Below are 71,710 nucleotides of genomic sequence, written 5' to 3'. Positions count from 1 at the left end.
AATATCAAACATTGCCCTGACACTGATAGCCCAAGCTAGCCCAATCTCATCAGCTCTTGGAAGATACAGGGTCAATCCTGGCTAGTATATGGATGGCAGACCTCCAAGGAATACCAGAGTTGTGATGCTGAACCACGCAATGAAAAATCAACCTTTGAATATCTCTTGCCTTGAAAACCCTATAGGATCGCCATAAATCAACTGTGACTTGACAGCAGAAATAAAATCACACCAAATACAGAGTCTCTCCTGCAACCTCAGACATCATATGGCCTGAAAAGTCACAGAAGGGGCTCAAAAATATGCCTCCTGACCCCTCTTTTCCTCCCTGTACCAGACAGCACACTACCTTCTCTATCAATTACCTCAGCTCTCTCTGTAAATAGTACACTGTACTCATGAGCTAAAAACAATGCTGTATTATTACTTAAATGTATGCCCATAAGAACTATCAAAATGAAGAATCAGGAGACTTTCCTTCCTACAAAAGTGATTCCCCGCCCCCCCCCTTTTCATCTGTGCAAAGATTGCTGTGTTTCTGTAGACACATATTTACTATTGAGCTGACATAAGGGTTTTTTAAGAAGGATTTTCAAATTGGTGGCTGAATTCTGTATTCTGAATTGTGGGTTCCTTGTTTCTACTTGGCTCTGCTGCTGGTTTTACATGGGAAGTGCCTTTGAGACTGAGAGCAGGAGTTGTGCTTTTAAAGTAAGTGACAATAAAATAAAGCAAAGTCAGTTATATAAGAACACTAACATGAAGCCAGTGAAATCTTTTCCCAGCATCGCTTTTCAGGACAAGTGCAGCATTCCACTGTTTTCACAAAAGCCGTAAGGGAGCACTGACAAACACTGGAACTGCTACCCCCAGAGGCATTTCAAAATATAAATAGGGCCTCTGAGGTCCTAACAAAGGCCCCACTGTGCCGGTGCTATTGCATAGCAGAGTCAACAACTTAGATGACTGAACAAAGTTTGAGTCCAATGGCACCTTTTATGACTAATGTAGTTTTATTCAAGGTATAAGCTTTCGTGTGCAGGCAGGCTTCTTCCAATACAATGAAATGGAGATTACCAGTCCATCAGGGGTCATTTTGTAGAAAAAGAGGTGCTGGAGCTTATTCACATAACTCATTTGCATATGCCACACACTCATGACATCACTGGAAGTGTGTTATTGTTAATGTTTTAATTATTGTTAAACAAAATACTGCAAGATGTTTGTTAACAGTCTTTGATGACTGACATCTAAAACAACTGGTAAAAAATGTTCAAATGTTAAACTGTAAAGTTGTTTAAGATCTCTTATTCAAATCTACGAACAGAGTGTTTAAACAATACTTCACAAACCATTTGTAAAGAGTATGATCTGCTATATTTCTAAATTTGATTTTAAGTCAGTCAAAAGTGGCTGCGCTGTACTTCACTGACTGTAGTCATGCCTGGGTGTTTAAAAGAGCTCCAGTACGTAGGTTTGCTGCTTTGAGTACGATGAGTAAACATAATTTGCGGACAGAGTTAACTTCATGATGTTGCATTCAACTCTCAGAGTTCACCAGAAAACAATTTTGAGTATGCTGTTCAAGTGCATATAAACAGAAACAACATAAGCAAAAGCAATACTTTATTCAGAGAGTTATTTTTTGGTTTGCTCACAATGAGTGAACTTCCCAAATTACTGACAGGCAACATCCCAGGGAAAGCACCCATAAAATTTCAGCCAAGAATAGTAAGGGAGCCATATAAATTAAGCTTGACAACAATATAATGGCCATAAAATGATTCACCCCAACCTGCAGGCTGCAGCAGCCATTGTGTTTCTTTGAACATTTGTAAATACAGCAGCAGAGAGAAAACAGCCAATCAGAGCCAACCACAATTCCAGCAGTTGTAAACACAGCACACGAGGCAATGCAAAGGACAGACAGGAAGCAATGATCAGAGCCAATCAGAGCAAGAGGCAGCATGAAGGGCAACGATCAGAGCCAACTGCACGGAATCTCTTCCAGCATTTGTAAACAGGGCACACAAGGCAGCTGGCAGCCTACAGCTGCCCTAAATACAGAGCAAAGGATTAACAATAAATCATTAATGGGGGGTGTGTGGAATTTAGATCTTCCACAGTTGCTCTGGGCGGCTCCACCCCAAACTGAGCCTTGCAGTCCAGACATATAGGTAGAGGGTGAGAGCAGTTAATCAGCATACAGCATAATGATGTTTAACAGATTCACTGACAGCTTATTCCTTCAGATCAGTGGTACAGCCATGGGCACCCACATGGCACCACAGTGCGCTAACATCTTCACAGCTGACTTGGATGACAGTATTGTTCAGACTCATAGTAAAGAAGCCCTGGATATATTCCACCAGGCATTCAATGACTTTCACCCCACCATCAACCTGACAATGAACCAATGTGTGAAAGAAATACATTTTCTGGACACTATTGTAAATATACACAATGGACACGTAGACACCACCTTATACTGGAAACCTACTGACCAACAAACATACCTATGTGCCTCTAGCTGCCACCCTAGGCTTACCAAATGACCTACTGTATACAGCCAGGCTCTACACTACAGCTGCATCTGCTCTAATCCCACCAAAAGCGATTCTCACCTTGAATGATCTACCACAAACCTTTTTGGAACTAAAGAACTCACCTGATAAAGTCAAGAAACAGATTAACAAGGCCAGAATGGTACCCAAAGAAAACTAGTTGCAAGACACACCCAATAACAGAATGTCACTAGTGATCACACACAGCTCTCAGCTCAAAACAGTTCAACACATCATCGGCAACTTACAACCTCTAGTAGATAATGACAGTACTTTCACAAGGACTGGGGGACAAACATTTCTTGTCTACCAACAGCCCCTTCCTCCAATCTCAAGCAACTACTCGCTCACAATAATACAATATGTAATTTTAACATGGACACTGGCACCAGAGCTTGTAACAAACCCACATTCCAATTTTGCTGCCACATCCACCCAGACAATACAATCACTGGACCTAATAACATCAACTACTATTTCTTAGCCTTATCAACATACTCAACATCTAACATTGTATATGCTATTAAATACCAATAATGCACTTCAGTTCTCTACATATGGCAAACAGGTCAAATCCTACACAAAAGGATAAATGGACACAAATCAGATATCAAGAATCACAAGAATGAGAAACCTGTAGCAGAACCCTTCAACATTCCAGGACATTCAAAGGGTGACATCAAAGTAGCTGTTTTATTGCAAAGGAACTTCGGGAACAGACTAGATAGGGAAATTGCTGCGTTACTCGGAATTAAAGCCAAACAAATGGTGACCATATAAACTAAGCTTGTTACTCCTATTTGGTCCTCGAATCTATTAAACATCTTCATTATGCTATATACTAATTTACTGCTTTTACCCTCTACAGACTGGTAATTTCCATTTCATTGTATCCGACGAACTGTGCCTGCACATGAAAGCTTACACCTAGAATAAAAATGTGTTGTCTTAAAGGAGGCACTGGATTTAGGCTTTGTTGCTTCAGACCAACACAGCTACCTATCTGAATCTAACTTAGATGGCTGTTTGCTAAGCATAAAGAGTTTAGCATATTACAGACCAACCCAATACATGTATTAAAAAAGTATTTTTGAAAAAAGCCCTCTTAGTTGTGTGTGTCATTCTGGTAATAACAAACATTTTTAGACTATCCTAATGTAGTGATTGTAACATATTTTATGCCTTAAACAACTGCAGAACACCACCACCATTTACATCCTCCGTAAGTGCTAATCCTCAAATCAGTTGTCCACAATGACCATGCCACATTACATGCTTTTGAAACTGCCTAAAATGAAACTACAATATCGGACACGTCCTTCAGTTAGCATCATAAGCATCACTTTCAAGAACAATGGCACCCAGGAGGTAATTTAAAAACCAAACCAGGCAAAGCGAAGGTAATTGCTCAAAAAAAGTAAATAGTCCACTATCAAGAAACCCAAACCTGTGTCCCTCTGAACCACTACCTCATAAACCAGCAAGCATTGATCCAGTTCATGGGTCCCTGAGGTTAAATGCACACACGAAGCTCAAAACCTTTATAAAATACAAAGAGGTTTACTGAACAAACAAAATCAAGAAGACTACTAGGCAACAGCCGCTAGACTCAATTAGCAAAAAACACAAAGCTAACTTTTCTTTCTGACACTTTAGTACCTGGCAATAACTGGCACACCATTCAAAATAGCAGAGTTCAGGGTAGAAACTTATACATCTGTCCCATGGGATCAAAAGTCAGCATAGCATCTCCCTTATCTAAGGCCCAACTATAGTTTCCTGCTCTCTGACATCAGGTGGTCTCTGGAACCCAATCTCAATGCACTCACTTGCTGGAGCCCTCAAAGATAGGATGTAACTCACACTTGGCCCTCCCTCCCACTTAGTTACTGCACTGAGCACAGACCTTTTTGCTTAGTCAATTACTGCATTCTGATGTTACACCTTGAAAGAGATACAGATAGTATCTGTGAAAAGGCACCTACCTGCAAGCTGAAGCAGACTCACTATTCTTCATGTTAACCCTGGTGAAATTCAGGTGCTATATCTTACATGCACACAACATAAAACCCATTCTTCAATTTGCAGAACTCAAGAACACCATTCTGGGGAGGGGGGGTTTTGTCCATGTATGTAACAAACACAAGTTAGAACTTGAAATTTTGATTTTGTCACAGAATGCCACTTTCTTACAGATAAGATCACAGCCAAAACATTAAAGCAAGTTCATGCTGTGTATTACCTCTTTCATGTACTGATCATACAATGCCTCTGCAGATTCAAGATACGTCTGTGCTGTTTTAATGTCACCTCTTTCTGACCACAGGATACCCAGGTTGTTCTATAAAATAAATTAAAAAATTCATTTATTTCAGAACTTATGCAAGGCACAAAGAACCAAATTCACAGTCACCAATATCAATACAGTCCCACAAATTTCAGAGTAATATTAGGTTAACTGGAACCAGTAGTGGGAGAACTGTCAAAGGAGCTACTATAATTATTCTGTGCTTCACTGGTACCTCTCTAGACGGCAGGCCAGTGACTTGCTATGTGCTTATCACACCTCTCAATATGACATACTTTCCTGGAATGTTAAGGACAGAAAAAATGTCATAGTTCTAAAGTCCAATTTCATCTATCACTGTATAAGTATGAAATATGAACACACAGCCCACTCCTATGCTGTTGTGTAAAAAGAAGCCATATGTCTGGTGAATCTGACACTTCCCCTGCCAATTTTGCTGGCCCACAGAACTTAACCAGCTCCCACATCACAATGGTAACATATTAGTCAGCACTGAAACAATCAGCGACCAGATTACATAACTTGCTACTGCTTGAAATATAAGTACTGTGGGCTTGCTAGCTAACAAAGGGAATTCAGCGATGATCCACCAACTACACCTGTTCTCCTGCACTGTTACCTTTATTCTTTTCACCCCTTTTCAATGGTCTGAAAATGCAACTGCGACCACTGTTGCCCATTACGCTATAGCTACAGGATCTAAGGTTGATTGCTTCATACTTTAGGTAAGTAGGAAAGTCTGTTAACACAACCTGGAATAAAACTGCAGAATTTAGAAGCTTTGTCTAGACTTTATCATTTATCATAAAATCCTCTATATCTTCCTCTCCTGAACTCTAGTTTTTTAAAATTTGCCATGAGTTCCATTAGTAGTACTATGAATACAGACAGCTCTGATCATCAAAGTCAGAGAAAGATAAGAAAAGGATGAGGAAGAGCACCATCTGCTTCCACAAGAAATAAAGCTCCCTGTATTTACAGTGTATTATATACAATAATCATGATAGCTGTATCTTTACTGTATCTCATTACCTGGGGGGGAGGGGGGAGAATGGAAATGGCCCAAAAATCTCTTGTTCAGCTTGAGTTGTCCTTACTATTAAATGATCATACCTTCACTTAATCCCTGTAACTAGCCTCATAAGAATGGAAATCTCTCCCATGCTCTGGATGGATCAAGTGTGTGAGAAAATGGGGGAGCCTCATCTATACGATTTTGATTTGCTGAAGGGCCCCAAAATCCAGTCCTCTTCCGCAAAAGAACTATACAAAAAGCAACCCTTCTGACCAGTTGGTTTGGAAGTTTGATCACCACCAGCAAACCTGACTTCTTCATAAGAAGACACACACACATGAATACATTTTGTTACAGGCATCGGCTGATCTTCAGCTGCCTGCATATCCTGACCAAGCATTACCACCCACATCCACTGTCCCTCATAGGCTGCGATCACACACATTAAATAATGTACTTTCAATTCACTTTCCAACTGGATTTTGCTGCGTGGACTGTCAAAATCCAGCTGAAAAGTACACTGAAAGTGCACCATTCAGTGTGCGTGATCAGAGCCACACGGTGTAAGATTCCGCCCACCGCCATGCAACAGGGAAAGCCCTTGAAACGACGGGGGAGGCCAGATGTGCACAAGCAAGGGGCAGAGAGAGGGAGAAAACGACCCAGCCGCCCCCTCCTCTCTTGGCTGCGCCCACCTGGGCCTGGATGTAGAGGGAGACGCACTCTGGGGAGAGGCGGTGGCGCTCCAGCAGCTTGACGCACTTGACCAGGTGCTCCTCGCCGGCCGAGCACTCCTGAGTGTCGGTGTAGTTGACGCCGAGCTCGTACTCCACGACTGCCCTGCGCACCGCCTGCAGCCGCTCCGCCTCGCCGTCTCCCTCCTGGCCCTCGCCCGGCGCCCCCTCGGCCTCCTCCGAGGCCAGCAGCTGCTTGACGCCCTCGAGCAGCTCCCGCGCCGCGTACTTGGAGCGATACGGCTCGGTCTCCGGGTCGTTCTTGGACTCCACGCACGAGAGGGTGACGGCGCTGCGGAACTTCTCGCACAGCGAGGCCCAGCCGGCGGGGGTCGCCATCTTGCCTCCTTCCTCTCTCGGGTTTGTTTGGTCGCCGCTGCTCGCCCGCGCTTAAAGACCCACCGACATTCTACTCCGCATGCGCGGCTCTGAAACCGCAGCGGGCCAACCTCCGGCCGCCAAAACTTCGTTCCCTTAGTTAAAATGGCGGCACGGTGGCCCGTGGGTGGCGGCGGAAGAACACAGTCGTTGCGACGGCAACCGACGCTCACGCGACAAACGTAAAACAATGCGTGTACGTGTTATGCGCCGTTAACAAACGGTAACGGGGTAGATCCTAGCGGGCAGCCGGGTAGGTCTGAAGCAGTAGAACAAAGCAGGAGTCAAGCGGCACCTTTCAGACTAGCAGTTTTATTCAGAATGTCAGCTTTCGTGTGCTCTAAGCACACCTCATCAGACAGGATGGAATGGCAAGCAGTTCTAAATATACAGAAAGTGGGATTCCCGGATTGTGATTCTTTTAATCTGCTAAGGAACATTTCCATGATTTTGCATGCTGATTCACTGCCCACTTCCTCTATATTTAGGATAACTAAAAAAAAAAGTCACATTTATTTCAGTGTGAGCTTTGCTGAGCAGTGGGCTGTTCCAATTCACCAGACTTGGATTTCATTTTGCCTGGATGGACCAACACGGCTACTCCACGCTTGGACTGTCTCCCCGACACTTAAACCGTGTAGAAATTTTGGGTACCTTATGCTTGTTAGGTGAAGACCAGAAAGGAGTGCCCTGACCCTGGTCCCAGCAACTGCAGGCAAACTGTTTTCAGCCATAAGGAAAGGCTGTCACAGATAAAGTATAACTCTCTCATGGATTGCTGCCTTGACATGGCGAGAGGGCGTGCGCAGTTTAGTGAGGCTGTGGGCTGTGCTAGGCAGGGCCACCCAAGATGGACAGGTCGCAGCTGAGAACCCAGACAAAAATGCGATCCACTGGAGAAGGAAATGACAACTCCAGTATCCTTGCCAAGAAAACCCCATGGACAGTAACAAAAGACTAAAAGATATGGCAGTGGAAGATGAGCCCCTGGGGTCAGAAGGTGCCCAATATGTTACTGGGGAAGAGCAGAGGACAAGTACAACTAACCACAGAAAGAATGAAGCAGCTGGGCCAAAGCTGAAAGGACGCTCAGCTGCGGATGTGTCTGATGGTGAAAGGAAAGTCCAATGCTGCAAAGAACAATACTTCATTGAAACGTGGAATGTAAGATCTGTGAATCAAGGTAAGCTGGATGTAGTCAAACAACAACAAAATGCTTGTTAGGTGAAGACTAGATAGGGGTACCCTGACCCTATTGCAGTAACTGCAGACAAATTGTTTTCAGCCATAAAGAAAGGCTGTCACAGATTAAGTATAACTAGCAAACTGGATTACAAAGAACCTTTCTAGAGTCTACTGCTGCTGCTGCTCAACCCGGCACACAGCACTAAGGAGGATGACTTTTCAAACTCCAAGTCCACATGGACTTTTCCTGGTGGCCATAATGGCTGCACACACACACACAAATGAGTTAGAGGGGGACACCTGATTTCATTCTTACTTCCCCTAAAAATTATGGAAGTTTGATCTCGCTTAATGTCTTGGTTTTCAGGGCTGTATCTTCCTTTGCATATGTAACATTTAATTTTTAAAGCTACAGCAAGTTTGAAAGCCCAGGAGGTTAAAAAAAATGTTATAGCCTCCCCACAGTAGTACTTTAGCCATTTCAATTAATTACAAAAAGGGCAGTACTTGAAGAAATCATTATTGGGTACTAATGATAAGAGGAGACAGAGTGAGAATTTATATGACATGAGCACCTCCATTGTCTGCACCCCAATATGGAGACCTGCAATGGGGGAAGAGTACCAGATAATCTTTCAGAGATTCTGATATCATCCCAATTCAGAAATGCAGGATTCAGACTCCAACAGCTTCTGGTAAATGGATACTGGAGGCAAGGAGAACATTGTTTTACTTTACAAACAAGAAAAGCCATTTGACTATTTTGACACCTTGAAGGCAGCTGGACGACATCAGCAAAGTCCCTTGTGTCCCACACCTCTTGGTTTTTATATACAATAGCTTAAGATTTGAAAGACAGAATCAAAAGCCCTTACATTTTTCTTGCAACCACAATTCCAGTTATCCACCAAGAACAGCCCCGTGCTCATAGCGGTGTCATGAACACCTTGTCAAATCAGCCAGTCTTCTTGCACCATGGGTATTCAGATCCCCTTCACTCATAGGCCGGCTTGACTATCCCAGACTGCATCTCAAATTCAAACCAGTAGGGCCTCACTTGCAGCAGAGTAGTTCTAAATCCACCAGTGGGTACATCAAGTTTACACTCCTGATCCAATCAGATCGCAAAAGCTAGTTTTCCAGGTAGGCTTCACCATTGAAGCCCAGGTAAACTGAGATCTGTAACTGTGAGCAACATGCCGTGGCCTCTCCAAAAACCCCATAACTACCCACAGAGGACTGTGCACTATGGGAAGCCATTTGTAATGGACTGTTTCAACTCCTAGCAGTTTGCCAAATATGGCTAGAAATGGGGAGTTTATCCCAGAGACTAATGCAGAGCCATACATAAGGTTCTGAATGCACATTTCAAACATACAGTAATAGGCAGGAAGACTACTGTCCCAGTTATCCTCATCCCTGACCAGGATTCACTAAGACAAAGGAAAAGCCATTTTCAGAGGGAGGATGGAAAAGGACAACAGATCTTCCCAGTCACCATTACTGCAATACCATCACATCATGTCCACAGAGGCAGTCATGTCTATGCATATGATATACCGCTGGCACAGATGAAAGGAGGCTGTACCAATGGAGCCAAGGACTCATCAACAAGTCAATAACCAACACTGAGACTGCCAATGGCCACATTCATTGTTTTCCTTTCCTCCTTGTCTTGCTAAAGGTTTCCAAGAGGTGTCACAAGCAGTTAGCATCTGGACTCCAAATTGTCACATGCTAACAGAATCCTGGACTTTATTGGTCCTCAGTGGGAACCAATCAATAGGGCAAAGATCAGGTATCCCTTCCAATCAGGGTTATTGCCTAGTGGACATTGTTCCACCCCCCCCCCCCCTTCTGCTAAGCTAGGAAAATGGACTATTTAAGGTCATACACATAGGTGTTCTGGGCTCCTCCTGGTAGTACTCCTGGATTGCCAGCAGAGATAGCTCCAGACTCTGAGTCCAATATGGCAAGATCTGCTGCCCCCTTCCCTCCTGCCATGGCTGTTGAGATCTGCTCTTCCTTTGGACAGGTAATCGTATCTCCCCGTGATCCTTCAATCTCCCCTTCAATCCTGCTATTGCAAATGTCCCTATCCAGTTTTTCACCTCTATGTTCCTAGTTCTGACTATATGAATGCTAGTGTAACTGTATGATTATGTGATCTCATTATTAATAAAAACACACTAAATTTTAGTAACCAATCTCATTATTGGGTCTCTGGTGAATTCCAACTCCCAGGGACAAAGGTGGTTGATCCTGCTCTGGCCATTTGCCTATTTAGTTCCCCAATTTGATCTCAGAGGCAGTTTGGCTAACGTAACAGTGGTATACTGTTCACTCAAACATTTATCATTGGCCCTCTAAATCATCTTCAACGCTAACATGGACACATTGGGCTCCTCAGTAAAATTAATTATTAGCTCTCCCCTCCAGCCCTGTCTTTCTCTGCTTGCCAAGTTTATGTCAGCTCTGGGAGAAACTCTTCAGTTTATTAGGTATATTAAATCGCTACTGTCAACAAGATTGTACTGAATTTTATGCCTTCCTACTCTAATTTCCCTAGGTATTCTGCTTAAAAATAAATAATTTTACATATCTCGCATTCCATCACTCCCCCCCTCAATTTATTGCATCAAAACTGGGAACTGCTTTATACATAAAGCCAAAAGATTCCATTGCTTCGCCTAGTGCTGTATCTGTGCTTAGTCTGTACATCTGTGAAAGAAGGGAATTGTAGTGCTTCGTTTCATTTCAAACTTTGGTCAACTTTGATCAGCCTAGGCTCTTTTGTGCCATTCTGCTAATGTTCCTGAAGACTGTTCTATCTTGTGACTACTGAGCATCCTGTTTCCAAAAACTGAAACTTTGGTAACTAAACTATGCTTTCAATTGTATTAGTTAGCTGGAAAATAAGTCTTTTTTAATTTTAAAAATCCTTCACAGGTCTTGTGTTAACATATATTTGCACCTTAAATTCTATATATTTTTTCTGTGTGTGGACCTTGCCTTCATTGTCCCAAAGCTAAGTTCAATGGCTTAGACCTGCTCGACTATGGTAATTCTTGCTTTGGAAATTCAGTGCTGCAAGTCCTACCTCACAGGGTTGGCTCTCTGAATAGTTTCCTGGGAAGGCTTAGATGTTGGCTCTTTCCTCTAGAGCAGGGGTGGCCAACGGTAGCTCTCCAGATGTTTTTTGCCTACAACTCTCATCAGCCCCAGCCAGCATGGCCAATGGCTGGGGCTAATGGGAGTTGTAGGCAAAAAACATCTGGAGAGCTACCGTTGGCCACCCCTGCTCTAGAGACCTTGGGAATAGCTAAAAGAGCCTGGTGGCAGACTATGCTGTTTAGCCTGAGAGGGGGGGCTTAGCCTCTCTTCAGGAGTTGTTGAAAGTTTTGTCCTTGCTTTTGTTAATAACTGGACCCACCTCTATCCCTGCTTTCCTGTATTTGGGTCAAGGGAATAGAGGGGTAATCTAGGGCAGGGATGCCTTTGGGGGCTCAGTTACTGACTGGGTAATACCATCTGCTTCATAACTGCATCATATAAGCATTTGGTTTTATTTCAGACCAATTACACTAATGTATGGAAAGATATAAAGGTGAACCTCTATATTCTTAACTTATTTCAAAAGGATGCAAGTTTTTCATGCACCACAGACAAGTATTAGAAGGAATTAGGTGAAATGTACTGCTAGAAAGACCTTCCCTTGCACTGAAGTTCAGGGGATGGTGTTGCAAAGTCAAACACACTCTCAACTCAGGTTACCCTCACAGGATTGTTGTGAGGATAACAAAATCCCACTCAGCCACTTGGAAGAAAGGCAGAATTAAAGAGTAAAGATTACAGATTTAGGAGTTGCGCTTCTTCCCTCAAACAGAAGTATCCCTTGTGCTAGGTACTGGTGTGCAGCTAGCTGGCAGTTTCGACTGATAAAAGTTCTAAATGTTGTTTAGTACAAGACTATTAGGATAAATCTGTTCTGTTTCTGGTCTATCATGTGCACCCAGATGATAACCCATCAATGGAGAAGGCAACGAAAATGCCTGTAGAAAAACAGTTCCGTTGCCTCAAGTTCTAACCCACCTCTAACTCAACTCACAACATCAAGAGCAGGCTTGGAAGGCAATGGACCAGTAGCCTTAAACATTATGCTATCTCATGCAGTAATGCAACACCAAAACAATCAATAACATCAAGACAGTAAATCCACACCAGTAACAAAACCCACCAAAAGTAAGCATAAATGACTTTACTTCTGATAAAACAAAAGTCCCATGTATGTTAATGAGCAATCAAAAAGCCCGATCAAAGCTTCGTTTTTGGCCCCTGTTTCTGAATCGGTCGTGTCGGTTGAAGCCGCCACCTCGCCTCCCATTTCTGAATTCTGAGCCGCCACCGCGGCTGTTCTCACGCGGTGTTTCTTCAAGCTCTGGCAACGCTGTTGCCACGGAAAGTTGCCAACGTCTTGAGTCTTGCCACATTTGCTAATGAAAAAGGAAGCCTGGTATCATTTTGATTATCTTTTCAGTATTACTTTGGTAATCTTTTCCGACAGCACTGAATTTACAAGCCTTATAGTCATATTTCAACAACAACAAAAAAGACTTTTAAACTACAACTCAAACAGCTTTCAAGAATACAACTCCCTCCCAAATAATTAAGAAATGTCACTTTCTGCTCTGTTATTGTTCATTTTGTAGATAGGTATATGTTCCTTGCAAAGGTCATAAACACTGTATACTGCCTCTAAAGGCTGTAGATATAATCCTGAAAATACAGGGCTGGATCCTAAGCAGGATGAGCAAAGTAACAGTCCTGGAACATGAACTTGTGACCTTCCCCTCCCCACACAGTTCACTATACTTTTCAAAAAGCAGCCCCCAAAGATTGGGATTGAAGCACAGCATGAAGGTCTGTAGAGATGAGTGGAATTAGGCTCTGTGTTCCCTTTAAACTGAGTTAGTGAAGTAGCCTCTGGCTCATACATTTGTCTTAGCTCAGGAAAAATGGCCCAAAGCAAATTTATGCAGTAGCTCCCAACTTTAATGCCAATAGCTCAGGAAGTAGAATTTTTAATCACAAGACTCCACAGTTTAGAGTATTGATTAGGATGCAAACTATATGCAATGGAACAGGTCTAAAATGACATCAAGTTTCAGATGGGAAGTGACTGCAGGAGATTACAAACTTATCAATTTATACTCCACTTCCACTTTTCTTCAGTATCTCAGCTCACAGATGGAATCTTAGGGTTGGAAGGGACCTCCAGGGTCATCTAGTCCAACCCCCTGCACAATGCAGGAAACTCACAAATACCTCCCCCTAAAGATCAGGCGATAAATGTTTATTGCAAAGAAGCAAGGAAACAGAGGATTTCTAAAAAGTAGACGAGTGAGAAATCTGGCTTTGACTTAAAACACAGCCATATTTTAATGTTCATTTTTTTTGCCACTTCCATATGCATAAGGAGAATAGGGGGGAAAGATTCTAAAAGCTGTTTAGTAATCTCACCTGGATTTTACTTAGTTCCGCTGCAGGAATATCAAAGCATACACCCTAAATACAAATAAGAGAGAGAGATTAAACTCTTTGGAAAACTCAAGGCAATTTTATCCATTTAAGAGAACAGCAGCAGCACCTGTTCCAATACAACAGTACCTCCAGCATTTGACATCCATTCAAAAGCAGGGGACAAGGGAGCAACCCACGTCAGTATGAACCATCAGGATAACACTAGATGTTGGGTAGTCAATAACAACACAAAACAAATGGAAGAGAAAGCAGGGCATTTAACTGTACCTGGAAGTTTTTCTTAAGTTCGCAAATAATGGTTTTAGTGGATCCTTGCTACTTACCTACAGTATGAATAAAAATTAACCACCGAATTTTAGAACTTCTAATATACACAACATGCTTTATATAATACTCCTAGTCCACAGCCAACTTGAATGTCATTTCAAACTAAAAGAAACCAGGGCTGAGGAACTGAAAAGATTTTTATCATCACCAGGAGTCCTCCTTTCAACTTTTATCAATTGCCACTTTGGCTTTCAAGTCTAAAAACTTATACTGCTACATTATCAGATAAGACTGGAGCCAGTGTGGTGTAGTGGTTAAGAATGGTGGAGTCTAATCTGGAGCACTGGGGTTTGATTTCCTGCTCCTCCACATGCAGCCAGCTGGGTGACCTTGGGCCAGTCACAGTTCTCTCAGAGCTCTCTCACCTCCTAAAAACAAATCTAGCTCACCAATAGCATAACACTAACCTAGAACTTGCAGCTGCCAGACAACTGTAAGACCTCCATGTACCCCTGCAAAGGGCACACTGGGAAAAAGACATCTCTCCTCATCCTTCACCCCCAATCCTCTAAATGTACAAGTGCCAGCCATATTTGGGTTAGGAGTAAGCCAGAGTGTAGTCTGGAATTGTACATTATAAACCAAGATGGAGAAGGACCAAACAAAATGGTTCCTAGCAACAAAATACAAGTCTGGCTTGTTATTTTGGGAGGTGGATGTAGGGTGTCTCCAGGTTACAGGTTTCCTGCCCATCTAAAACAACAGAGATATTTCTATCTATTGTGGAGTCCACAGGAAAGGTAAAATTCCTTCTTATTACAAAAGCAGAACACCCTGAATCCTTCCTTCCTAATCCAATCACCTTAATTAATGGGCCATCCCTACCACTGCACAGCCTTTTCTCTCCAGCAATCTAGGAACATCAGCAGATATTAGCATTCTGACCTTCTTGGACAAATTACATCAAGAAACATGAACAGTTCCTGCTTACACCCAAAATCCATCTCCCTGCCCCATTCTCTGAGCAACCGTAGAACATCACACTTTTGTTATCTAGCACCTGGGAAACATTTAACTCACCCTCACTACACAATGGAAATTCCATCAAACTATTGTATAAACCACTTAACACACCCAGCCCTTTCTCCAGGTTATGTTTTTGCCTATTTAAGCAAACACTCTGGACATGCTCAGGGTTTCTTGTTTGTTTGGGCCACTTCCCATATTCATATCCTCTGCTGCAAGGACTCCTGGACCTCTGGATGGTAGCTATATTTCCCCAAATCCCTGCCATATCGCTCTCACCCCTATATTTTCTGTTACGCTTGTGTATTTGTTTCCAGTGTGAATCTATTTTCTGTATGTGTGGATTTTATTATTTTGTATTAATAAAACAACCTCCCTTGCTCAAACAACAGTCTGGTTAATTCTGAGAGTTCTCTAAAGAGCAATCCTGGTAGACAATTGGTGTAAACATCCTGTTACCGCCTCTCACAAGCCAGTCTCCTTAAGAGCTAATATTACCCCCAAAATATTGAGAGACATCCTCCCCCCAATTCTGGAAACACAATCTTCAGATCTCCTGGCTATTCTACACACAATGCCATACAATAATTAACCAGACAGGACAAGGAAAAGTCAGTGCTACAATCATACATTCAAGTAAATGAGCAACGCCCACAGAATGCACACAATAGTATTTCTTACCGTCTTCCCCTTGAGAAAACGCATTCTGTTCACTTTGCTGTCAATGTCTTCACCCAGCTGTTCTTTCAAACCCCGCCAAGCATAGCCAATAGTGTGCATCTCCACTGAGCATTGAAGTGTCATGGTGACATAACCCTTCAACAAAAAAGGCACGTGTATATGTTTACAAGAGAAAAACCCCCATAAAAGTATACGTTTTCTTTAAAATAGACAAGCTTAGCCTGTAGCTCATTTTAACTTTGTAGTCAACGCACACTCGCATGACACTTGTTTCCTTTTACACATACTACGCAATGCAACAACTAATCACAAAATTCACCTCTTTGAGTAAAAGAATCTAGTTCCTTGGGTAGAAGTCACTTCCCCCTTATGTAGCCGTATTATCATATTTCCCCCCTCTGGTGGTATTGCAGTGTGAACAGGACTATGTCATCCCAATTTACAGTTGATAGTAAAAACACTCAACATAAAGTAGTATCGATCAGAGAGACAAAGAGTTTGAGCATATACAAGTGTTTTATTATTTTACAGCAGGGGTGGGGAACTTTTTCCTGGGTTTTGACTTCTTTTCTGTTTTTCAGGTGCTTTGGCTCGCAGGGAGAGGTGTTGAATCCTCATCTGCGGGCACAGTATAATATTTTGGGCTGCCCACCAGGCCAGGAGATCGCCAGTTGGTACCCAGCTGGGTCTCAGTGAATGGGCCACTGTGGAGTGGCTGGGTCGCCGTGGCCTGCGTTGGCCAGGGATTATGCCACTGTTGTTTCGTGAGAGGAGTGCGCCTTCTCCTCACATTCTGGTCATCCACCTTGGTGGTAACGACCTTGGGTTTATGAAAGGGAGGGCCCTTTCGTTACAGGCGCGGGATGATATGCGGGCCATTAAGCAGAGATGGCCAGGAGTGATGTTGGTGTGGTCAGCAATTCTCCCACACAGAGTCGTCAGGCCCAAGGACCATTTACAGCCCTCAAGATCATTTGGTCTGGCCCTCGGGGATTGCTGGGCCAAGCCGAGCCACATGGCGGTCACATTGACTCAGCCACATTGTGCAGCAGCTTCCCCAGGGCTTGGCTGGCCAGCAGGGATCACAGGGCCCAGCCACACTGCGGCCTCCCTGGGGCCTGGCTGGCCAGCCAGAATCACTGCAGGGCCTGGGAAAGTCACTGTCACAGTTCAGATAAGTCGACCCCTCATTTCTTTATTTCTATTTCTTCCCCCCATTTCTTTGTTTCCTTTAATTCCCCTTTCCCCCCTTTCATTTTCCTTTATTACACTTTCTTTCCTCCATTTCATTTTCCTTTATTCCCCTAATTTCTTCCTTTTCTTCCTTCCTCTCCCCTCCTCTTTCTCTGTGGAACCTGAGTGGTGGGCATTGTGAAGGACTGCTGCTGGATTATGTGGGTGCCTTTAAAGGTCTCCTTTGAGCAGCTGCAGTTTCCACATAAAGGGAGGGAGGAATGGCAGGGGTGGGGGTAAAAGCCAGCCACCACCAGTTCAGTTTGCACATGATTATCCCAGATGGTGTGGCCTAATATGCTAATGAGTGTGTGACCTAATATGCTAATATTAGGGGATGTGGTCTAATATGCCTGGACCTAGGCATTTGCCTAGGGACGGTGAGCTGGGGTGTGCATGTGCTGAATCAGGCTCTCCACATGTGACTTCAAATAGAAAAACAATTATTTGCATTAGTTTTGCCGACCTGAATTGTTCTCCCTCAGCAGAGCACTTTTTTTTAAGTTGATAATTTTGTATAGCCTGCGATTGATGTTACAAGTATCCAAATGGCCCTCGGCAGAAAAATGGTTCCCCATCCCTGCTTTACAGTATTGTATTTACCACATCAGAATTGAGTAAGGAACGCTGTTCAATGGAGGTAGCTCCTGAAATATGAGCCAGTGCTGCTGCAAGCGCTTCCACCGCTCCTTTTTCCTCTATCAGCCTCTCAGCAGACTGTCTGAAGTAGTCAATAGCAGAAGGAGGAACAGAATCCAAAGACCTGGATGAAGTATTAGAACTTAGTATGTACCAGACAATGGCGGGACAAATGTACATTTCATAAACATATGAAATATTAAAGTTAAAATGTTGACATGCTTAGAATCCTAGAATCCTGCCTTAAAAGAAAACTCCAATCCTTGGCAACTACTAACAGCCATGACTCAGCAAAACAGCCATGCAAGCCTATTTCATGTCACTCATCTCTCTCTGCATTGGGACACTGAGAAGATTAGTGAGTGGAGGAATTATGAGCATTCAAGGTGTCTAATTCTCAGGGGTCTGAGAGTGGATAGAAGTGGCTGGGAGCAATGAGAAAACATGAAAGAAAAAGAATTGCAGATTTATACCCTGCCCTTCTCTCTGAATCAGAGACTCAGAGCAGCTTACAATCTCCCATATCTTCTCCCCCCACAACAGACACCTCGTGAGGTGGGTGGGGCAGAGAGGGCTCTCACAGCAGCTGCCCTTTCAAGGACAACCTCTGCCAGAGCTATGGCTAACCCAAGGCTATTCCAGCAGCTGCAAGTGGAGGAGTGGGGAATCAAACCCAGTTCTCCCAGATAAGAGTCCACGCACTTAACCACTACACCAAACTGGCTCTCTTAGAACTGGAGTTTGGGTAAGATGCCACTCAAAGGAATCTAATCACAAACCAACAGGGAATATACCTGATTGCATCTTTACTGGAGGCTTTTATTATATCCGTTGCTGTAGGAACACCTACACGTTTAAATGTAATCCCCTGAAATTAAAACAAAGCATATTTTTTAATACATTTGGCCAAACTAGCTGTGTCAACATTAGCCATATAGCATACTTAAATATTTTATGTAAAATTTCCACAGTACTTTTTAATGCACAAAGTGCTTATGAGCATTTAATTTCAATAAAATGTCCACCTAAGATGTACACCTAAGCTTCTCAACTGACTGTAAAGTTAAAAGCCATAAGAAATTCAAAGACTGTTACCGCTTTCTGTTCTACTTGTCTTAGTTGATGGTCTTCCTTGCGCTGATAGAAACAGATACACATTCCATTTCGTCCAGCTCGACCTGTGCGTCCAGAACGATGGATATAGGAGTCTACATCCTTCACAAATGAAAATTCAAATGAGAGATTTACACCGCCTTACCAAAAAGTGACAAAGATGCAAGCCAAAAGTCTAGAATTTATCATCCTGACACATAAAAAGAACATTTGGTTAACTACACACAATGGTAAATAGACTACCAAGAAGGCAAAGAGAAGGATTACTGGTTAATTGCTTCTCTCCATAGGTCTCTTGTTATTTCACCAATGTGCACATCGGATGCCAAGAAAAATCAAATTGACCATATATTGTACGCATTCATGAGACTCCTTTCATAGATTTCACTGTAATTTGTCTGAGGAGGTCTCCTGACAGTAAAAACACAATTGTGCAAATCCACCCAAGTCAGTAAATGAAGAATTTATAAAGTGGTACTTAATATTTATCATTATTAGGAATCACTCATTATATACTTGGAATAAAGGTTCTGACAGAAAGCCAGAATGGTAATGAGTTTAACTAAATTATATGCCATGTAATATAAAAATAAATTCAGGTTTTAATGAAGTTCTCTATCTTCTCCCAAACTAGTAACTTACTTTTGGTGGTGAACTCTGGATTACCAGATCAACCTCTGGGATATCTAAACCCCGGGCAGCTACATTAGTTGCCACCAGAACTCCAAACGATCCGTTTCGAAAGCCTTTCAGTGTGACTTCTCTTTGCTTCTGTGGAATGTCACCATGTAAAGACTGTGCATCCTGAGAATACAAAGGACAGAATTTCTGAAACAAAACAAGCAGTACAGTCCAAATTATCACTTCCTTTTTTCTAAAAGGCTGCATGTAAGTGCTCATTAACACTTTGGATGCTGGAACTGAATGTGTGACCCAAGTTCTGACTTATTAACTCTTCTTCCCTTTTCACAAAAAGCTCTATGTATTTATTCCATATTTGCATACATGCCTCACCAGAGGAATCTACAGTCAAAACCAACATACACAAGAGCTGAAATGGCAAGAAACACCAAGGGGAATCTAAGACTAAGTGAGACATTTTGAGAACTGTAGTCTACTGAAATTAGCTAGAAAAATGTATAAAAAACTAATGGAACACACACACGGAACACACATACTTTGAACTCCAACTGTACTTATCCTGAAACCACAAGATACGACATTACATCATAAATGTGTATTTTATCTACACAATATATAGAAGAGAATAACTGTCATTCAGCCAAATGGGGTCTGATTTATAAATGCAAAAGCCAGTAAGTTCTAATGGGCTGGAAGCGTTGAACACCAAGTTTTAAGGGACATAAGCATAGTTCAACACACACACGATGGAATTGATGCAAGTATTTGCAGGAAGGTAACAGATGGATACATGACAAATATTAATCAAATTTGGAAACTCAAAAGAGAGTGCTTATTTTAGTTCTAGACTAAGAGGATCAGTTAAACCAGGTTCTCTGAGCTTAAAAGCAATATGAAATAACTAGTCTTCATGCAGAGAGAGACCAACCATACCTCAGGATTCAAAGATTTAATTCTGATCTATCCCTAACTTTATTGGTAACCAAGTAGATCCACATACGAACAATTCTTTTTGCACCTGTTTTATTGAGGCATTCAGAGCCAGTTCAGTTGCTTCCTTTTTTGTCTCACAAAAGATGATAGTCCGTCCATGACTACCACTGTAGACTTGAATAACATCTCCAATGACCGCTGCTCTTTGGGACCAGTGACACTCAATAGCCAAATGCTATCAGAAATCAAAATTAACATTAGTTAACATTAGTTAGCAACAGATGAGCAGGTAACATATTCTCACTCAGAATATTATGTCTATTGTGAGCTCACAAAGCAAGCCTCATTCTACTAAGAACAAATAACTTACTTCTACAGTCATAGCAGTCTTTTTAGTCCTCTTTCCAATAAGATCAATTTGCTCATATCTGGATTTCATGTACTTCTTTGCTACATCATAAACCCAATGTGGGCAAGTTGCAGAGAAAAGTAATGTCTGGGGATTGTCTTCTGAATCTTTAAAACAAAATGTTAAGAACATAAAAGAAGCCATGTTGGATCAGGCCAATGGCCCATCTAGTCCAACACTCTGTGTCACACAGTGGCCAAAAAAATTATATATATATATATATATATATATATATACACACATACACACACACATATATACACACTGTGGCTAATAGCCACTGATGGACCTCTGCTCCATATTTTTATCTAACCCCATCTTGAAGCTGGCTATGCTTGTAGCCACCACCACCTCCTGTGGCAGTGAATTCCACATGTTAATCACCCTTTGGGTGAAGAAGTACTTCCTTTTATCCGTTTTAACCCAACTGCTCAGCAATTTCATCGAATGCCCACAAGTTCTTGTATTGTGAGAAAGGGAGAAAAGTACTTCTTTCTCTACTTTCTCCATTCCATGCATAATCTTGTAAACCTCTATCATGTCATCCTGCAGTCAACGTTTCTCCAAGAGCACCAAGCGTTTCAACCTTTCTTCATAGGGAAAGTGTTCCAACCGTTTAATCATTCTAGTTGCCCAGAATTGACCAAATGAGACCGTACCATCGATTTATACAGGGGCATTATGATACTGGCTGATTTGTTTTCATGGCATTGGCCTTTTTTATTGCAATCGCACGCTGTCTGGACATTTTCAGTGAGTTATCTACCACAACCCCAAGATCTCTCTCTTGGTCAGTCTCTGCCAGTTCACACCCCATTAACTTGTATTTGTAGCTGGGATTCTTGGCCCCAATGTGCATTACTTTGCACTTGGCCACATTGACGCCCACTCACCCAGCCTCAACAGATCCCTTTGGAGTGCCTCACAATCCTCTCTGGTTCTCACCACCCCGAACAATTTAGTGTCATCTGCAAACTTGGCCACTTCACTGCTTACTCCCAACTCCAAATAATTTATGAATAAGTTAAAGAGCATGGGACCCAGTACTGAGCCCTGCAGCACCCCAGTGCTTACCACCCTCCACTGTGAAGACTGCCCATGACCGTTTTGTGTCATATAAACTTAAAACAATTCAACTAAAAACAAATAATTTTCTAATTATAATACCTTTAAGAACAATCTGAAGCAAAAGAAAATGCACAAATTAAAAGGCAGGAAAAGGGTTAACCCACTAAAATTTTCATGCCTATACCTATTCCAGGTATCAGACACCTCAAGGTACTGTGGCCAGAATAAGTGCAAAAGAGATAAGGTCTGAGATTTTTTAAAAAGGTAGCTTCACAGCAGACCTTTCCAGAATGTCACGCCATACAACAAGTAGCATACGGGACAAGATACCACAACATTGTAAACAGTTAACTTTTAAACTTGTATTTAAATATGTAAAGCATAATTTGTGCACAAGGTAGATACAGACCACCTTTTCATACTATGCCATATTGCATCTTGGACATAAATTGGACACAAATCTAACACAGAGAATTAGTGCGTCAGAAGAGACAAAATGACTCTAATTCTACTTTTCACAAGTACTTCCCATCATTCCTCCACAGGACATGCAGAATACCGCCAACAGCAAACACAAACAAGATGAGTTCAGCTGTAGGGTGCTACCTGTAAATAGTTCCATAATCCTCTTTGGCCTGAAATGGGAATTCCACAGGTAAAGTGTTTACCTTTCTTATATGCATAAGCTAAAATTTCTTCTACTTGTTCAGCAAAGCCCATATCCAACATTTGGTCAACCTCATCCAGGACAACATGCTTCAGACTGGATAGATCCAGCTTGCCATTTTGAAGGTGATCTTTGATTCGGCCTGGAGTCCCAACCAGGATATCAATGCCATTCCGAATTAAATCATCTGAAAGGGAAGTCAGGGTTTACATATGAAGTTTCAAAGGCTGTAATGAAGTAGAAATAGTACTGCTAATTTTAGGCCAAAACAGCTACAATTATTTATTTACTTGTAATGATGCACAGACAAATACAGGGTAAAATTTTAAAGGTTCCAAAATTCTTTGGTAGTGTAGTAGAAAAGCACACCCTCATGCCATCCTCCTTCATTTAGAGAGGTTTCTTTGATTCTTCTACTAGCTTCCTTTGCTTTAGAAAAATATCAGTCATGGAAACCTGCACTCCTACATACAGTTAGAACAAGACTTGATTTCTGAGCAAATACATAAGATTGGGTAGTAATTATTTAGTATGTGATGCACCTCTTCCGCTGTGATTTCAAGAAACAGGTTCCCTATATGCAGATTTTGAATTGTGCCGCTTGTCTTTGGAGCACAAAGACAGTTAAAACACTGACAAGTCCACTCAGAGATTGTAAAATATGTTTGTTTTAAGCTACAATAGAATGTTAAATGACTCTTTAGCAAGTAATATTGACGCCATACAATAATGTAGCACCATCTTTCACCAACCTAAAAGGAACACTTCCTCCATCTCTGTACTGCCTTTTCTTTTTTCAAACACATAAGAGAAACATAAAGTATCAGAAATCAGTGCACAAAAACCCAAAAGTGCTTACGTTGCCCATTGTATGCTGTTCCTCCATAGAAACATGCCACAGTGAGTTTCTTTGTGATGTCTTTGAAGTCTCTGGCTACCTGCATTGCCAGTTCTCTGGTTGGAGCAAGTACTAACACCTAAACAGTCAAAATACTATTAGAAATTGCATTACTGCTAGTGAAGTGCTGTGTTAGTAAGAACAGAATTCTCATTTGATTTCAAGATAATATTTGATAATTCATTTATCTAGAAACACATGTGCTCTACACAATTACAATGAATCTCTTAGTTCTAGAGTTGTACAGTTCTATATAAACAGCAAGTTTCAAGAGGAAAAGGAAAGTAAACAGAGGAGAAAAATAATCTCACATTATCAGCTTAGAAACGCTCAATGTTAAAGTATAACATTTACCATTTTTAAAGTTCATGTATTTGCAGTTATGGAGAACAGATTTAGGAAGCAATCCTAAACAGACTACTCAGGAGTTACCCATTTAATTCAATGGGGCTTATTCCCATTTTGTACTTTTGTACTGCAGCTATTGAGCAAAAACAGTACCTCAGCTCAAACAGCCACCTATGAGCAAGTTTTATTACAATGGTCTGCAAGTGTCTCCCAACTTTTCTATAACTGGGAAACAATGCTCACTGCGCAATCTTAAACAGTTACCCCTGTCTAAATCCATGAGTTTAGATTAGTGTAACTCTGTCTGCAACTGCACTAGAAGTTTAGCTTTTCACCATGTGCCAGTAGTCTCCTCATCAAGGTTTTTGCCATCACTTTTCCAGTTCTTGCCACAACCATTCTGACCACTGTCAACCAATTACCTAGGTGGTCGTTTTTGTTCTTGACACTGCCATTTTTCTGGCAAAAAGGCATGTTTGCTCATTACTGGTTAAAAGAAATTTCACAACTTTATGCTTCCACCATGTATATATAGAAAATATGCATTCATTGCAAGGCACATCCAACATTTGTTTTGTTAAACAAGTTCTTCTCAGTCATTAGAAAGACCTTATAGCTTTCCTCCACCAGTAGCACAAGCATGATTTTTCAACTTTAAACTTAGAATTGACTACTTGACTACAAAGATTCCCTAAATCAAAAGGAACAGAATGTAAGTAGATGCTGTATTATTTTATAAGGATCATCTGAGTGATTAAGCTATTTGTGAGAGGCCTGCAAAAGTACTACCTCATTTTTTCTCTCCATGAAGGTCATAACTGATTTAATTACCTTTGGAGTACGGCCTCTTTTTCTTTCCTGGGGATCTCCCTGAAGTTTTTCAATCAAAGGAATGGCAAAAGAAAATGTTTTTCCAGTTCCAGTTCGAGCTTGGGCTATCACATCTTTCCCCTCATTTATGGGTTTTAAAGTCTTTACTTGAACAGGAAAAAGGTAGTTCACTCCTCGAGCTGCAGAGGAATACAGTTGGAGGTTTTTTTGAGATATAAAGTCATCAAGACTAGAGAGCTAACACACAATGCAAACAAACTACTATGAAAGCAAATAAAATAAAAAGTAAAAACACAAAAGATAAAATAAAAAGTAAAAACAAAGATAATGAAGACACAGATGTAGAACTCCATACATTTAATTGAAGGCAACTACTTAGTTGAACCTGATTCAGGTACCTCCTATCAAGCATTCTGCCTCTTGGTCAGCTAGATCCTTTTTAGAAGCTCACAAACAGAAGCGATGCCTACTCTATAGCTAGTAATCGCCAGAATTTGGTAAACAGGAATAGCTACTGACAAACCCATTCTCTATGAGTTCTTCCCAACCTTTCCTGAAAGCCATTAAAGTTAGTGATCTACTGCTAATATAGGTACCCAACCTTCATAGCCCCTTCTTTGTAGGAAAGATGCTCCTACATCGCGACTATTTCACAGTGCAATCTTATTCAATTACTCCCACGTCCAGTGACACTTAGACTGAACGGGGCTGCAGTGCTAGCTGTCCTTTTCTGTATGTTTCCCAGTGGTAGTCCTTTTTGATATGACTATACTAAGTATTCACAGCGAGGCCACACCAAAGTAGCCACTGTAATAGTTGCAACATTAATTTCAACCTCTTTACCTACAAACTTTCAATAACTCCCCTTTTTCACGACCACAGAGCTGTATTCAAGTAGTTTTCCACTAAGATTCTTAGATCTCTATCAGCCAATTAGTTTTTTTAATTCAACCAATCAACTGATCCAGTACTGTTTGCTGTGTATCATTTTGCTCTTACACAAATCTCATCTATCATTCTGTTGCTCAGTCACCCACTGTGGTAGACAATTATAGTTTTAAAAGAGGATTAGACAGATTAATCAAGATTAGGTCTATCAATAGCTTTTAACTGTGGTGACTAAAAGGAACCTTCACATTCAGAGGCAGTAAACCTGTGAATACCAGTGCCAGGGCGCAACGTTGGGAAAGGCCCTTATATCCTGTTGTTGGCCCTACATATTAACTGGTTGGCCACTCTGTGAGACAAAATGGTGGACTAGGTGGCACACTGGTCAGATCCAGAATGTTTGCTCTTTATGTTCTTACCAGACCTAGCAAGACATGGATGAAAGGGAACTGGGGAGGGAGTGCTTTGTTCCAGACTGTAAACATTCAAAGATTGTACCTTTGAGAAGATCAACGGTTGCTGTAGAGAGATTAAAATTTGCAAAGGCGCCTTCTTTTTGCTCTTCAGTTAATTCCTGTTAGATTAAATCAATTTTTTTAAGAAATCCAGAAAGCAATGCAAATACCGTAACAAAGTAGAAGTTTTTATTTATTTATTTTGTTCGATTTCTATCCTGCCCTCCCCACCAAAGCAGGCTCGGGGCAGCTTACATATTCATGTAAATACATGGAATATAAGATTTCATTAAGACATAAAAATCAAAACATTTCAAGTGCTATATATCAAGAACATTTTCATGAGCTCCAGCATTAAGAGAAAAGTAAACACCATAATACAAAATATATATATATATATATATATGGAATAACTTTATATGATGTTCCTTGTTGAGTTATACAGGGAGAAAAAAAGAACCAAAACCAACAACAGAATTTGCTGCAATTGGTAAATGAAACAGTTTTACTAAAAAGTTGTATATTTTAAGCTATCAATATATATTTCATTCTCTTCACTTTCTTTTTAGCTTTTGATGCATAAAATTAGAAGCACCTAAGTTCAGCCAATTGGAATTGATAGAACCACATGAAAAACAAATGATAGGAAACATGAAAATTTTTTGATAATATATTTACTGTGCAATCCTATGCAGTTATTCCAGAGTTGCTATTGAAACCAATGTACTTAGGCTGGAAAAACTCTATATAGAATTGTGTTTTCAGTCACAAAATTTTCTAACCATAATAAAACATATCCCTATATGAAAAAAATGAGAACTATAGTGGATCTTTAAAAAAAAAAACTTTAAATGACTCCCACTGAGTTCAGCAGGGTTTACTACTTGGAGAAAAGTGTACGTAATCCTAGTTATAGGTTCATAAATCTTGCTTCCTGACTTTAATAACATCTACTTATTTGAATAGAAACTGTACCTAAAAAGATACATCAGGCATAAACTGGGGAATGAAAATATAAGATGTACTATATTACAGAGACTATATCTTTCCTTACAGAAATAATTCATTTCCCCTCTAAACTATAGCACCATGATTCCATGTAAAACTAAAAGTTACAGAATCAACTCCTCCAACTTTTTTTTTTTTTGGGGGGGGGGGGGACAGATCTGAACACAACTAAACAAATTCAGTAGATAAAAAAGACAGGTGTGAGAGCATTATCTCACCTGATCTTGGTCACTGTCACACTCTATACTTGATTCTTCACCAGAATTACTCTGATTTTTCAAGTGGGAAACCCCATTAGTTTCAGCAGTTTGTGTTTTATATTCCGCAATTATCTCTTCAATATCATCTTCCACTACTTTCTTCTTCTTAATCTTCTTTGGTTTGGGAGGTTCCAGTTCTGTATCAGAGAGCTCATTTTCCTCTGGCTGGGATTCTTCATGCTTCAATTTGTGCTTTTTGGATCTCTCTTTCTTATCCTTCTGAAAAGTAAAAATATATGCAAGTTTTCATTAAATACAATTATTTTCTTACTGCTTATCACTAGAAAGAACACAAATCTCACCCAGCACTACTCTTGAAACGTATCAGAGTACAAACCACCTCTAAACTGCAAATCTACGTTAGTTTCCTTGCCTTTTTTTATTCATGACAACCCAAACAACTAACACAGAGAGAAAGATATGAGGCACTAGTTCCTGGATCAAACTGTCTCATAGATTTTACTAGTCAGAAATTCACACACAATGTAATGAAATTAAGAATAAATGCTAGGTGTGTAGTAGTGGACTTAGTATGACAGAAGGGTAGGTTTTCAATTGTAGTTAATTAAGATTTCTAAAGACATGCAGAAGCTCAGATTCTTCTTTTCTCTGATACCTCATCATTTCTGGGGGCCAAGGCATTTAGCATATAACAGTTCTGGAACATCCCTTTGTTCTGAACATTGTTAATTGGCATGTTTGTACATAGAATCAGACACTTTGAGCAGAGAAAATACCATTTGGTAGGTCAGGCTCTTTTACTTTCCCGTGAAGCAGTACATCCCACAAGCTATCGTGAGTGATAGCTCATGGGCTGATGAAAAAGCCAAGACTTTCATACAAACTCAGGGCTTAGTATGTGCCAGCAGTACTGGACTGCTGTCTTGCTACATCCTTCCTCATAACAAAAACAAAACAGAAACATTAAATGGTGACTTTGAGAGTGACTGAAAGCCAATCTGGTGTAGTGGTTAGAGGGCCACACTAGGATAACATAAGAACATAACATAAGAACATAAGAGAAGCCATGCTGGATCAGGCGAATGGTCCATCCAGTCCAACACTCTGTGTCACACAGTGGCCATAGAAACTAGTTGGATGACTTCGAAGCAGTCACATATTCTCAGCTTAACCTACCTCCCAGGGTTGCTGTAAGGATAAAAGGGACGAGAGGAAAACAAGGCAAGCTACTTTGATTCCCCACTGAGGAGAAAAGCAAGATATAAATAAAGTAACTTCAACAGAGTCCTTTCCCTCCCTCACCAGTAAATAGTATTGCTTGGTTATTCTACTGGAGGACTCCAGTATTTGCTCGCATGGGAGCTATCACAATACCACAAAATTATATATTAGCCCAGCTGCCTTTAACTTCCCACTTCCACCCCACAATTTTCCAGTGGGAAAACTGTATATATGGCTGAATGCTGAGGGAAAATCTCTTATTAAATATTTTATTTTGTCCGAACCAGTGAACTGCTTGTAAACCCTGAACACGTGCGTGCACTGAAAGCCCAGAACAAAACTTCACTCGTCTTAAAAGGTGGAAGCTGGACTCCAACTTTGTTCTGTTTGTAACCCTGTGGAGACAGATTAAACCGAGGAGAATGTGTGGCTGGCCCAAGGTCACACAGCAAGGGGCTCCATGCCAGAGTCGGGATTTCAACGTGGGTCTTGCAAATCCTACACTTGTTACCTATTACCCCCCCAATAATGCTCGCGTTCTCTCCTCCACGACTGGAAAATGTCTGAATATTTAACTCCCCTGGGAGAACGACAACGTGGCCGTGACTCATTTCATTCCCGGAAACAAAACAGCGGGTGAGGCCTCTCACTGAGATTTCGCCCGACGCCAACCACGAGGCCAAAATAACAGTCTCGCCCCGGCGTGCAAGTAGGCCGCTTGGTCCTCAGGTGAAGCCGCGTCCTTTCCCTGTGCCCTTCCCCGCCTACGACTCCTCCCTCCGCGGGCCCGCTTCCTTCCCCGCCCGCCACGAGGCCCGTCCGGGCCTTCCCCGCCTCTCCCCCGCCGCCGAGACGGACCTTGCGCATCCTGCGGCCCCTGCTGCTCTCCAAGGCGGTCTCGGGCTCGAATTCGTCGTCGCTCTGGTAGTCGGGGCGAGGGGCCGCGGGCATCTCCTGGGACTCTTCGCCGCTGAGGTGGTGGGTGAAGCGGCTGCTCCGGGCCGAGGCCGGCGTGAAAGGAAAAAGCTCCGCCCCGCCGGCGCTCAAGAGGAAGCGAGGCGGCGCCGGGCGGAGGAAGGCGGCAGTCGACAGGCAGCGCCGCCAGGGGGAGAGCTCAGGCCGGCGCGGGCAGCAGGAGAAGGAGACGCTGATGGCGCAGCGGGCCTGGCCGGGGGGAAAGAGCGGGAAGCCCGCCAGCCGCCGCGCCGCCACGACCACCCGCCGCCCTAAGCAGCCGCGCCAGCCTCCCATCCCTCCATGCGGTGCTGCCGGCGAGCCGCTTGCGAGCAGGAAGGGAGCGCTGCTGCTCCGCCCACCCGCGCCTGTGACGAGCCGCCGCTTCCCTCCCTCGGATCAGCCGACGGCTTGGCGGCCCTTGACGCTGCCGGGGCGGAAGGTGGCGGTGGAGAGACGCAGAAGCAACGGACGGCCCGGCTCCTCCAGGAATCATAACACCCGCCATGTGGGGCTGCTGTTTTAAGGCATGAGCTAGCTCACGGATTTTTAGCCTCCAGCTCACACTTTCTTGTCTTCGCTCAAGAAGGATGACCCCAGAGCACAATAATTTATGCAGTAGCTCACAACTTTAATGCCAGTAGCTCACACAGTAGAATTTTTGCTCATAAGAACATAAGAGAAGCCATGTTGGATCAGGCCAATGGCCCATTCAATCTAACACTGTGTCATAGAGTGGCCAAAACCCCCCAGATGCCATCAGGAGGTCCACCAGTGGGGTTAAAAGCCCTCCCACTGTGCCCCCCACCCCAAGTACCAAGAATACAGAGCATCACTGCCTCAGACAGAGAGTTCCAACAATACGCTAAGCTAATAGCCTCTGATGGACCTCTGCTCCATATGCTTATCCAATCCCCTCTTGAAGCTGATTATGCTTGTAGCCGCCACCACCTCCTTGGGCAGTGAATTCCACATGTTAATCACCCTTTGGGTGAAGAAGTACTTCCTTTTATCCGTTTTAACCTGACTGCTCAGCAATTTCATCGAATGCCCCCGAGTTCTTGTATTGTGAGAAAAGTACTTCTTTCGCTATCTTCTCTATCCTATGCATAATCTTGTAAACCTCTATCATGTCACCCCGCAGTCGACATTTCTCCAAGCTAAAGAGCTCCAAGCGTTTTAACCTTTCTTCATAGAGAAAGTGTTCCAAACCTTTAATCATTCTAGTTGCCCTTTTCTGGACTTTTCCCAAAGCTATAATATCCTTTTTGAGGTGCGGTTACCAGAATTGTACACAGTATTCCAAATGAGACTGCACCATCGATTTATACAGGGGCATTATGATACTGGCTGATTTGTTTTCAGTTCTCTTCCTAGTAATTCCCAGCATGGTGTTGGCCTTTTTTATTGCAATTGCACACTGTCTCGACATTTTCAGTGAGTTATCTACCACGACCCCAAGATCTCTTTCTTGGTCAGTCTCTGCCAGTTCACACCCCATCAACCTGTATTTATAGCTAGGATTTTTGGCCCCAATGTGCACTACTTTGCACTTGGCCTCATAGGACTCTGCAGCTTAGAGGGAACATTGGTGGATATATCAGTGATTACACATTCAGACATGACATTTTTGCTCCTCTCACTCTACCTTATGACATGATTTCTGGCATTGTATAGGACTGGGCTTTACATATAGCCAGGCAGGATTCAGCATCATATCTCTGCCAAGTAAAGTTTGTGTTGATTGGTGGAGCCATAAACTGGCAAAGCATGGCTGTTCCACCAGTGCAGTATTTCTTCAGCCAGCGAAAAGGTCCTTGGGTCAGAGGGACAACACTAACTACCCCGTGGCACCAACTTGCTTCTAAAAGATGATGAGATGTTGGATCAGTGTGGGTAGTGCTGCATATAGGATCCTAAAGTATCTATTGAAGTATACCATGTGCCAATATGGTACTTAGGGAATAATCTAAGCAGGTTTACTTTTGTATTCCTTGGGGCTTAGGTAAATATTTGAAATCTAAGAGATCAAGGGTCACATCGCACATTACATGCATTCCAGCAAAGGTTTTTGTCTGCAGTTTTAATATCTAGCAAAAGCATAATTTCTTCCGCCTCCACACAAAACTACCAAGTCCAAAGTTGGAGGAATTCCTACATACCCTTTAAAATGAAGCTGAAATCTCACTAGAAAAAAACAACCTGGATCCTCAAAGTTCTGCTTGTATAGATATTAAAAAACCCAACGGAGATTAGTAAGCAGTGTGCAACGAGCATTATATATTTCTAAGGCAAACCATTCTATTCCCTATGTGGAGCTGGATTTAAGTACCATCTTAAAGAGAGCCCCTTCTCTTCCAAGGGGCTGAAGAAAGCCACCTTTTCTTTTTCATTAAACTAAGGAGCGCAAGCCATCCAGCAGTGCTTCTCCAGCTGCCCCTGCAACACTGGTAGCCGCTGACACACTTGCAGCACCTGGGATGAGAGATCAGAGATGCAGGTTCTCAAGGGTAAAACTCCCCAGTAAGCGGAATCTCTTCTTAATCGTGAAGTGCCTGATGGGACATACCAATCGACTGCAGTATGGCAACAAGACTCTCAGTCACTCCTCTGCCAGCTATATACAAGGCTCCCATGCAAGCATGCCATTGGATCATTCAAAGCAACAGGGGGCCCGTGATTGGAGCAGGGCAGCAGGGATTTGGATCCTACTGCCCATTGTTCCTGAGTCCCCAAGCTCAGTCCTACAGGCTCCAATGAGCCAGGCAGGAACACTAGTCATACACGGCATCAGTCCACATACACAACAGTAATACAATTTATACTTTAAAAGCCATTTTGGAAAGTGGTTCTGAGCAGCTGTCAAAACTATTGAAGGGAAGACTACCAGACCTTTTCATTACTAGGCATCCATCTTGTGCCTACCCATTCTATTTCATTTTCTGGAGCCCTCGCTATCTGAGCCCTAGAGGTTCATTTAAAATTTTTGTACCACTTTTTTTTTGTCAACTTAAAGTAGTTTCCAGTGAAAGTATAAACATTTAAAACCAACCACCAAGAGCAGAGCAATAACTTCAAGATTGTTACTGAATATCACCACCCAGAATGCTTTGCTTCTTGGATTTGGCCTCACCTTCTGTCTCCTTATCTCTCCCTTCTGGAGCTTCGCTAATGTTAATGGTGGCCATCACTATCTTCTCAATCTGGGAAGACATCTTGTTGCTGAAGCAAAATTTTACAGCCCCCATCCATGTAAGCACAAAAGGTGTAATGCCCACTGAACTCTGTCTCCTTGAAAAATCACCCTTCTATCAGGGCCTGTTATCTCCACATCGATATCAAGAAAGCCTCCCTCAATCACCTCAAAGAACAATCTTATCTTGGCATACTGGGGGGCGAACTCAAGAATACACTCCTCCGTCTGTGGGTCAATTCTCAGGAAGTCACTTGCCGTGGGGACCAAAAGCACAGCCAGTACCAGGAACATGGCAGCCGGAAGAGAAGGGCAAGGCAATCTGTAGAGGAAGACAGGAGGCAGGAGTGATCTGAATGATCTGGGACAAGAGTAAGAAAATAGCCTGTTAGTTGTGCCAGGAAAGTAATGGGCAACCTGTCTGCTTCCAGCCTGCCTGGACTGATCCAAGCACAGATGAAGCAGTAAAAATTTTAGCTATCCAGGCAGGCTGGAACCAGCATCTCACCAGCTTCTCACAGCCCAGGTGTTCTCAGCAATCTGGCAGTAAAATTCTGGACCAGCTGCAGTTTCTGAACACAATTCAAAGAAAGAACATTGTTGAGAAGTCTGGTGCGGGTGCCGCTGGCAAAAGGAACCCCAAGCAAGCACTGCCTCCTGACCAAAAGATGGCAGTGATGAAACCAGCAGATTCAAGCCAAGTACAATGCCATCCAGACGAACTAGATCTGCAGCCTGATCAGGCATGTTTCTGACTAAGGATGCCTCCAGCTTGTCTGGATTAAGCTTCAGTTTGCTCATCCCCATGTCATCCATGACTCCTTTTGACAACAGCCCAGGGCTCCTGTTGCCTAACCAGATGACATATAAATGACAAATATTAATGGATCTCTTAAAGGTGCACATCTAACAGCTTACCAGCACCAACTACAGCGGAAACAAGGATCTTGACTAAGGAGGAAGCAATCGTATTAAGACATTCAAGATCCAAGCACAGATGATAACACAGCTATCCAGGCAGGCTGGAACCAGCATCTTATCGGCTTCTCATAGCCCAGGTATTCTTTCCACATTAAAAATGGAGGCATTCTTGCAACCAAAAAGTATTCTGAGAGCAAACTAGAACAGGTACTGGGAGATGCTTGAGTGGATCTGCCAGACAGTGCATCCCTGGGAATAGCTCGTACTCCCTTTCCAATGGGAGCTACATCAGTATATCGCAGGGAGGGATATGGGCTTGGACTTTCACCTATGTAATTTCAGCCACTGGTGCAATTAGCATGGGATGGGAGCAGGACAACAAACAGACACCCTTTCTTAACCAGCCTTTTTTCTCGTATAAGGTAAACAGCCAGATAGATTCAGGTGGGTAGCCTTGTTGGTCTGAAGCAATAGAACAAAGTTTGAATCCAGTGGCGCCTTTAAGACCAATAAAGTTTAATTCTGGGTATAACCTTCCATGCGTATGCATATGAAAGTTTATACCCAAGGAAAACTGCCAGTGTGGGGGGGGAAGGCATTTTTGCCAGAATGGGAAAGCAAAATCCTTTCCCTCTACATAGCACCCCCAGTATGGATGGAGTCGCCTCCAACTGCAGTTCAGCAAACAGAAAAAGACAGTGTCTTCTGTGCAACCATCGCTCTGTTTCTCACCCCATTGCCTCTGTGCACAGACTAACTGGTCAAAGGGTAGGATGGGACCACAGGTGACAGTACTACACTACATAGATGACAGTACTACACTGGCAACTCCATAATCACAAAGCATTTAACTACTTGTCATTTTGGAACTTTTGTGGGGGAAGACCCCTCTAACTTTGAGACCTTGTTTCATTAGTACTCAACACTGTTCAGCAATCATATTCAACTGAGAATCTCAGTTCAGTCTGGAATGTGTGCTTACTTAAGCATCTATTGCTGGCTCTTCCTCTAAGCATCTTGATTATGAGAGCTATGCCACCAGTTCCAAGCCAGGAGCCATGTTGGGTGAACAAGTACTTTCTTCTGCAAGCACCCTACTGCTTTAGAGAGAAAAGGGACATGTTGTCATGGTTGCGGTCCTATCAGATTGATTGCTTATTGCAAGATGCCAGACAGGTGTTGGAAATGTAAAAAGCATGAAGGTTCTTTCTACCATATGTGGTGGACTTGTGAAAGAGCTAAATGTTTTGGCAAATGATTCAGCAAGAGATTTCCAAGATTTTGGGATATGAATTCAATAAAGTTGCAGAGACTTTTCTGCTGGGATTACAAATGGAAAAATTTCCAAAAGAAGATAGAACTTTAATATGGTACTTGCTCTCAGCTGCTAGGACATTGTATACGCAGCTGTGGAAGCAAGAAAAAATACCAGAGAAATGGGACTGGATTATAAAGGTATGTCATGGAGTGAAATGGACAAATTAACAAGAAAATTAAGAGACTATGATTTGGAACTCTTTAAGTTGGGAGTGGAAGAAGTATACGTAGAAAAAGAGTGGAAAATAAAAGGACATTGGACAATCTTTGATAATGATTAAGTTTTTTTAAAATAAGAATATAATTTTTGGGGGGGTTTTAATAGTTAAGGTACCTTTAATATTTGTTTCTTTAAAGTAAATAACACTGGCGGGGGTCAAGTAACGGGGGGAGGGGTGGGGGAAAAGTAAGATATGGGGTAGAAAGTTTTTTCTTTAAGTCTTTATAAGTTGTAGATATAGTTTTGCTACCATATGTTACTAATAAAAATTGTTTATCACAAAAAAGATTGATTGCTTATTTCAAATTTCTTTTGCATTGCATCAATGCCAGGTCTGCCACTAGGTGTCCTCAACTGCCTGAGTTTCCGGGGAAAACTGGATTAGGAAGATGATTGCTCTTTTTTTCTTCGGTTAGTTTGCAGGCTGATGCTTTCCAGCATTCAAGGCTCTGGTAAACCTTGCCCAGCAGAGTTAGCCTAACAGTTCCGTGGGATGCCAGCCCACCCTGTAGTAACCACATCACCCAGATGTCTTTAAGCAAAGCACACAACAAATATCCCAAAAGGACATCCCAATTAAACAAAAGCATTTTAGAAATGGTTTCACCCTGGGGGAACTTGGGTGAAATGTAACTACTAAATATAATATGTAAAAACAAAAAAATGCTATGGACTTCCCCCAGTTCCCCATCTTGACCCAAGACAAGACGAATTCAATAGCCCACTAGGCAGAGAAGGAACCAAAACTCACCCAGCTATTTCATCTGTGCCCACCCCGGACCGCTCACCTGAAGCAACTCTCCCTTCAGCTGTAGACTGCACCTGTGAACTGGCTTATGTAGAGGAAGGAAGGGCTAGTGACACCAGTGAGATGGAGAGCTGCAGAAGCTCAGAGACAAGGATTGCCCACTGAAAATATACCAGCACTGCTTTCTTTACAAAGCTCAGACTGGGCCTCTGGAGGGCACTGATAAGGGGCTGCCTATTTGATAACAGTATTTCCGTATCCCATGTTCCCAGACAAAGCACAAGGTCTCAGAAATATTTACTAAAAGACACTTCTACTATTTAGAAGCCCTGACCTTTGTAGCCCAGTCTAGCTTGATTGCGTCAGATCCTGGAAGTATTTGGATGGGAGACCTCCAAGGAATACCTGGGTCGTGGCGCTGAGGCAGGCACTGGCAAACCACTTCTGAACGTCTCTTGCGTTGAAAACGCAATGATGTCGACCGTGACCTTAAGGCCAAAAAACGAAGCAATAGAAAGAACTAATAGAGACTGATTTTCCCCACCTAATATTTCCAGCAGTGGTCGTCTGTTGCAGAAAAATTACACAAGAGTTTCACGGCACTTCAAAGACTGAGAATTTGTTCCAGCACAAGCTTTAATGAGTCAAGAGTTCATTTCATCAGATGTTTTGTGAGCATTCCTTGGGCAGATACATTTGTGTTCAAAGCAACATGCAGATGGATGAAGGAAAAAAATGCTAAAAAGACAGTCCAGTTTAAAACAGTATCCAAAAGACAATTGCAGGGAAGGAACGCCTTGTGCAGGGGACTATCAGTCTGAAACTATAGCATGGTGGGGAGGGCTTTAGCCTCCCCTCACCACACCAAAAACATCCCCAGGGTGGAGGGCATTGAGCAATGTTCCCTCTAAGCTAAAGAGTCTTGTGAGCAAAAATTCTACTGTGTGAGCTACCGGCATTAAGGTTGTGAGCTACTGCATAAATTATTGTGCTCTGGGGTCATCCTTCCTGAGCTAAGACAAAAATGTGTGAGCTGGAGGCTAAAAATCTGTGAGCTAGCTCACATTAACTCAGCTTAGAGAGAAGACTGCTGTTGAGACTGCAGGGAAATGGGGACCTAGGGTTTTGGTGTTTTGTTTTGTTTTTTTTAAAGCAAACGTTCAGTTTGGTCTTTAGAAGCCTTCTCCCATTTGCAAGCCACTTCGAATCTCCGGATTTTGAAGTACAAGATTTTCTTTAGGAATGAAACTAGTTTATCAACAAATAAACAAAAAATAATAAAGTAACAAATAAAGTAAATTTACTAACAAACAAAGTAAAAATAATTCGCATTTCAGCCTAAAGTATGGTGAAGATAATTAGGTTGGGTTGGCTAGATATGCATCTCTCTATGTTTGTGTAGATCTTCCATCATGAGCCAGTGACAGAGCTGCTTATTATCAGGGCTGGCCCTGCCACTAAGCAAACTAGACGATTGCCTAGGGCGCTGGCATTCTAGGGGCACCAAACTGGGCACCCCCCACGTGACTTTTCATTTCCCCCACAATTCATCTGTTTTTGATAATCAGTTATCGGGGGGGGGGGGGAGCAGAAGTCTGCCTTGGCTAGGGTGCCAGGTAGTCTAGAACTGGCTCTGCTTATAATTTCAGACATCCCAACATATACATAGTACTCTGAGCCTAGCTATGCAGGGATTATGAGATGTTACGGTGGACGGTCACCCTAAGCTGGTTTTGTTCCAACTTCACAAAATTCATCAAGTGTAGAGTTTGTCAGCACTCACATAGCAGGGGTTTACAGGATGAGAACTACTTCTGTGTCCTCCCTCCATTTACTGCCATTGGGCTTTGTTTTAGAAGAGCAAAGTTAATAGCATATTTGTTGTAAGGGACATGGGTAAATTGACATCCAAGAGCCAAGAATCACATTGCAGCGCCTGCATGCATTTCAGCAAAGTTTTTAGTCTGCATTCAATAGCAGGCATCTCTATTGCTAGCAAGACAGAATTTCTTCCACCCACACACAAAACTACCATGTTCAAAGCAGGAGAAATTCCCCTATAGATACACCCTTTAACAAGTGGAAATTAAAAACTGGATCCTCAGAGCGGCACTGGTATAGATATGAAAACACATACTATGGAGATGGGTAAGTACTGTGCTTCTCTCATTTCAGTTCCCTGTGTGGAGCTGGCTCTGCTCAGCAAATGGCAAATCATCATCTTGAAGCATTAAGAGTGCTTTTCTTCTTCCAAAGGCTGAGGACAGCCAGCCTTTCCTCTTCCATTAAAATAAGGAGCTCAGGGCACCCAGCAGTGCTCCTCCAGCTGCCCCTGCAACAGTGGTAGCTGCTGACACACCTGCAGCACCTGAGATGAGAGATCAGAGAACACCGTTACAGGGATGCAAGCCCTCAGGGGTCACCCTCACCAGCTGAAGGAATCCCTGCATCAACCTCCCTTTGCAAGTGGCAAGCGTTACATACCAACTGACTGCAATACGGCCACAAGGCTCCCAGCAGCCACTCCTCCACCATTGGCAATGGCAGTTGCTGACATCATGCCTGCAGCTGTGGATCCGGCTGTAATTCCAGCTCCGGCAAAACCCAACAGCTCAGCAAGTGGAGGGCATGCAGCTATGACCACTGTAGTGCAAGAAACAGTATTAGTTCTTGTAAGCCAAAATGCCCTCAAAAGAGGTTGGGGAATTGACAGGCGGGCACCTTTGGCTTAAAAAGGATCTAGAATCCATGTATACAGGATTCCACCTCCAGAAATTATTGCTAAATTTATCAAGGACACTAATTAAAACAATTATGAATTTATTACAGAAAAATATAGAACACACATACAAGGTAATGAATACATACAACACACATACAGTCCTAATAAAAATAGAGAGAAATGCATAGCGGTAACATAAAGATGGACAAACAGGGTGATAATTACCAATTGTAGTCTTCAAGGAAGGCTCCAATGGCGACAAAAGAGGACTAGGGGGAAGGGACCCTCAACTGATCAGGAATTGGGGATGTATCTAAACAGCAGAAATGGGGTACTGCTAGATGGACACCTGTGAGGAGCTGGGTCACATGTTATAAGGACTACCCTGAGCCCTTGGGGAATGGGAGGTACAGGGGCGGATGAGAGGTGGTCAGCTGGTACATGACCTCAGAAAAAGGGGAAGCTCTGCCATAAGGGCTGGCCTTATGCAGTAGCCAATAGCCAGTTTATTGGGGGCACCTGATTGGATGCCCATACCTGGCCAATGAGCAGACTTGGCCCTGGTTACCTGACTGGACTTCCAGGTAACAATGGGCCAAAGGGGGAGGCTTCAGGGTGACCATTAAGGGAAAGAATGGGTGGAATTATTGGGGTGGAGATGATTAAAGGCTATCAAAACTTACCTAAAAGGTGACAAGAGATGGCCAAATTGCTACCTAAGGTAACACCCGATCTATACAAAGAAACTTGGCTCTGGCTGAAGATGTTCTTCCTCTTCTTCACTCCTCTACTGGCACCATCCTTTGTCTTAGGTTCCGTTGGACAAAGGCTTAGGCAGTCTGACAGGATCCATGCCTAAGATAAGCTTGATTGCCTCATGCATAGGTGACATCTGTTGAGTACGTGAGCCTCCCGCTTCGCTGTAATGGAGTCTGGCACTGCAGGAAGATAGTTGCTGGTGATGTTAGCCTACCAATATGGATTCTGTGGTCAAGGATGGAAACCGCTTGCATGGACAGTTCCTGGCGGCGCAACTTCTTCCGCTGCAATGGCCGAGATGGTGATCACATGGAGCAACTGGAAACCCATCTGTTCTCCTGGTTAACCCCTTCCAGAGACACGGAGTGCTGCTGCAACGTTGTGGCTGTTATTACTCACATAAGTCTCTTACAGTCTGGTAGACAAACCCACGTTTTCCTGGCAGGTGTGTGTGAGTTGAGTCTCCAGGCACCCTGGCAACCAAACGGGTGACTACAATGTTCTGAAATTAGGGGTCTTTTTCTCACATACTGCCTTAACGCATTCCTACTTTCCCTTCCAGTCATAATGAAAATTCCCTGGACAGCTTACATCACAGCAGAAGAGCCAACATGAAGCGCTGATAGTTCATAGTATAAAAGCCCCTTTAAAAAGACCAGTTGAGCAAGGAGGGAACTCTTGCTGGCTAGTAAGCAACAGGGTCACAGCACAGCAACCCGTGACCTGGACTTTTATCTTGCTCTGACAAAATAATATGGCTGCACCTTTGCATTCTTCAATGGATAATCTAGCAGTATAGCTTCCTTTACATCACTTGTATAAATGGGCATCCAAACAGGCACTGACTGGGCATCCTCGACATGTATTTTAATAAATATTACAATATCTGATTTTTCCAGCATTCATTGGGCAACTTTGCACAAAAGTTTTGTAAAGTCAGGGCAAAATTGTATGCATCATCATCTTTCCTCAACAATAGGGGTCCTTGGGTTCCCAGGAAATGTCCATATGGATATATGTACATAGATAAAGCTTATAGTCACTCATCAGTTTGTTCATCGTAGGTAAGATTCTGCTGGAGGCAACTACCTAGGAAAGCCCTTAGTGTGGCAAGATTGCTGTACATATTTTGATGTGACAGTTGCTTCCTTGGATTCCAGTACCTCTAGTACCACCTGTGTTTACCTGGTTGCCATGACAGCGGGATTCTGAGCTGACCCAACTGCTGCTTAAGGCAGCTGCAGATTCCAGGGTTTCTCTTTTTCTCACTGGACTTCAAATCCAGTAGAAACGCATTCTGTTCTCTCCCGTTTGCGGCTCCTGGTTGAGCCAGCACTTGCTGGTGTCTGGCTGTGGCTGAATTTCCCTTGCTACTTTTGCCATGGCAGCTGAGGAGTGCTGCAGAGTAAGCGCTAAGTGCCTAGCCCAAAACAGATCACCAGGACTGAAGGAGGAGGAGTATGTGATAGTTGTGAGCAATGTTGCCTCTAAGTTGCAGAGTCCTTTGAGCAAAAATTCTACTTTGTGAGCCACTGGCATTAAAGTTGTGAGCTACTGCATAAATTATTTGTGCTCTGGGGTCATCCTTCCTGAGCTAAGACAAAAACGTGTGAGCTAGAGGCTAAAAATCTGTGACCTAGCTCACACTAACTCAGCTTAGAGGGAACACTGCTTGTGAGCACTCACCTGAGCCCCCTCCCCTCCTCCTGTGGTGGGTTTAGTCTTCCCCCAGCCAAACTGGCCCCTCCAAACCATTCAGCTTGTTCCCCTTCTGGAGGTGGCTAATAACATTCAGTCCTGCTGTAACTTTTCCTGACCACATCCCTCAGAAATCAGGTGCATCTTTCCAAGTCAGAATCCAGCAGAACAACGGTTAGCGCAGAAACAGGTAGGGAAACAGGAGATTAGCTCCCTGGGCAGCCCTTCTCCATCCAAGTGCATCTCAACAGATCCTCTTCCCTGGAAGGCACTAAAAGAGAACCAATGCCACTGGGTAGATGCTCTCCAATGCAATCTTCAGAGTCAGCCTTCTGGAAGGGCACTTACACTGAGGAGTAATATCCAGCTATCGGTTTCCCACAGTGTGTACCTCTCCAGGAATTCTTAAAAATTGCAGAATCTTACATTTGTGCCTGTTCTTGTACAATAAGGTTACATGCTCTTTTTTTCCTTTGGGAAACAGACCTGACAGGCATGCCTAAACATAAGAGGTTTGACAAGCGTCAAGGCTGACCTGCCTTGTTCCCCTGTCTGCAGCCCAAGACCTTGAAGCAAGCCTCTCTGTGAGAATGTAACCAAGTTTAACCTTGATTTAGACCAGTGGACTCACAGCCACACTCCATGAATTAAAATAAAGCTTTACTGAAAGAAACTGAAGGAAAAGTCTTTAAAAACAACACAGCAAATAAAACTAGCTTTCCTGAATACACTTAGAAAGCAAGGTTTCTGCAGCACAAGTCTTAACTACTTAAAACTCTAACAAATTCAGTCCAGAGCAAGCAGCAAAATCCGTACAGATATAACGTAAGGCAGAAGCGGATACTGGGGAAGGAGATTAGGATAGGACCTACTGACATACATTTTTATCACAAAAACAGGACATGAATCTCTTTACCCCCTTCCACCATTCACTGTGCTGGCTCCAAGGCAGGGGTGTCAAACATGACCCCATTGGTCATAACAAAGCAAAGCCTGACTCCTCCCATGGCTCCTTTAAGAACAGCAATGTTTCATTTCAGGTATAAGCTTTCATTGTTCTTCAGAAGGTTGGGTGGGTGGATGAAGAGATTCTTCTGCCAAGCACAATTGACATTGAGATCACTGTATTGTTGTTTTCTTTGAGACTTGTTCTCTCTCTCTCTCTCACACACACACACACACACACACACACGTGTGTTAAAAGGAAGGGGCATATTGGGTTTAAACCATTCTTTCCATGAGACTATATGCTTGCTGGAAAGGAAAGGTCCCCTGTGCAAGCACCAGTCGTTTCTGACTCTGGGGTGACATTGCTTTCACAACATTTTCACAGCAGACTTTTTACAGGGCAGTTTGCCATTGCCTTCCCCAGTGATCTACACTTCCCCCCCCCAGCAAGCTGAGTACTCGTTTTACTGACCTCGGAAAGATGGAAGGCTGAGTCAACCTGGAGCCAGCTAACTGAAAACCCAGCTTCTGCTGGGAATCGAACTCAGGTCGTGAGCAGAGCTTAGGACTGCAGTACTGCAGCTTTAACACTCTTGCGCCTCGGGGCTCTTATATGCTTGCTGATGGTAGGCTAAAACTGGAAGGTGCTGGATTTGAGCAATTTTACATAAGTTAGCCATGAGTTTACAAGATAATTTCTGTTATTACAAGCTCTGTTTGTTATTAGTACACTGGGCCAATCATAAGTACCTGCATATTCAAGGACAGCTTTGGCAATTTTTTTGAGGTGTAATGCTGCACAAGGCAAGTACTACTGGATAATATGAGATGCCTGATCCACAAACAACGGAATAAATTGCCTTTCTATTCTGGAACAAGGTGATGGTCCAAAGATGTCCATAGACATGCAAAAGTGGTGTTGTCACAGGAAACGAACACAGTCCTGAGGATATCCCACTTTTTGGCAGACATCACAGGTTTTGCAGTTCTCTTGCACCAACTTTGCAACACTAGGCCAGTCATTTTCACCAAAATGCATTTTGTAGTCAAATGGGACACTAGAGGGAGACCAAGTGCCTTTTAAAAATTTGGACACAGATTCTGTAGTACTAGCTATTTTACAGGTTGCCATTCACAAGAATGTCCCTTCAGCACATTTTCCCAATGCAAGAGCTAGATCTCTCTGTAATATCTGACTGAATTAAAAGGAGTGAGCTGAACTGCTGATTGCATAGCTCTTTCTCAACACTCAGCCAAAGAACTATAATGTTGTTTTCGCCGTCTTTAAAACTCTGAGAACTGTACACTGCACTCCCCCTACTTGGCTGGCTGCAACTGTTTATTATTTATTTTATTTCATTTGATTTATATCCTGCCCTACCCCACCGAAGCGGGCTCAGGGCAGCTTACAACATACAGTAAAATACATAAAAACACATTGGAGCCATTATTAACTGGTTGACTCTCAGGTTTTAAATCACTTTACTTAAGCTCCTCACCCCCTCCTGCTGCTGACCGGGTCATCATTTGGACTGCTTGCATCTTTACAGGATGGTACAGCAAATCTGTTCTAGTTGCTAACTGATGTCTAGATTGTAGCAGAGAACGATTCAAGCAGTCTTCAAGTCGGCACGAGCTGCCTAACAGGACTCTTGTCAAGCCTTTTATTGAGTCATACAAGATAGTCATGAGACATTGTCTGAAGTGAAATACCGTAGCTGATTTATACAAAACTCTTTGATCAGAGCATGTTACATGCTCGAGAGCAGGGACCAATAATCATGTTTATTAGGACTAGCATTTTTCCATGAGCATGCACCAAGTTCTGCTGTACCCTGCTACTTATTAACCAGTCGGGTGTGCCCGGAAAGGTCAAGGAGCTAGGTAGAGTCACTTCACTAGATTTTTTTAATGAACCAATACAATACAAGGTTTTGAAACCTTGTGTCTAAAATATTGCTGGCCTCTAAGGTGTCACTGGACTCAAATCTAACTAGAAAAAAAGATGGAGAGCAGGAGAGGAAAGTCACATGGAAAATTATAGAAGTTGTTCAAATGGTATTGTTGCTAGGGTTGGCCCTGGACTATCTGACACTCTAGGCAAAGTTTACTTCTGGCACCACTCCCCACCCCATGCACTGATAATGTCACCGAGTCATATGAGGGGTGCCCAATCTGGTACCCCCAGAAGGCCGGCACCCTAAGCAATAGTCTAGTATGCCTAGTGGAAGGGCCAACCCTGATTGTTGCTTTTCCTAACCAGAACATCACATAGTAGGTTTATGCTGAGCTTTCTCTGTCCAGAGTGGATTACAGTGACCTCATGACCCTGCTGTCTTGTCTACCAGGGAGACAAGGGCCCCTCTTGCCAGGATACAACCATACAATTAGTTGATTATAAAAGTTAAAGATTTTCTACCTGTCATTATATATTTTAGTAAGTTTCATTCAATAGTAGCCATATTGTTATATATCTTTATTTTTGTTTAAATTCGACGCTTACAATATTAGCGCTGATGATCCTACATGATTAATATAGTTATTTATAGCTGTATTTTGAGAAAATGGGATAATCTTTTATGATTTCAGATAACCCTGACAATGCATCTAACATATGCACAATTATGAATAGGCAGTTGTCCCAGGATGGTCTTGCTCCCTCTTAACAATTAAAAGGCGTTATCATTTACCAACACAACTACAGAGTTGTTTACAATTGGTGCGACAAGTTCTTGAGCCCATCTCCATTGACTGTATTGGACCACCTGCCATAAGACAAGAGTTTCAAGGGACATTTGTTCTACCTCTCAGGAGGGCCCAGGGTCACATTGTATAGTTATTTCCACAGAATTTAAGTCTAACATTATAGCAGGCGCTACTATCCCTCATAACTCAGCATTTATTCCATCCTGGCATGAAGCCACTGAGATTATAGCAAGAGGAGCTCCCATATAGACACCCGTAAAGAGCTGAAGTGAAAAAAAAACTGCAGGGAAGAAACAGAAGCTTGGAAACAAATTTTTCTATGCCAGTGAATACAAGTAGCATGCATCTCTTCAGGTTAGAATTTCCTTCTTCTTGCTCATCCAGAAGCAGGAAAATAATGCAGCCCTCTTCCTCTGCAGAGCCTGGAATGACTTTTCCTGCTTTCTTTAGAGAAAAAGGACACCCAGGAGAGCTCCTCCAGTTGCTCCTGCAATGTAGGTAGCTGCCGACACACCTGCAGCACCTGGGATGAGAAATGGAAGAACATATTGATGTAAGATATTCCAGTCTGCAGCCTCGGTCTGGTTTTTCTTTGCCCCCAATCACAGAATGTTTGGAGCACTGAAGGTTTTTATGCAGAACTTCCCCATGTGCATCCTACCTTCAGTTTGCAGCATTTCCCCACTGTTTTTTGGCACTTGCACTGCAGCCCTATATAGCTAAGTTGCTTAATCAGTTACCACCTTGGAAGCCCACTGATGGATCAGTGCTCGCATACATTTTGGGCCTTTAATTGGTTAGCTGCTTTCCCAAATGTGACAGGTTGTTTTGATTGGCTATCCTGTCTTTCCATCACTTTGTGAATTACAGAAAGTAGCTAAAGTATTTTGCATAGCAATGATTCTGCCTGATCATTGCCAAAAGCGATGTTGACTTGTATATTTATTGCTAAGGCTCTTTAAAGTGCCTTTACACTGTTTTGTTGTTTTGTTTCTGAGGGGTTGGTATGGGGGGGTGGGGGAGTGAGGGAGAAGCGGGGGATGGAAAGCAGGCAGTTGCAGTCTTCAGGGATTCATGAGCCTCCTGATTCTTAGTACTGTTTTTAAGGTTTTGTGTCTCACAGCTTCAGGCTGAGGATGAACTGTTGCATGTGCAGGGGTGCCTTGGACAAAGGAATGACACAATGAGCCAGGAAAGAGAGGGAGAGAAAGAACTCAGCCAGTAAGAGCAGACACACACATCTATGAGGCAGGCAAGGGCAAGCCACATGTCTCTCCATGCTGAAAGAGGGGATGGAAAAGGCAAGCTGAAGAACAAGGTGGCATGGCATGGGGGTTAGGATTGCCAGTTCTGGTTTGGGAAAAACCTGGCGACTTTGGGGGTGGAACCTGAGGGGGGTGGGTGTTATGTATTGGGACTGGAGTTTGGCCTTAGGGCCAGCTGAGATTAGGCTGAGCTTGAGACCCAAGAACAATAGCCACCAGGATCCAAGAAGGTGGCCCATCATGGTCGTTGGGCTAGCAGTTAACCTATAGTGTGTTTAATAGGGTTTGGGGTGGGGTTAATTGCATGCATATAAGCAGGGCCATTGGCCCTGCTAGTCAGTTCCGTTTTCTATCTATCTTGCTATGCTGAATCACTTTAATAAATCAATACCTCCTGGCATCCTCATGCTTTGAACCCAGTATATAATAGTAGGTTTTGGGGAGGGGAGGGGATAATGCCATACAGCTTCCTTCCAGAGCAGCCATTTTCTCCAGGTGCACTGATCCCTGTCACCTGGAGATCAGTTGTAATAGCAGGAGATCTCCCGCTACCACCTGGAGGTTGGCAACCCTAATCTGGGGGGGAGACAAACATGACACTCGGGGGGGGGGGGATGTTAAAAAGCAATGCACAGGGGAGAGCCATTTAGCAGAAGAAGTGAGAGTGACTGGCTGACTGGCAGGTATGCTCTTTGAAGGAATGTTTCAGGTAAAATTGAGGAAAGGAACAGATGCTTGTATTCCACAGTAGAATTGGCCATTACATGTTCCTTTAGCACGTGTGCAGTATATCACTGGCATGCAATTAAAAAAAAAAACCCCACTGCCTATCCCACACCAAAACAAAATGGCAAGATAATAAGAAACAGCTTTACAGACTGGTGAAAACCCCTGAAACCAAACTCAAGCCATTTCCATTTCTATATCTATCTATATTGAGGGAAAGCAGCTTTTAGGAAAAGTGGGGGGTGGGGAGTCAGGACTTTAAAGGATTGTCAAGAAAGCTGTAAGGAAATGTTGAAACAAAAAGTGGTAACCCTGGGAAATCACAACATTAATCCTGCCTGAAAGACACTCATGATGTAGATCCGTAGGTATCAGCCTCATCATTAGCACAAACCCTTTGTTAATCTCAAAGTGACTGATGAGACATACCAACTGACTGCAATATGGCAACAAGGCTCCCAGCAGCCACTGCTCCACCATTGGCAATGGCAGATGCCGACATCATGCCTGCAGCTGTGGATCCGCCTGCAATTCCAGTTCCAGTAAAACCAAGCAGCCCAGCAAGTGGTGGGAAAGCAGCTATCGCCGCTGTAATACAAGAAACACAGTATTAGCTGTGTCTTAACAACACATTTCTACCTTCCCCTCCAGTCATACTAAAGATTCCCTGGACAGCTTACACCATCACAGAAGAGTCAGATACTAGCAATATGGAGTGCCAGTGTTTCATAGTACAAAAGCCCTTTTAAGACCAGGTTGCCCAACATGTATTTTAGCATTGAAGAAATGGATTTATGATACACTAGTAATAAGGCCCATTGTGTAGAAAAATACATGGGCTCTTGTTATGTATTGGAACTGGAGCCTTAGGGCCAGCAGAGACTTGGCTGAGCTGGAGACCCTAAAACAACAGCCACCTGAATTCAGGAAGGAGGCCCATCAGGGATCATTAGAACCAAAGCAGCTTACATCATTCTCCTCTCCCCACTTTGACCTATACAACAATCCTGTCAGGTAGGTTAGGCTGGAAGTCTGTGACTGGTCCAAAATCACCCAGTTAGCTTAACCTATAGTAGTGTGTAATGGGATTATGGTAATAGGATTCAGGAAGGAGGCCCATCAGGAATCGTTAGGCCAGCTATTAACCTATAGTTGTGTGTAATGGGATGATGGTAATGGGTTTTTGGGTGGGGAGGTTTGCATGCATATAAGCAGGGCTGTTGGTCCTGCCAGACAGTTCTGTTCCTATCTCACTATGCTGAATCACTGAATGAAGAGCTGAACTCACTATCTCTTGGGCATCCTCCTCATGCTTTGAACCCAGTAATTGTAGCTCTAGAAAGAGGCTCTGGGTTAGTGTTCCCCCCCTTGCTGTCTTCCCACCCACACAAGTGAAGGCATTCACTCCCCACCCCCCACCTCAAGGGGAGCTGATCTCTGCCATCTGGAGAGAAGTTTTAATTTTTAGTGATCTCCATCCCTCACCTGAAGATTGACAACAGTGGTTTGGAGGGTGGAGTGTATGGCATTGTGCCTATTTTGAGGTCCCACCCCTCCTCAAACCCCATCTTCTCCAGGGTCTACCCCTTAAATCTCCAGGTATTTCCTAACTTGGCAACCCTATTTCCTTCCCTTTATCTACCCCTCTGACTTCAGCTTTCTATCGCCTTCCCCCTCCCTGGAGCCTCTATGTAGGAAAAGAACAATCTTTCTCCACAGTGTGTGGGGAGAACCAAAGCAGCTTACATCATTCTCCTCTCCCCACTTTGATCTATACAAAAATTCTGTCAGGTAGGTTAGGCTGGAAGTCTGTGACTGGTCCAAAATCCCCGTTAGCTTCCACAGCAAGAACCTGGGTCTGGCAGACCTCACTCTGAAGCCCTAACTCCTATGCCCTCCTCAAACTCCACCACAGAATCTCCAGGAATTTCCTACCAACCTGGATCTGGCAGCCCTAGTCAGGACTGGCCCCAATGAGTTCTCCCTCAGAGGCCTTTAGTGATGCCTTTCAGACCAACAGTCTGTTTCTGAAAATGTTGTTGGTCTTAAGCACAGGACTTCAATCTCCGTCTCACTTTCCCTCCCTATCTCTGTATCTGGTCTGCTGCAGTTAGGGAACACCATTTCGCCCCCTGTCTCTGGCTGCTTCCTTTCCAGAGGAGGATAGGGAGGAGCTCTCAGCCAATTAAGGGAAGTCTTTCTTTGGCTCTTTTCTTCCTCTTCCCTCCCTCAGCCAATCAACAGAAGAGTTTTTTCCTCTCCTCAGTGTGACAGCAGCTCAGCCAATAGGAGAGCAGGAAGAGTAAAAACCAAAGTTGATTGCACTTTACTGACTTAATCAGCTTGTAGCAACAGCTACTCCGGTGGGAGAGAAGAGTGGACTCAACCAATGGCACACAAGTAGTCTTGATTGATGGTCTGACAAGTCAAAGATTGATGCTGCACAGTCCCAACCAATCAGGGTGCTCCATCTTGCCACCACAATAGCGAAATTATATATGAAAGACTGAGATTATGAACTACAATGAGAGAGTTCCAACAGTATCTGTTGCCTGTGGCCAGTGGGAACACTAATTAGGGAAATCTCTAAAGTCTTGCTTAACATAGGGATTAGAGAACACTGCCCGAACTTGGATTTCTGGTGGCATTTTGCCCTGATCAATTATATTAGTGTAATGATACAACTACTATGGAGAGAAATCTCTATGGTGTCATTACACAAAGGGCAGTTTAAGATAAAGTTGGTTTAAGTTCCCGGCTGGCATGTAGGAGTAGGCGAGGCAGGCAGTTGTCTGGGGTGCCACCTTGCTTACAGGGAGCCTTCAGGTGCACCACCCTCAGCTTCCCAGGTTGCAGATCCGGCAAGCCAAGAGCAGCGGAATGGTGTGTCAGTGTGTGCTCTCCTCTCAGCCTGGCTTCCCAGCTAGGCTCGCAGGAGAGCGGCCTTGTTCTAAGGCTGCCTCCTCTTGTAGGGGAGGCAGCCTCAGAGCGAGGCAGAGCAGCCTTGCTGCCCCTTTCACCCACCCAGGACCATGCAGGCAAAAGAGGTAGCACAGCCTTACTCTGACCCCCATGGGGGGCACGGACAGAGGTGCTCCTGCAGCTCCCCCTCAATCACAAACATTTGTTCACAAGGATTTTTGTATCTGTGTGAAGGCTTTCCTTAATGGATACTATGAGAGTTCTCCAAAGTATCCCCATACGATCCTTTTCAAGAAGGCAATATTGAGATGAAATACAATATTGAATGATGTCTAGCCCCAAGGGTAGCCTATCTGGAGGAGACTGCACTCATGTATGAGGCTCACTGTTTGTCCCAGCTGTTCTTTGGGGAAGTTACCAAAAAATATATGAACTGATCATCACAGTACAAAACCCTCAGCCCTCAACCTACCAGTGCCGGCAGCCGCTCCAACAGCAATAGCGATAAGGCCAACTAAGGAAATAATATTTATGTTAGATATTCAAGATCTGAGCATGAGTAACAGTTTCAGTTAGCAAGACCAGCATCTCAGATTTTGGGCAGCCAAGACATAATTGATGAATTTAAACTGGGAATAAATATATTCCCAGTTTATATTCATCATATATATACAAACCTCAGAAAAGAAATAATGATGATAATGATGGTGGCAAATCTGCATATAATCTAAAAATATGCTCATACACAACGGTTGTCTAGATTACATATATTCAAACATTGATAAGATTTGAAGATCTTCAAATCTATTCTGTTTAGGGAGGTAGGCATTTATATCTCTGGTGTTGTAATTCAAGTCTTTTAGCAAAAGTAAAGGAACAGAGCTACCCAGATAGCTCAGATTAGCCCAATTTTATCAGATCTCAGAAGCTAAGCAGGATTGGCCCTCGTAGTATTTGGATGGGAGACCTCCAAGGAATACTAGGGTTGCAACAATGGAGGCAGACAATGACAAACCACCTCTGAACGACAGGGCTGCCCTAAGGGAACAGAGAGTCCATTTCTGCTGACCATCAGGTAGTCGCCAGGAAACAGGCAAATAGTTTTAAGGTACACATAAACATCCTCAAAGGTCATCAAATACTTTAATTCAAATCAAATATGAGTTGTTACTTCAACAGAATAACTGGACAAACTCAAAGCAATTGGAATATTCTGAAGGAAGATTGTAAAATAGCACACTGACATTGATCGATTGATATTTCAGTTGTTTTAATTATGTAAATTATTATGTATTTTAATTCTTAAATTCTATTGTTAGAACTTCTATGTTGTAAGCTGCCCTGAGCCCGCCTCGGTGGGGTAGGGCGGGATATAAATGAAATGAAATACCAAAAGCATATGATTCAGAAATGTGTCCTGTAAGTTACAATGCCAACAGATAGTAGCCTTTTTACTCAAGAGATGCTGTAATAAATTGCCGCTCGAGATCCATAGAAACAAAAGGTATAAAATTTAGGGTCATATCACATTGCTTTGACAAATAGGGTGATATAACTGCTTACTCCATTCATTCCTGACAATATGCATATCATTGATTAATCAACATCAAATATTTCTGAACAAATTTTGTAGTTTTATTTTCTGCATTGATTCAATGTGAGTTTACAGGACTATGGGGAATTTTTGAAACATTTGATACTATTTACACACCAAAATACTTCCATTCAACAGAGAATAAACAAGTCATACCTAGACCTTGGCTGAGAAAATGACAAAAACTCATCATAGTTTATTTAAAAAATCACCGTCTGTCTAAGCCTTCCACAAAAAATATTTCTTCCCAGTTTCTGGATCTGGATTGACCCATAATGTTATTTTAGTTTATGAACAGTGGTCAAACTGATATTGGCATGACATTATGCACCATAATTCTGTAACTGCAGAAACTGTTTAAAGAAGAACACCAGAAAATCTGTGTTACAGCTCACATGAAGATGAGGGACATCAGTCACACTACTATTTGCCCTATTCTGGACATGCCGGTCAATGGGGAGGATGGAAAAAACATGGGGCGGTGTTAGGTTGTCAATTCTGCTGTCATAAAGCAAATGCCTGGTAGTTATTTTGGGAGCTATTCCCGAGGAAATCAACAAAATTCATAGCAGTTTTGGGGAGGAAGTGTATTAACACACACTGTTCAGCAATCACTCGGGGTTAGCGGCTGCCATGACAGTATTTCTAACTTCTCTCAAAATTGTTTTCTACCTCATCCATCCCTGTTCCTGATGTCCCTCACCTGTTTGTAAAGCAGTTTGATTCCAGTCCAGTAGCACCTTAGAGACCACAAGTTTTATGGTATAAGCTTAGGTCAGTAGTGGAATGACCTGGAAGGGCATTGCTGACATTTGATGGCATATATCATGTTGGGAGATGAACAAGTGAATAAACCTGAGATGGTAGGGCAGGTGTTATTAGGTCTGGTTACTGTTTTGTCCGAGTGAATATCCACTCTCTACATCAGACAAACAGGTCAGTCCCTGTGCAAAAGAATAAATGTTCGCATTTACGCTGATATTAAAACCTACAAAACTAAAAAAAACAGCAGGAAAACATTTTAATCTTCCCAAATCAAGTATTATTGACCTAAGAGTGGCAGTCCTCAAACAAAGAAATGTCAAGGGGGAAATTACAAAGCAAGATAGCTCAAGTTTATCAAATTCACAAGTTCAGAGCAATGGAAACCCCCACCCCACTTGGACTGGCCCTGCCACTAGGCAAACTAGGCAATTCCATAAGGTGCTGGCCTTCTGGAGGTGCCAACCGGGTGCCCCCAAGTGACTCAATGACATTATCAGTGCGGAGGGGGGCACCAGAAGCTAGCCTTGCCCTAGGGTGCCAGTCAGTCTAGGGGCGGCCCTGCACTCCACTGAATAGGGACATAGGATTCTTATCCCACTATAGAAACCAATTTTCTGCCCTGAAGCATTTGCCCTCTGCTCTAATCAAGCTGATTACAAGATTCATTGTACCTCTGCATTCTTCACAACACCTCTCCCACCTTCTAACTGGAATAAAAGAACTCTTGAGATGTCCATTTCTGCTCCTGTCTGGGGAAAGCAATTTCGACTCTCTAGAGCAGGGGTGTCGAACTCATTTGTTATGAGGGCCGGATTTGACATAAATGAGATCTTGTCGGGCCGAGCCATGTGTATCATAAAATGTAATGCCAGGTAGCAGACATATAAACTTTATAAAGGGCACACACACACAATTAAAGATTTTTTTTTGCTTAAATTAAAACATGCTTAAAATATTAGCCCGCTTGCGATATTTTGTTTTACAGTCTCTGATAAATGTCACCTCTTGCTATGAATTATTGCATCAAAAACTGCAATGTCTCTGTGCTGTACCAGTCTTGAATACGTGCTGTTCAGGTTTGCACATCTGTAAGTTGCAAACCTACTTTTGATTCACTGACATACATTACAGACATCTCATGGTCAATTCTTTGAGCCTAAGACCCAGAGGAACATGACGTAGCTGGGCATTGTGAGCTTTTGTACAGAAGTTGTTTCAGGTACTAGTCAAGACTGAGGGCTACGTGCTTGTCTACAAAACTATAATTTCCCCCAGAAAAATGACTACAACTAAAAAAAAAAATACAACTTCCCCTCAAAAAACAACTACAAGAGCAGAGAGACAGTCATGTACAGTGGTCAGTGTCAGCCTACTATCTGGGAAGTCTAAATTCAAGACCCCCAATCAAAGGAAAATGTAAAAGAAAAAACAGAGGGAAAGGCTGCTTTGCTGCTCTGGCTTATCTGGGGAGAAACACAAAATGGTGACCAGAAAAAGCAGGCAAGGGAAAATGAAGCAGATGACAACCAGTCACTGGAGGGCCTGATCGGAGCCCTCTGTGGGCCTGAACCGGCCCACAGGCCATATGTTTGACACCCCTGCTCAAGAGTTTACATCCTAAAACTCTTGATGGTCACTAAGGGTGCTATTGGACTCTAACTATTTCACTGCAGACCAACATGGCTACCCTCTGAAACTCTCACCCATTTGTGTTTCACAAGAGGCAGCAGGAGAAACTGGTTATGGGACACAGATTTAAACACCTGTTTTTCCTAAATTAAAAGCCCCGTGGTGCAGAGTGTTAAAGCTGCAGTACTGCAGTCCTAAGCTCTGCTCACAACCTGAGTTCGATCCCCATGGAAGCTGGGTTTTCAAGCAGCCAGCTCGAGGTTGACTCAGCCTTCCATCCTTCCGAAGTCGGTAAAATGAGTACCCAGCTTGCTGGGGGAAAGTGTAGATGACTGGGGAAGGCAATGGCAAACAACCCTGTAAAAAGTCTGCCGTGAAAACGTTGTGAAAGCAACGTCACCCCAGAGTCGGAAACGACTGGTGCTTGCACAGGGGACCTTTCCTTTTCCTAAATTACAGGACAAGGGCAGGCCACTGCTGGTCTCTAGTCAATCCCACCAAGTTAGATGGGGTTTGAATCATGATAACTGCTCTACCTGTTGGATGTCTGGCTTATGGAGATTTGGAAGTATTATGCACTAAAAGAAATGTTTCACGTCATAGTACCCCTGTCCTAAACCAATCTTAAGATCATTTTACCCTGTGAATAGGGAGATGTGTAATTAATGGACTCGTCTCATTACCTATGACTATGGGGAAGGAAAGAAAGCCATGGAGGTGGGGTGGGGGGACACAAAACAGTATTTTAAATGAAGGAACTCTGAAACACTCACCCATCATGAATATGGTTTTCTTCTTTTCTCAATTTGTGTCCAATTAACTGTGCATGAGGCAAACAAAATAATATAAATTGAATTCAACTACAAACCCAGAGACAAACTGCAGTAAGTAATGCGTGGACCATCGGTGTGAGTACACTGTCATCACAAGGCAAAACAGAATTCCCTAACATAAATCAAGTTTTTTCCAAGGAAGCCCATAACGAAAAGGTCAATTGCAAAACTGAACAAAAGCAAGTTTTCCCATGACAAGTTTCACAAAATTGCAGAGGGGCCCAAAAATCCACTTAGGCAAAATCAGTATTAAAGACAAACAATTTCCTTACATTGGTGACTTCCACAATGGCTTTTTTGCTCCAGTTTGGGCTCCCAAGTACAACAAATTATTCCTGAACTTCCTCACAGCTTTTTTAGCAGCCATTTTCTTCCTATGGTTCCTCTAATCTAATTTCTCCTGTGGGTACACAGCTAAAGTGCAGCATTTCCCTATATTGTAGAAGGCATACTGCTCACCAAAAGCTATCACTTGCTGAGGCACCATTTTTTCTACCCTGGTCCCACACAACCACCATTTCCTCCCCCCCACCACCAAGGGACTTTGTCTTTTATTAGTAAAAAATTTTACAGATGGCAAGAGAAATCCAGCTCAAGTGTATTATGAACAGGCTGCAACTTGACCAAAAAAAACCCAAAAGCTTTTCCAGCCAGGTAAGTCTGCTTTCTAGGCAAACTCTTCCAATATGAACAAAAGACGCCAACACAGGAAGCAAGCATTCTCTTCCGCTACTCCTAACATGAGCCTTCTCTCCTGGCAACATCTCTGCTCCATCAATTCCAACCCACTCCTTCCCTGGACAGTCATCCCAACAGATGAAAGAGAGTCAAGTAAATGAGACCTCTGTGTCCTCCTGTCACGGCAGAATGCTTTCCTTCAGAGGGAGGCTCTTGGGTTTTATAAACCCGGGGCGGGGTATGGGGGGGGGGGTAGGCTATCAACAGACAGCAGCTGACGCCAGTAAGGCAGAGTAGTTGAGGAGCAACAAGCTGCATGCAGCATTTCCTGATAACAAGCCATGCCCCCTTCCACCCAGTCCAAAGACTGGATGAAAAACACAGAAGTTAAGTTTCAGTTTCCTGGCCCACCTGCTGGTATATCAGAGAAATGAAAGAGAAACATGGCGCACATTTCAGATGGCATTGCATGTGCTCCACTGTTTTAATTCTTTCCTGCTGGTGTAACACACTAGCTAGGAATGGAATGAGCCAGGAAGGGGTGAAGTCTCTAGATGTTGTGGAAAGCAAAGGAGGAAACACAGACTGCCCTGCTGGGGAGCTTCAACCTTAATCATAGGCTCTTAACATCTTGTTTAAGGTATCTATGATTTAGGGATTGTCGGGTCTTTGGTACCCCTCCCGGTCTCCCAGCGTCGCCGTTGCCTCTCCCGGGCACTCTAGGGCGTTCCCCGGAGGTCTCAGAAACAAGGGGGGTGGGCGCTGGGTTACTTCACCGCAGGCCCCCGTTCCCCTCCTGGCTGTGCTGCGGCTCCTGTCCCTCTCTCTCGCGAGGCAGCCTCTTTGAGCATCAGCCAGCTTCCTCAGCGACCTCCTCCCTCCCTCCTTTTATGCTTCCCGACCCAACCTTCCCCCTTCCCGGGTCCTGCCCCTCTCTGGCTCCTCCCCCCTTCAAAGCCCCAGACGCCCGGGAGAGGCGAGCCAGGGCTGGGCTGACTGGGCGTGCCTCGGGCATCCTAGCTCTCGGCTGCGTGCTGCGATGGGGTGTCTCGCGCTGCGACGAGACGAACGGCTCTCCTCCTCCTGGCCCGGTGCTGGGCTCAGCTTCTCCCTCTTGCTCCCCGGCGTCTTGCCCTAGCCAGACTTCGCGGACTCGGAGTTGGGCTTGTCGTCTGGGAGGCGCCGCTCGGGTGGCTGCTGGCGCCCCGTCAGTCGAGGTGAGGGGTGGGGCCGCCACGGGGGCTTGGAGAGGTGGGGAAGGCTCTTGGGGCGACGACGAGGGCTTGGAATGGCTGGCAGGCGCTGGGGGGTCTCCTCCGCACAGTTCCCGCCCGGGCTGGGCGGGACAGGGATGGAAACTGGAGGAGGCTGAAATTGGTTCCCCGTTCCTTACAGATTCCTTATTTGTTCATTGAAGCACAAATATTGAGACTATAAAAGCTCTGAGCCCCCAAATTAGGTTTGGACCACCATAAATCATACACCCCAACATTCAGAGGAACTCTCCCCTTCGAGAGGACATATGCTGTGTCCTAGTCCAAAGGCCAATTCCTGTGCCAGCTGCTCCAAAGTGGGGTGCCCTCAGGACAATAGCAAAGGCCCACAATAGCAAAGGTGTGACAAATCCCCACACTGTGGAGACTGTCCCCTGCAAGAAGGCATACAGTGGTGCCCAGCAGTGTTCCCTCTAAGCTGAGTTAATGTGAGCTAGCTCACAGATTTTTAGCCTCCAGCTCACACATTTTTGTCTTAGCTCAGGAAGGATGACCCCAGAGCACACTGATTTATGTAGTAGCTCACAACTTTAATGCCAGTAGCTCAAAAAGTAGAATTTTTGCTCACAAGACTGCAGCTTAGAGGGAACATTGGTGCCCAGTATAAACGTTTGTTTTGGCACCACAAACTTCTATTGGGAGTACCACGAAGAGTCAATGTGCCAGCTGCTCCGAAGTGAGGTGCTCTCCCAGGACAATCACACTGGGGAAAAGAGGTTGAAGATTGACCTGGGGAACCTCACTTTGGTGGAGCTGGCACAAGTAGAGGGCTTTGGAACAGGAAACACCATATGTCTTCTTAGAGGGGAGAGTCCCCTGAACATAGTGGTATATGACATGTGGGGGCCCAAACTATGCAGTGCAGAGAGAATGAGGTCTTTCAGGTTCCTTATTCAAATCTTTTATGAAATTCAGGCCTCTTGGAAACACTCCAAATAGAAGCTTGTGGTGCCAGAACCAGTGTTTGGACTGGGGACCACAGCATGTCTCCTTGGGGTGCTCCAAAGATTGTTTTGGGGTGCAGGCTGGTCCCAGTGTCTACCTGTATGGTTATCCTGGGGTCCTTCACTTTGGAGCAGCTGGGACAGAAACTTCACTTTCAAGCAGGAAATAGCATATGTCTTCTTTGAAAGGTGAGTCCCCTGAACATGGGAGTGTATGAGCCAGTTTGGTGTAGTGGTTAAGTGTGCGGACTCTTATCTGGGAGAACCGGGTTTGATTCCCCACTCCTCCACTTGCACCTGCTGGCATGGCCTTGGGTCAGCCATAGCTCTGGCAGAGGTTGTCCTTGAAAGGGCAGCTGCTGAAGAGCCCTCTTCAGCCCCACCCACCTCACAGGGTGTCTGTTGTGGGGGAGGAAGGTAAAGGAGATTGTGAGCCGCTCTGAGACTCTTCGGAGTGGAGGGCGGGATATAAATCCAATATCTTCTTCTATCTTCTATGACATGTGGTGGTTCAACCCTAACTTCAGTTTACAGAGGGAATGCAGTTGTTCCAGTTCTTTATTCAAATCTTTGAAATGCAGGCCTCTTGGTGGTACTCCAAATAGAAGCTTGTAGCACCAGAACCAGTGCTTGGACCAGGAGCCACTGTCAGGGCCAGCACATCCCAGTAGGCCAGGTAGGCAGCCACCTAGGGTGTCACCAGGCCACAGGGGCAGGCAGTGGGTGCCCCTCCCCATGCCTGCCATGCTGCCCTGGTGCCCCTTCCTCGCTGCCGCCATGCTCGCTCTTGCTGCCCACCTCACCACCTACCAGGAGTGCTGTGGGCGGATGGTGGGGGAGGGGCAGCAGGAGCAGTGGGGCGGCATGTGTGCTCAGAGCCTGCCCTCCCTTGTTGCCCTTCCACGGCAAGGGAGGGCAGGCTCTGAGTACCTCCAAACACTCACGCCACTCCCACTCCGCCTTCCTGGGTCTGTGCTTCTGGCGGAAGCACAGACCAGGAAGGCTGAGCAGGGGTGGTGCAGTGCAGCAGACAGTGCACTCAGAGGCGCTCGAAGCCTGCCCTGCCTTGCTGCACCACACTATTGCTGCCATGCTTACCCTTGCCACCACAGGCATGGACCAGGGGCCTAGGGTGCCAAGAACTCTGATGCCAGCCCTGGCCACCATACAGCTTCTTAAAGGGGACAGTCTCTGGACCATGGGGATACATTATTTGGGTCAAATGCATTTCATTCTGGGGGATATGTGACTGCTGAGTGGTCTAAAAGCATATGTTTTTCTGTGTTCTTTATTTTGGTTTGAATTGGCCTATGGACCAATACAGTTACTTTTTATTCTTAGTCTTAAAAGTCTTAACAAACTTTTGCTGATACTTCACAAGCTCCTGGGTTGCCAGGTCTGATGATCGAGCTGGTGGGGGAGGGACTTCACAGGAGTGTGGGCGGGATGCTACGACATGCTGATGTCACACAGAAGCAACGTCATCATGTCTGCAATGTCACAAGGTGATGCTCTGCTTCTGGGGCAAAACTCTATGGTAAAATCACCCTCAAACCATAGTTTTACCCCAGATGCAGAGTGTTGCTGATTGCCAATGTGATAACATCACTTTTACATGGCATCAGCACATAGCATTGGGAGGGATTTTTCCTGGCAGCAGAAAACCCTAACCCCAAAAAAACAGGGGATCCCTTGCCCCCAACTGGAGAATGTAATCCCTATATGCTACTGAGTACCTGCATAGAAGGCAATTTGATGAACAAAAGTTACAGGTAAGTGCAACCCTTTGTTTTACACTGCTCTGCTTTAGCAATGATCCTGTTCCTTCCATTCAAGAATGATCCTAATTTCTCCCATTTAAACTTCTTCCAAAAATGCCAGAGAAATGAAAAGGAAGATCAGTTGCATGATGAGGATAGTCAGTCAAGGAACATGGGTAATCTCAATCAGAACAAGCAGCATGGAGTGCCTCGAATGTGGAAGCTTTTGGGGGACAACAAGGCTGCAAACTATGGCTGATTCCACACTCACCTTTCAGAGGGGCAGGCTTCCATTTCTGAGCAGAGCAAACTGGCAATTTCACACCATTTCCTCCGTGCCGCCATTTTGCGCAGGGCAAAACCGCGATTTGCCCCGCTGCAGTATAAACCTGAAAAAACAGGTTTACACTGCGGCAGGGCAAATCACAGGTTTGCCCGCGCAGAATGGTGGTGCAGAGCGACTGGTGCGAAATCGCCAGTTTGCTCCACCCAGAAACAGAAGCCTGCCCCGGAGAAAGACGAGTGCGGAATCAGCCTATCTCTGCTCCTAAAAACCTTCACTTTTAATGCTTGTTACTCAAGGCTCCAAGGTTTGTGCCCACTTATTTAAAGCCGGGTCTGGAATGAGGATGGTAGAAAAAGCTGCCTGTCCATCGAACGTGTATGCCTTCAAAAAGGAGGAGGGGGGAATGAGCTGAGAATAGATTTGGTGGGAGGGACTATGGCTTCTTATGCAGAAAATCTCAAATTCAGTCCTTGGCATCTCAAGTTTAAAAGAGCCAGGTAGCAGGTGATGTGAACAGACCTTTACCTGAGATCCAGGTGAGCCACTGCCAGTCAGAGTAGACAACTGACCTTCACAGGCCAATGGTCTCCCTCTGTGTTAAGACAGCTTCACCTTTTCTTGGAAAGCTTCAACGGCTCCCACCAAAACTGCCTGGCTCACAGAAGTTTGGGAGCATTTCATCATGGAAAAAATTACGGACTGCCTAAAACAATGACTCATTTCCGTCGCCTTTTAATCTTGCTGACAAGTGATTTGCCTTCTTCACAAGAAGCTCCTTCTTGCAATCCTTCGCATATGTCAATGATTTTTTTTAATATGCTCCATTTTCTATCCTCTTTTTAGCACAAAGCTTCTTGTGCTATGGGGCACAGGAGTGGAAAAAACAGGTTTCTTACCTGTAACTGATGATCTTTTGAGTGGTCATCCGTGCAGTCACACTGATGGGATAAGGCGCTAGCGCCAATCTCGATCGGTAAACTTGAAAGCTGCAGATTTCCGCGCCGATGTCACAATGCGCATGCCCAGAAGCCCCACTGCGCATGCCCACTGAGACGGGAGCGGACATCCCGCCAGTTCCTTCTGACCGCTGCGTAAGCCCAGAGATGGACCGTCCGCAGAGGGGAAGGAGGGCGGGTAGTGTGACTGCACAGATGACCACTCGAAGATCATCAGTTACAGGTAAGAAACCTGTTTATCTTCTCCGTGGTCTCTGTGCATCACACTGATGGGAGATTAACAAGCCAAAATCCTACCTGGAGGAGGGTGCAACGGTCCATCAGCAGGAAATAGATTGCATAACCGCACGGCCCACAGAAGACTCCTGGCGTACACGTAAATCCAGCGCATAGTGATTCACGAAGGTATGCGCGGAGGACCAGGTGGCAGCTTTGCAGATGTCATGAAGTGGGACACCCTTCATAAATGCTGCCGAAGTCACCATGGCTTGGGTAGAGTGGGCCCTAATGGGTCCTAGAAGAGGCTTTTTACTCAATAGATAACAAAGTCTGACGGTTTCCGTTATCCTTAGTCTTTGAGACGAAATCCTCTGCCCTAAGGAAGCCTGGGCATAAGAAACAAAAAGTCTCGTCCCTCTGAGAGGGACGCACGCGATGCAGATAGAACACCAGTGCCCGCTTAACGTCCAAGGCATGCAGCCTGCGCGCTCAGAGTCCATAGCCAGATTAGGGAAATACACCGGCAAGTAAATCTCCGTGTTCAAATGAAATGACGAAATCGCCTTGGGGAGAAAGGTGATATCAGGCCGAAGAATCACACCTTCCCTGGTGAAACACAAATAAGGAGCGTCACATCAAAGAGCCGCTAGCTCACCCACCCGTCTTGCAGACGTGATAGCTACTAGAAAGGCTGTCTTCCAAGCCAACAATTGGAGAGAACAAGTAGCCATCGGTTCGAAGGGCTTTCCCGACAGTGCCCGAAGAACCAAAGATAAGTCCCAAGCTGGAGTAGGCTGTCGCACCGCCGGGTACAATCTAGCAATACCCTTAAGGAACCGTTTAGTGTCAGGATGAGTGAAAACAGAATGTCCATCAAGCTGGGAATGATAAGCCGAGATGGCCGCCAAATAAATGCGTAGCGATGAGACTGTCAACCCCTTGTCCAAAAGGGAATGAAGAAAGTCAAAAACAGTAGGCAAGCCTGCCACAAATGGGTCCCGGGCACAATCAGAGGAAAACTGAACGAATTTCGCCCACTTGTATGATTAAGCTTTTCGCGCAGAAGGTTTCCTGCTGTTCAGCATAACAAATTTAGCTCTGTCAGAGAGGGGAGTCAATGGAGGCACCAGGCGGTTAGCTTTAGATGTGGAACATCGTGATGCACTATCTGCCCTCCATGCGAGAGAAGAAGATTTGGAGTCTGAGGAAAGCGGTGAAACACTCTGTTGGCGAGACGCAGGACTAGGGGGCACCAATGTTGTCTGGGCCACCATGGTGTCACGAGGATGCCCACCGGTCCCTCCCGTAGGATCTTCTGTACCACCCTGGTGATTAAGGGGATCGGAGGAAACATGTACACTCGGTGGCGATTCCACCGAATGAGGAGAGCGTCCCCAAGGGACAAGAGATCCACCCTTCCCCTGCAGCAGAAGAGTTTGCACTTTCTGTTGTTGCGGGTGGCAAGCACATCCAGCATGGGCGTTCCCCAGCGATGAAAAATGGGTTGCAGAAACTCCCAATTGAGCTCCCACTCGTGAAGCGAGGCTCCCCCCCGAATGAGGAAGTCTGCACAGACATTCAAGTCCCCCGGAACGTGAGTCACCGCCAATGACACCCCCATCGAAATGTACATCTCCCATATGCTCAGGGCAAGCGGGCAGAGTCTGCGGGAGACCGTACCTCCTTGTCTGTTGATATATGCCATCGCTGTAGTGTTGTCTGTCATGATGGCCCCTGAGAAACGTCTGGAATGACTGGATGGCATGGAAAATCACTAGAAGTTCTAAAAAATTTATGTGGTGGTGTGCATGGTGCCAGGGCCATCTGTCCCCAACACATAGACCATTCATATGCGCACCCCAGCCCCACAGAGATGCATCTGAGGTTATTGTGACTGCCGGGGACACTCTGTGAAAGGGCGCGCCCTCCGTCAGGTGACGCTCTCGCACCCACCAGGTGAGGGACGACGGGATCTCTGGAGGAATGGTCAGCAGACGCGAAGGAGAGTCCCGATTGCATCTGAAGTGCTTTAGGAACCAAAGCTGCAGGGTTCTCATACGCATCTTTGCGAAGACCAGAACAGAGGTGGTGGCGGCCATAAGACCCAGCAGCCGCTGAACTTGACGGGCAGTGACCCTTGGATTGCAATGGAACGAGCGGACTAGCTGTACTATATCGTCTGCCCGGTTTGGTGGGAGGAAAGCCTTGCAAGCAAGGGAGTCCAGAATAGCACCGATGAACTGAACCCTCTGAGAGGGCTGGAGATGCGATTTCTTTTGATTTACTTGCAGGTCCAGTTCCCGCAGAAGAGAAAGAGTTGTGGTGATGTGCTGCAACAGAGTGGCCCTTGACTCCGCCCCAAGGAGCCAGTCGTCTATGTACGGAAACAGGGTTATACCCCGTAAATGCAAATGAGCTGCGATCACCACCATAGTCTTGGTGAAGACCCTGGGGGCTGTAGAGAGGCCAAACGGTAGTGCACGGCACTGAAAATGGTCTGTTCCAATTGTGAAACGTAGAAACTTCCTGTGGAGGGGATGGATGGAAATATGGAAATACGCGTCCTTTAGGTCCAGTGTAGCCATCCAATCCTCGCGGTTGAGGAGAGGGAGGATGTTGGGCAAGGAGGTCATTCTGAACTTGTGGTAGGTGATAAGTTCAGAGCCCAAAGGTCCATGATGGGACGAAGACCTCCATCCCGTTTTGGAACTGCGAAGTGACGGGAGTAGAACACGAGACCTCTTCGGTGTGGAGGAACCTGTTCGATGGCATTCTTTAGAAGAAGGGATTGGACTTCTTCTCTTAAGGTGTATGTAGGGTTGGTGGAGACTAAAGTGGGAGTGGGTGGATTCCGGTAGAATTCGATGACATAACCCCACCTGATTATGCCGAGGACCCACTGGTCCGAGGCAATTTTGGACCATGCCTGAAAGAATGGGAAAAGACGGGTATGGCCCATAGCGGAAGGCTGGAATGGGAGAAGGGCCAAAAGGCAGTCAAAGTCCCTGTTTAGGCTGTTTGGGACCCTTCTGTCGAGAAGACTGGGTCGAGAGAGAATATTTCGGTTTGGCCGTATACGGCAGCTTGGAGTAAGCTGAGGTAGGCTTTGGCCGCCAAGGTTGATCCGGAGATTTGGAATATGGTTTCCTATTCCAAGATTTTGGCCATTGTCTCTTTGATTGGGAATGAGGTGTAGAGACTCCCAAATTTCTGGATGTTTTAATACTCTTATCCATCTCCTGCAATACTGTATCGGTAGTCGAGCTGAAAAGCCCGGTGCCATCAAATGGTAAATCTTCAATGTAGGCCTGGGTATCTGGTTGGAGGGCTGTGGCGCGCAACCAGGAATGGCGTCTTAAGGTGATGGCTGTAGTCAAGGTCTTGGCACAGGTGTCGCCCGAATGTTTGGCTGAGTTCAGCTGCTGCTTGGCCAGAGTCATTCCCTCCCTTTGGATCTTCTTAAGAGCATTTCTGCTCTGTTCCGGAAAGCTAGGCAGGAGCTTTGACACCTGATCCCACAGGGCGTATTGATATCGGCCCATACAGGCTGCGTAGTTGGCAATTTTGACTCCCAGAGATCCTGCTGAATACAGCCTCCTTCCGATGTTGTCCAATTTCTTCCCCTCCTTATCAGGCGGAGTAGAGTGGTCTTCTTCGCCTTGGAGGATGAGGATACCACAACTGAATTCGGTTTAGGGTGATTGTAAAGGAATTCTGCACTGGACTCCTGAATGCGGTACATGTGGTCCAGCCGACGAGACGATACAGGTGTAGAAGCCGGCTTCTCCCACGAGGATTTTGCAGTGTGCAGCATGATGTTGGTAAGGGGTAAAGCCATTGCGGTGGATGTGTCCATCTGAACTATGTCGAAGACATTATCTGTATTGACTGGCTGTGGTTGGACAGTGGTGAGAGACAACGACTGGGCCATTCGCTTAATGAGGTCTCCATAGGATTTTAAATCCTCCGACAGCGAAATAGGCTGCTCCTCCGTTATCTTTTGTGATGGGGAGGGTTCCCCAGGTGAAGAAGTCTCTTGCTCCTCTTGAGAAGACCCTTCAGGAGATCTGGGAGACGCATCCGGCGAGTCGGACTGCTCAGACAGGTGTGGAGCTGGGGGTGATACAGGGTCCACGGAGCCAACCTTCGCCCTTTCTGAAGAGACCCGCTGACCATGCTCCCGATGGTGTTTGGTCGGTTCAACATCGGGCGGCTTCGAAACCGAAGCCGATGGAGCTCGTCTTGGTGGTCGGTACGATGTTCGGGACCGATAAGATGCCTCCGAGAACTGATCCCATTCCATCTGACATGGAGGAAGCCAGGGGAAGGAGGGTAGCATGGGGTACGCTCCATACAGGTACTGCCACTGCCTCTGATCCCAGGGGATCTGAGTAGGGGGGCGTTGGTGCGGTGAAAGCTCGACCTTGCGGTGTCGCGGAGAGCGGCTTCTTGGGAATCGATCCAGTGGTTCTTGCACTCGACACCGAGGAGGTGGGCTTCGAGATCGGAAAGTTTGGGCTCGATCCAGAGGGCTCCTCTCGGTACCGGAGTGCTGCGCTAGCTCAATTTTCTGGTCTAACTCCAAGGAGATTAGTTCAGTCGACATAGAAGTGATCGGGGGGCTTGCCCGACAACCTGGTTAGGCAAATAGCTTCAGTGGCGGGACGATGGGTGCCGTCGGGTCCGATGGCGAAGTCGGAGAAGCTGGGGAGACGGATTTGCTATGTTTCGGCTTATCTGATCTCCTGATTTTCTTTTCTCCACAAGCGATCCCTTATCCTCCTTATGCCATTTTGCAGGCATGGAGGATTCCGACACAACAGCCGAGCCCGGATGTTTGTTAGGGCGATCGGCGTCGGAAGGGAGGTGATCGACATCGACCGCTGTCGATGGTTCAGTGGCAGCAGTGGGCTGCTCGGACCGTTCTGTGGTCATCCTTCGAGGGGAAAGCGTCTGCTCCATGAGGGCTGCCGCAAGCCTTGCTGCTCTGTTCTTCTTAGTTTGCTTCGAGAACTTGGCGCAATGCAAGCAGGAGTCGGGTCTGTGCAGCTCTCCGAGGCACAGCAGGCACAGCGAATGTCCGTCTGGTGGGGCTATTTTACTCCCACACTTGGAGCACCTTCTGAAGAATCCCCACCATCTTTCCATGTGAGGATGGAGGAAAGGACGGGCTGGGGCAGAAGGGAATGGGGGGCGGGTTGGAAAAAGCGGGTAAGTTCTTCTGGCTCCCGCTCTCCCCGAAATGAACAACAATCTAACTAACTAACTAACACTAACTAACTACAATAACTACGACTCTAACAAAATTCTAATTCTATGAATAAAGAAAGTTCACCGACCGAGGCGAAGAAGATCGACTGATCAGCGCGGCGGTCAGCAGAGAACTGGTGGGATGTCCGCTCCCGTCTCAGTGGGCATGCGCAGTGGGGCTTCTTGGCATGCGCACTGGGACGTCGGCGCGGAAATCCACAGCTTTCAAGTTTACCGATCGAGATCGGCACTGGCACCTTATCCCATCAGTGTGATGCAGAGACCACAAAGATTAGTTTGCTCTTTTTTTGGTTTAATGTCAGTTGATCTTACTGTAGATTACTTTGGTTTACTTCTTATGTCATATACTGCTGTCTTCATTTTAACCATATATTCCTTCTCAATGTATTGCTAGTTATTTACTTTGTATTTGTGTATGTTAGCAATAATACTTCCCATTCTCTTTCTCTAAGACTAGATGTTCTGTTTATCTTCGGAATTTTCAATAAACTTTTTGAATTTTTTTAAAAAAGAGACAGCTTCATGCACTTTTTGGCAACCAATAACAAAGATAAGAGCTAGAAGATGATGATGATATTGGATTTATATCCCTCCCTCCACTCTGAATCTCAGAGTGGCTCACAAGGTCCTTTATCTTCCTCCCCTATAACAGACACCCTGTGAGTTTTTGAAACCTTATGTCTCCAAAATATCGCTGGTCTCTAAGGTGCTACTGGACTCAAATCTAACTAGAAAAAAAAGATGTTGGAGAGCAGGGGAGGAAAGTCACATGGAAAATTATAGAAGTTGTTCAAAGAATAATATTGTTGCCAAGGTTAACTTTTGGCACCACTAGACTGTCGGCCACCCTAGGCAAGGTTAACTTTTGGCACCACTCCCCACCCCTTGCACTGATAATGTCACAGAGTCATATTGGGGGGGGGGGGCAATTTGGTACCCCCAGAAAGCCAGCACCCTAGGCAATCACCTGGTTTGTCTAGTGGTAGGGTCAGCCCTGATTGTTGCTTTTCCTAACCGGAACATCACATAGTAGGTTTATGCTGAGCTTTCTCTGTCCAAAGCTCCAGAGTGGATTACAGTGACCTCATGACCCTGCTGTCTTGTCTACCAGGGAGACAAGAGCCCCTCTTGCCAGGATACAACCGTACAATTAGTTAATTATAGAAGTTAAAGATTTTCTACCTTTCATGGTATATTTTAGTATGTTTCACTCAATAGTAGCCATATTGTTATATATCTTTATTTTTGTTGCAGTTAGATGCTTACAATATTAATGCTGATGATCCTACATGATTAATATAGTTATTTATAGCTATATCTTGAGAAAATAGGATAATGTTTTATGATTTCAAATAACCCTGACAATGCATCTAACATATGCACAATTATGAATAGGCAGCTGTCCCAAGATGGTCTTGTTCCCTCTTCACGATTAAAAGGTGTTACAGTTTACCAACACAACTACAGAATTGTATACCATTTGTGTGACAAGTTCTTGAGCCCATCTCCATTGACTGTATTGAACCACCTGCCATAAGACAAGAGTTTCAAGGGACATTTGTTCTACCTCTCAGGAGGGCCCAGGGTCACATTGTATAGTTATTTCCACAGAATTTAAGTCTAACATTATAGCAGGCGCTACTATCCCTCATACCATTTATTCCATCCTGGCACGAAGCCACTGAGATTATAGCAAGGGAGGCTCCCATATAGACACACCTATAAAGAGTTGAAATGAAAAAAACTGCAGGGAAGAAACAGAAGTTTGGAAACAGATTTTTCTATGCCAGTGAAGACGAGTTGCATGCATCTCTTCAGGTTAGAATTTCTTTCCTCTTGGATATCAGTCAAGGCTCATCCAGAAGCAGGAAGTGTGGCCCACTTCCTCTGTAGAGCCTGGAACAACTTTCCCCACTTTCTTTAGAGAAGGGCAGCCAGGAATGCTCCTCCAGTTGCTCCTCCGGCTGTCCCTGCAACATAGGTAACCGTTGACAAACCTGCTGCACCTGGAATGAGAAATTAGAGAACATACTGATATCGGAACACGTCTGCAGCCTCAATCTGCTTTTCTCTTGTTTGGGGCAAGCAGTCCTCCCTAATGGCTTTTACGTGGAACTTCTCCATGTGCATCCTACCTTCAGTTTGCAGTGTCCCCTCCCAGTTTTTGGCACATGTGCTGTAGCCCTAAATCACTGAGTTGCTTAATCATTTACCACCTTGGAAACCCACTTCTTGCATACATATCGGCAAATCACCGCTTGGATACATATCTGGCCTTTGATGGATTAGCTGCTTTCCCAAATGTGACTAGTTGTTTTGAATGGCTGTTCTGCCTTTTTATACCTTTTTGGATGACAGACAGTAGCTAAAGTATACTGCATAGTAAACATGGCGCCTGATATCAAGACTGAAGTGATGTTGACTTGTAAATTTATTGTTAAGGCTCTTCCAAGTGCCCTCACACTACTGGTATGGGAAGGGGGATGCCCTCACAGGACTGGTATGGGGAGGGGGGGTGAAGGCACCGAGGAGAGCCATGCAGCAGAAGAATTGAGAGTGACTGGCTGACTGGGGAGGGGGAGGTGGCGTTGCTCTTTGACTGAATGTTCCAAGAGGAATTGAGGAGAGGGACAGCTGTTTGTTTTCTGCATTAGGATTGGACATTACAAGTTCCCTTTTAGCAAAAGTGCAGAATATCACTGGCATGCAATTTTTAAAAAAATCATCGCCCATCCTGCACCAAAACAAAATGGCAATGAAATAAGCAACAAATTTACAAAGTGGTGAAAAAACAAAATCAAACCATTAAGGAGAAAGCAACTTTTATGATAGAGGGGAAGCAACTTTTATGAAAGGCGGCTGGGGCGGGGGGAGAAGCCAGGGCTTCAAGGGATTGTCAATGAAACTGTGGAGGAATGATGAAACAAAAAGTGGTAACCAAGGGAAATGAAACCAGAACATTAATCCTGTCTGAAAGACACTTGTGATGTAGATCCTTAGGTGTCAGCCTCATCATTTTAGCACAAACCCTTTATTAATCACAAAGTGACTGACAAAACATACCAACTGATTGCAATATAGCAACGAGGCTCCCGGCAGCCACTCCTCCACCGCTGGCAACAGCAGCGGCTGACATCCAGCTTGCTGCAACAGATCCGACTGCAATCCCACCTGCAGTAAACCCCAGCACCCCAGCAAGGGGTGGTACAGTTGCTGTTGCGGCTGTAAACCAAGTGAAATATTAGCGACAGGTTGTTTAACACTTTCTATCTTGCTAGGACCTCATGGCAGCTTACAACAGTTTGCAACAAAATAAGACCAGCAATAAAACTGGACAGCTATCAAAAAACAGTTGTGATTTGCAAGTCCCTCTTTAGCCAAAGAAATAATTTCAAAAGGTCTTTTACAAGTACAACCTATATTTCAAAGAGGCATTTCATAAAGATCTCTCAGCAGCCATGAATGTACTGAGAAGACAGAAAGCTCTCCCTTCTAAATGTCTGGTACTGGGATGGGAGACCTCCTTGAAATACCAAGTTGAGAGGAATGGGCAGGCTTTATTCAGTCACCTCTCTGAATATCCTTCAGGTCCTCAATGGGGGTCAGTCACCAGAAGCTGCCATGAATTCCAGGTGCAGACACGCACATAGGCACACAAAAAATACAATAACCCCTCCAAATAAAAATGTCTGGCACTGCTAGCTATCAATCCTGTGGCCATCCTTGCTCTGTATGCTCCCACTGCCAAAACCCAAAAGATGACTTCAGCTTCCTGTTAAGTCCACACAACATAACCCGTGGTGTCCTTGATGTGGGATCAGAGTAAGGACCAAGCTGCTAATTATCCCTGAAACCACTGCTGATGGTACCATGCTGCCAGCAACTTCCCCCTCTCAGCAATCTGGCACCCAGGGCCTGAACCAAATGCAGTTAAAAAAAACAATAAGAAGAATTAATAGCATTGAAGTCTAATACGATGCCAATGTTGGGAAAACGAAGCATTGTCTCCTGCCTCAAGCCTGTGCATTGTCTCCTGCCTCACACTTCAGGAGGTCACCACAGCTTTTGTCAGAGAAGCCAAGACACAGAGCATCCTTTTCTTCCTGTTATCTGATCTATCCATTTGAAGTAGAAGGGTATTCTTAGGGACCAGTTTCCTTCCTTCTGGCTTGACACTCTCTAACAAGAGGGAACAATGGATGCAAGGCATGAAGAAGAAGAGACTGGATTTATACACCACCCTTTGCTAGCCAAAGGAGTCTCAGAGCGGCTTACAAATCTCCTTTCCCTTCTTCTCCCCACAACAGACACCGTGGGGTAGGTGAGGCTGAGAGGTAGGGGTAGAGCCAGGAGACATTGGGAGAGGAACCAAGAGCAAGGTTGTTACATGCACAATTGAACTCCAAAAGGAGTTCTGGCCATCAGCTTTAAAGGGACCAAACACCTTTTAAATGCCTTCCCTCCACTAGAAATAATGATGGATGGGGCACCTTCTTTTGAGGCTCATAGAATTGGACGCCCTGGTCCAATCCTTTTGAAACTTGGCAGGTGTTTTGAGGAGAGACAGTGGATGCTTTGCAGCAAATCTGGTGCTTCTACCTTGTTGTATGCTGATTAAAAGTATGTTTCCATGGGGTTCCTGTTTGGTTCATCGGAGCCTGAAGGACTGAGCTTGGGGACTCAGGAACAAAGGGCAGTAGGATCCAAATCCCTACTGCCCTGCTCCAATCACGAGCCCCCTGCTGGTTTGAATGATCTAATGGCGTCTTAGCATGGGAACCCTGAGTGTATATAATTGGCCCTCTTGGCCCAGTTCCTCAGTCTTAATCATGAATTCAGCCATGCCTTGCTGTACCTAATAAAAGAGCTTTGATCACAGCAACCTTGCCTCCTTCACGCATCAAACCCACTATATTATATACCTAAAAAATACCCCAGATACCCACAGATCAATTCGCTATTATACCCTATGGGAATTGGTCTCCATAGGGAATAACAGAGTGCCCAGCAGACATTTCCCTCTCCCCTCCCCCCACCTTTCTGATGACCCTGAAGTGAGGGGAGGGCCTCCAAACCAGGAGATCCCCTGCCCCAACCTGGGGATTGTACAGCACAAAAAGAGAATCACGGTAAAAATAGATAAACAGTACAAAGCACACAGCTTACTATGACACCAGCTTCCATTTCTAACTAAACCAATTCAATAACCTTGAAAAACAATAACATGTATTAACTTCATAAACAACCATACAATTAGTCCTTGATACAAAAACAAAACGTATACACCAAGAGTTCAGTCTTTTTCTGTGGCAAGTTGCTCAGTCCATTCCTTGAAATCCCGGTGCAATAATGAAAATGATCAATGTCTATTGATGGATGCAGCCAATAATCCAAATTTGAGCAGACAAGGTCATACTGGAACCCTTGTTTCGCCGGAGCTTCTTCAAACTGCAAACAATCCTTTTAGCAATTTCTTCATACCCTGGGCCAAAAAATGCCAATTCATTTGGCATTCCAAAGGTTGTTTATGAAGTTAATACATGTTATTGTTTTCCAAGGTTGCTGAATTGGTTTATTTAGAAACGGAAGCTGGTGTCGCGGTAAACTGTGTGATTTGTACTGTTTATCCAACCTGGGGACTGGCAGCCTATATCACACATCCATACTCTGCTTTTAATTTCTTTTTTTCCCTGTGTCCCTCTGGTCTTTCACACATAAACACACACTCCATCCTTAATTTCCTTTTTTCTCAATCCCTCTCTCACTCCCATACATACACAATAAAACTGTTGTTCTGTCTCATTCCCCAGTCTCTCTCTCTCTCACACACACACACACAGAGGTTAATTTTTCTCACAGCCTTCCACTCACTCTCTTGTTACCTCCTCCCCCACCCCGCATACTGGGTCATCCATTCATTGGCTCCTGCTGTTTCTGCAGCCCAAAAGGGCAGCAGTTCCCACTCCTTCCCTATCCACCTGCCTGTCCACTGAGAATGTGGCACTGCCTCTGCCCCTTGCCTCTTCCTCCCTTTCTCTTGTTAACTGCCTCCACCTGTGCAGATCAAGCAGTGACACCACACACTACTCCCAGGCACCAGGCCCACTGAGGCCTCCTCCTCTCTCGCCC

At 44.4% G+C, this 71,710-nt stretch overlaps 3 protein-coding genes across 4 annotated transcripts in view; all 3 read right to left on the bottom strand.

Annotated features, from left to right (window-relative positions):
- Positions 1-6,975, bottom strand: part of KIFBP (kinesin family binding protein) — a 16,277-nt gene extending 9,302 nt beyond the window's left edge. The window contains exons 1-2 of the mRNA XM_060241156.1: positions 6,583-6,975; positions 4,807-4,905 (exon numbers count right to left, since the gene is read on the bottom strand). Coding sequence (XP_060097139.1) covers positions 4,807-4,905; positions 6,583-6,960 — 477 coding nt within the window. The 5' untranslated portion in view covers positions 6,961-6,975. The remainder of the gene's footprint in view (positions 1-4,806; positions 4,906-6,582) is intronic.
- A 5,452-nt stretch (positions 6,976-12,427) lies between these two features.
- DDX21 (DExD-box helicase 21) lies at positions 12,428-29,596 on the bottom strand. Its single transcript, XM_060241155.1, has 15 exons — positions 29,132-29,596; positions 27,050-27,310; positions 25,867-25,942; positions 24,481-24,659; positions 23,263-23,380; positions 22,405-22,590; positions 20,630-20,775; positions 20,345-20,494; positions 19,327-19,488; positions 18,667-18,786; positions 18,366-18,439; positions 17,536-17,695; positions 15,700-15,834; positions 13,705-13,749; positions 12,428-12,677 (listed from the first exon to the last, which is right to left on the bottom strand). The coding sequence occupies exons 1-15, from the start codon at positions 29,522-29,524 to the stop codon at positions 12,486-12,488; spliced, it is 2,397 nt and encodes a 798-aa protein (XP_060097138.1). The 5' UTR covers positions 29,525-29,596; the 3' UTR covers positions 12,428-12,485.
- Positions 29,597-37,805: 8,209 nt separating this feature from the next.
- Positions 37,806-55,332, bottom strand: LOC132573586 (interferon alpha-inducible protein 27-like protein 2). 2 transcript variants are annotated; one of them, XM_060241154.1, is made up of 5 exons: positions 55,036-55,332; positions 54,134-54,180; positions 49,845-49,886; positions 46,880-47,038; positions 44,215-44,982 (listed from the first exon to the last, which is right to left on the bottom strand). In XM_060241154.1, exons 2-5 carry the CDS (start codon positions 54,138-54,140, stop codon positions 44,906-44,908), a joined length of 285 nt encoding a protein of 94 aa, XP_060097137.1. In that variant the 5' UTR covers positions 54,141-54,180; positions 55,036-55,332; the 3' UTR covers positions 44,215-44,905. The 2 variants fall into 2 exon arrangements, 1 of the variants encoding a protein (XP_060097137.1); XR_009555551.1 differs by lacking the exons at positions 44,215-44,982; positions 46,880-47,038; positions 49,845-49,886; positions 54,134-54,180; positions 55,036-55,332 and adding exons at positions 37,806-37,994; positions 38,111-38,268.
- Positions 55,333-71,710: the final 16,378 nt, after the last annotated feature.

Source organism: Heteronotia binoei, chromosome 6 (assembly GCF_032191835.1).
Source record: "Heteronotia binoei isolate CCM8104 ecotype False Entrance Well chromosome 6, APGP_CSIRO_Hbin_v1, whole genome shotgun sequence".
NCBI lineage: Eukaryota > Metazoa > Chordata > Lepidosauria > Squamata > Gekkonidae > Heteronotia > Heteronotia binoei.
The sequence above is the reverse complement of the archived record's forward strand: the minus strand, read 5'-3'. Positions and strand labels throughout refer to the sequence as shown.

Excerpts from the sequence above, each read along its gene's own strand:
- DDX21 (XM_060241155.1), bottom strand. The coding sequence starts at position 29,524 with ATGGGAGGCTGGCGCGGCTGCTTAGGGCGGCGGGTGGTCGTGGCGGCG. Across the intron at positions 22,591-23,262 it reads AACAGCATACAATGGGCAAC|ATGATTTAATTCGGAATGGC; the intron begins GTAAGCACTTTT and ends CTTCCCTTTCAG. Across the intron at positions 15,835-17,535 it reads CCTTACTCAATTCTGATGTG|GGTTATGTCACCATGACACT; the intron begins GTAAATACAATA and ends TTTTTGTTGAAG.
- LOC132573586 (XM_060241154.1), bottom strand. Across the intron at positions 47,039-49,844 it reads TGGAGCGGCTGCCGGCACTG|CGGCGATAGCTGCTTTCCCA; the intron begins GTAGGTTGAGGG and ends CTTGTATTACAG. Across the intron at positions 44,983-46,879 it reads TGCCATATTGCAGTCAGTTG|GTGCTGCAGGTGTGTCGGCA; the intron begins GTATGTCTCATC and ends TTCTCATCCCAG.